General features: G+C 40.9%; 1 protein-coding gene across 3 annotated transcripts; it reads left to right on the top strand.

Annotated features, from left to right (window-relative positions):
- The first annotated feature begins 17224 nt into the window (after window positions 1-17224).
- LOC125450936 (SWI/SNF-related matrix-associated actin-dependent regulator of chromatin subfamily E member 1-related-like) lies at window positions 17225-65490 on the top strand. 3 transcript variants are annotated; one of them, XM_048527409.2, is made up of 10 exons: window positions 17225-17391; window positions 21629-21710; window positions 24003-24126; window positions 29130-29336; window positions 31452-31572; window positions 31813-31850; window positions 42202-42283; window positions 47568-47783; window positions 56352-56487; window positions 59379-65490. In XM_048527409.2, exons 2-10 carry the CDS (start codon window positions 21688-21690, stop codon window positions 59389-59391), a joined length of 960 nt encoding a protein of 319 aa, XP_048383366.1. In that variant the 5' UTR covers window positions 17225-17391; window positions 21629-21687; the 3' UTR covers window positions 59392-65490. The 3 variants fall into 3 exon arrangements, with proteins under 3 accessions (XP_048383366.1, XP_048383367.1, XP_048383365.1); XM_048527410.2 differs by having other exon boundaries at window positions 29127-29336; window positions 42205-42283; XM_048527408.2 differs by having other exon boundaries at window positions 29127-29336.
- Window positions 65491-72089: the final 6599 nt, after the last annotated feature.

Here is a 72089-nt window from a genome sequence, read left to right as displayed (position 1 = left end):
TGGGGTGGGAGGAAGGGATGGGTGAGAGGAAGAACAGGTTAGGGAGGCAGAGACAGGTTGGACTGGTTTTGGGATGCAGTGGGGGAGGGGATGAGCTGGGCTGGTTTTGTGATGCAGTGGGGAGATGGGACGAACTGGGCTGGTTGTGGGACGCGGTGGGGGAAGGGGAGATTTTGAAGCTGGCGAAGTCCACATTGATACCATTTGGCTGCAGGGTTCCCAGGCGGAATATGAGTTGCTGTTCCTGCAACCTTCGGGTGGCATCATTGTGGCACTGCAGGAGGCCCATGATGGACATGTCATTTAAAGAATGGGAGGGGGAGTTAAAATGGTTCGTGACTGGGAGGTGCAGTTGTTTATTGCGAACCGAGCGGAGGTGTTCTGCAAAGCGGTCCCCAAGTCTCCGCTTCGTTTCTCCAATGTAGAGGAAGCCACACCAGGTTCAATGGATACAGCCGAATGGTATCAATGTGGACTTCACCAGCTTCAAAATCTCCCCTTCCCCCACTGCATCCCACAACCAGCCCAGTTCGTCCCCTCCCCCCACTGCATCACACAACCAGCCCAGCTCATCCCCTCCCCCCACTGCATCCCAAAACCAGCCCAGCCTGTTTCTGCCTCCCTAACCTGTTCTTCCTCTCACCCATCCCTTCCTCCCATCTCAAGCCGCATCTCCATTTCCTACCTACTAACCTCATCCCACCTCCTTGACCTGTCCGTCTTCCCTGGACTGACCTATCCCCTCCCTACCTCCCCACCTATACTCTCCTCTCCACCTATCTTCTTTTCTCTCCATCTTCGGTCCGCCTTCCCCTCTCTCCCTATTTATTTCAGAACCCTCTCCCCATCCCCCTCTCTGATGAAGGGTCTAGGCCCGAAATGTCAGCTTTTGTGCTCTTGAGATGCTGCTGGGCCTGCTGTGTTCATCCAGCTCCACACTTTGTTACCTTGGGTATAATTAGATTAGATTTTGATTAGATTTGATTGTCATGTGTACCTGAGTACAGTGAAAAATGTAGAGGCATCGTTCTCCACCACCATCATACAATGCAATAGTTAAGAATTAAAAATCCCACCAGAAACTGCAGAAACAGAATCAAAAGGAAAAGAAAATATTCAAGCCACCCTCATCGCCACCAGCACAATGAGTCTTGAGCTGGACTCATCGATCCTGCTTTGCCGTCACTGATGCCACCATCTCGAGTTCTGGATCTCGTCACTGCCTGCGCTGGAATGACTAATGTCGAAGTCGCCATGCCCTGGCACCATCACTTGTCATTGGCCCCACCTTGCTGATGCTATTGCCATCTTGGAATCTATTGAAGTATCCGAAACCACAACCTTCCTGAACAAATGCGAGAGTGTAACACTTTAAACCAGCACTGACATCATAGCAGATATTGATGCTGGTGCCACCACTGCCGCTTCATGTCCTGTGCTGAGCCCCCCAACGTGGAAATCACGATGCTCCAGCACCATTTCTCGTTGCCGGGCCCATGCTCACTGCCGTAGCCAATATCTGCCACAGCTGAGCTTCCCGATGGTGAAAGGTAGGAGGGAATTGTGTAGAAAAAAGAAAAGTAGAAAGCAAAGAAGAAAGAAAAGGGACAAAAATAAATGAACGGAAGAAAGTAGTGGAAGAGGAGAAGCCTGAACGCTACTACTCTGCTTCCACCATCTTGGAGAAATTCTTGGACTTTGTGGTGGTGATTACTGAGATATGGTTGCAGAGAGACCATGTTAGGGAATTGAAGTTACTCCAGGTTTTGGAAGTATAGGCAGGAAGGAATATGGAGGTATGCAGCGTTGTTCGTAAAGGAAGAAGCCAGCGCTGTGGTGAGAAATAATATCAGCACTGGGGAATAATATGTAGAATCAGTCATCGTAGAAATAAGAAAAGCAAGGGAAAGAAGTCCCTTATGGGAGTAATCTACAGTCTGCAGACAGTAGTCCCACAGCAGAGCACAGAGTAGCCAGGAATTGTGGGAGTCTTGTAGGTAAAGTACAGCAGTAATCATTGGTGATCTGAATATGCAGATAGGCTGGATTAATCAAATTGACAAGGTTGCCTCATCGGAGAGTTCATTTAATATATTAGAGATAATTTCTTGAAACAATATTTTGTGGAACCAACCAGGGAAGAGGCCAGTCTGGGATTGGCATTGATGTTAATCAAGTGGAGATTAATTAAAGATCCCATAGTAAAGGATCCCCTAGAGATGTGTGAAGCTAGCGAGTTTTGTGAAGCTAGTATGTAAGAATTTCAAATTCAGTTGTAGGGTGAGAGGTTGGAGTCCCAAACTAGCATTCCACAGTTAAAAGGTATTCACATAAGCCTGAGGACTGCTTTGTGAGCAGTAAGATTAAAAGAAAGAAAAGTTAATGATTAGTGGCAGATGTTGAAATAATATGAGGCTAAAATATATTCCAAAAGGAAGGAAGATTGTAAGAGGGAGAGAAAACATCCATGATTAAACACATAAGTTAAAGGTAATATAAAAACAAAAAAGTAGGGCATACCATATTGCAAAGGCAGGGTGGAAAATTGGGAAACTTATAAAGATAAATAAAGGTTTCTGAAAAAAGTCATAAAAACAGCAAAAGTAAATGATGAAAGAAAACTAACACAAAATGTAACAATGGACAACAAAAGCTGCAATCCAACAGTATATATAACAGGAAAAGAGTAGATAAAGTGAATGTTGGTCCCCTGCAAGGTGAAACTGGGGATTTAATAGTGGGGAACAGGGAAATGGTGGAATCATTAAATCAATATTTTGCTTTGGTTTTCACAGTGGAGGACATAAGTACTATCTCAATAGTAACAGGTAATTCCCAGTTTATAGAAAGAGAGGAACTTAGAACAATCATCATCATTAGGGAAAATATGTTGAGCAAAGCATTGGGATTGTAGGCAGACAAGTCCCCAGGATCTCATGGTCTACATCCTAGAGTCTTAAATGAAGTGACAGCAGAGATAGTGGATCAATTTGTTGTAATATTCCAAAATTCTCTGAATGTGCGAAAGGTTCCAATGGATTAGAAAAATGCTACGATAAAACATGTGATCAAAATGGGAGGAGGCAGAAAGTAAGAAACTACAAACTAGTTAGTTCAACATTGACCAGAGAAATAGAAAGATGACAGTATCTAAATGGAGAGAAACTTCAAAGTGCTGCAGTGGAGAAAGATTTGGGTGTCCACGTGCATGAATCACAGAAAGTCTTAGAATCCATTATTAAGGAAGTAATAACAGTACATTTGGAAAGGCTAAATATAGTCCATCAGAGTCAGCATTGTTTTATGAAAGGTAAATCATGTTTGATTAATTTCCTAGGATTCTTTGATAAATGGGACACTTTCCGGTTGGCAAGAAGTAACTAGTGGGCCGCCATAAGGCTTGGTCCGTGGGTCCCAATTATTAACAATTGATATTAATGACTTGGATGCGGGATAGAAAGTACTGTGGCAAAATATGCAGATGACACCAGAACAGTTGGGAAAGTACGTTGCAGTGAAGAAATAAGAAACCCACTTAGGTGAACGGGCAAAAATTTGGCAGCTGAAGTTTAATGCAGATAATTGGGAGGTTATCCACTTTGACCAGAGAAATAGAAAGATGACAGTATCTAAATGGAGAGAAACTTCAAAGTGCTGCAGTGGAGAAAGATTTGGGTGTCCACGTGCATGAATCACAGGAAACTAATATGCAGGTGCGGCAAGGGTAATAAGGAAGGCAAACTGAATTTTGACTACTGTTGCTGCAGGAATAGAGTATAAATGTTGGGAAACGTTGCTGCAATTGTACAAGGCATCAATGAGACTGCACCTGGAGTATTGTGAGTCGCTTCAGTCCCCTTACATTAGGAGGGATGTAGTTGTATCAGAGGCAGTTCAAAGGAGGTTCACTAGATTAGTTTCAGAGATGAGGTTTTGTCTTATGAGGAGAGGTTGAGCAGATTAGGCCCATATTTTTTGGAGTTCAGCAGAATGAGAGGAGACCTAATTGAAGTATATTCAACCTTGAAGGGGATTGATAAAGTGGATCTAGAAAAGATGTTTACTCATGTGGAACAATCTAGAATGAGAAGTCATAGTTTTGGATAGAGGGTAGCAGATTTGAAACAGAGGAGAAATTACTTCTCTGATAGGATCATTGCTGAGACATTGTGCAAATTTAAGGAGAAAATGGTCAGACTTTTAATTAGTAATGGGTTGAAGAGTTACAAAGCACAGGTAGGAAAGTGGAGTTGAAGCCAAAATTAGATCAGCCATGATTGTATCAAATGGTGTAGCAGGCTCAAGGGACTGAATTGCCGTCTCCTGCTCCTAATGTTCTAATGTTCTTACATATTTATCATCTCACTATTTGAGGCATGGCAAAACATGCAGATTCAACATAAATAGGTGCTTCTGTCTGTGGATTTATTGGGTCGTACAGTCATGCAGCAAAGGAAACAGACCCTTTGGTTCACTCTGTTCATACTGATCATAATCCCATCTAGTCCCATCTGCCTGCACTTTGCCCTTATCCCTCCAAACATTTCTTAGTCATGTCCATATCTAAATGTCTTTTAAACACTGTAACTACACCCGCATCCATCACTTTCTTTGGAAGTTCAATCCACACACGAACCACTCTCTGTGCAAAAGCAATTGCCCCTCATGACTTTTTTAAATCTCCCTCCTCTCATCTTAAAAATATATCCAGGAGCATTAAAATCCTAAATATTAGGGAAAAGGTATCTGCCACTGACCTTATCTATATCCCTCATGACATTATAACCGTGTAAAAGGTCACCCTTCAACTTCTGGTGAAAGGAATCCCAGCCTATTAAGCCTCTCCTTTGAACTCAAACCCTCCATTCCCAGAAACGTCATGGTAAATCTCTTCTGAATCCTCTAAACCTTAATAATATTTTTTCTGTAACAGGGAGACCAGAACTGGGCCAATACTCCAGAAGAGGCCTCAATTTTCTATACAACCTCAACATAACATCCCAACTCCTATACTCAACGATCTGAGCAATGAAGACACGCATGCTAAATGCCTTCTTAACCACCCTATCTATATGTGATGTAAACTTTAAAAAGTTATGTACCTGAACCCCTAAGCTCTCTGTCCTACATCACTAGCCCAGGCCCTTCTGGAATGTCTTTCTCCTTGTTTGTTCCAGTCTGTTGACTCATCATGTCCTGAGATTTTACCTTTTTCAATTTAATTTCAATGTACACACAAAACTCACTTGCAACTTTAAGTCTTCAATAGACCCCTTTCCAGCCCACAATTTCCTAGTCTACCTTAACTGCTGAAGCTACATGGGTTACAACTCCTTGCTACTTTCCCTCTCTCTCCTTCTCTAGGTTTCATTTCATTCTCTCTTAAGGCAATTAATTTAGCCATCATACTGGATCCCTAAGATTAAACTCCATGTCAGATTCTTACAGCATTCCTCAGTCTGTGGAAATTATTTTAGTTGTTACTTGATTTATGCAGCAGCCTATGACAATAATAGTCAAGGAGGTAATCCATCCATGTTTCTCATCAAATAAAAAATCCCTATTATCCCCAATCTCTCATATCCCAGGGCTTCATGAATACAACATTGTACATTGCACAGTGGCATTTCAAATTCATCCAAGCACAAAACCCATTCACAATTACCACTTACTTCATTATTCTCCTTACAATACCACACCATATCTTTTGTAGAACCATAGAAATGTTACAGCATAGTAAAAGACCATTAAGCCAGTCATGTCTGCGCTTGCTTGCAAATAAGCATTATCACTTTTTATCATTCTCCTGCCTCTTTTCCTATATCTCCGTACAATGTACAAATAGTCATCTCATGACTCCTTGTATGCCTCAATTATCTTGCTCCATCATAAATCATTTCAATTTTTGCTCTCCATTTCTTGATCCTTTTGAAGAATGAGAACCGTTTCTAATATTGCACTTACTCATAGATTTCAGTCGTTTCCCATACTAACCCCAATATGTTTATTCAAACCTGATTCTTCCATTAGATTAGAGATAGTTAGAAATAGTTTGGACTAAATTAAAAAGTATTTTTTCTCTTGGCATCCGGAAGTACATGCTCAGTGAATCAATGCTTGAGCTAAGGCAGGGAATTATTTATAAATTGTCAACATTTGAACAGAAACCATATGTCCAGAGAACGGAAACTGGAAATTTTCATTGAACAGGTCAAGCCTGGAAGTTCTTCTTCAGTGACACGGAGGGAATAGCAATGTGCAAGCCATGTGGATTCCATTACCACTTCCTGTTCCTACTTGTGTCCTTTAAGCAGCCAAAAAAAAATTAAGCAATTGTGGAAGAGATAATGGGAACTGCAGATGCTGGAGATTCCAAGATAATAAAATGTGAGGCTGGATGAACACAGCAGGCCAAGCAGCATCTCCTGAGATGCTGCTTGGCCTGCTGTGTTCATCCAGCCTCACATTTTATTATCTAAGCAATTGTGGAAGCTTGCTTAAAAGAATTAACTACATGTGTCAGTTTAATTCTGGCAGTTGAGCATAAGATACTCCCCTGGTATTGTGCTCAGCAGTTATGCATTTATGATGTTAATGCTTCAGACAGACAACACTGAAGATGGTTGAGCTTACTGTTGCTTAGTTTGAAAACAGTGGCTTTGGCTGTATGTATACTGTACTTTTACACTATTATTTTAAAAGGGTTAATCAAATCATGTAATAACACAATGTTGGTAATTTAATAATTTCATATAAAGGATAGTTTTGAAGGGCACTGGATTTGGCAAATCATTTCCTATACTGAATAACTGTTAAAAGAGTTAATTTTGGCTAAGGACGTTAATTCAACAAAGAATTTATGAACATCAGTTGCTGTGGTAATTGTTTTAAAAGACAGTTGCTACCTTAAGGGGTTAACTAACATCATGAGACAGGGTCCACCCGACATGATATAAAGGACTGCTCCTGGAAGGAGTCAATCAGTTGCAGTACCAGACCTGTACTTCAGTTGTCTCTCAGTTTTGTACGAGAATGTTTACTCTTAAGTTGAACCTCGCAAAAGGCCATCATATGTTGTCGATTTGATGTAACTAGCTACTAAGTATTGTTGGTCCTTGAATTAAGATGTCAACTGATGTGACGGATAAACAGATGCTTAAGCCAGTGTCTAGTACAACTTAATATTTATAGCATTCATCTATCTCATTAATTCTTAACAACTTCATATTCAACTCAATACCCCAAGTTGCTGCCAGCTGGACTGCAAACCTTATGACCTGACCTTTAAATCTATCCATGTGTGATGAAATGGTCAGGTCTACTCCTCTAAGTTGTAGGCTTTTCTGAGTTCTGAACTTAGGGTTTCCTTTCTGTGATAGTGAGATCTTGAGTTGTCACACCTGGTGTCTCCATTGTTCCTTTTGTAAAATGTGTTTTCTTCCAACCTTTCAGAATGTGTGATGACGTATCTCTCAATCAGAACACTCATGACTCTGAAATTCCAAGGTTCGTGTAAACAGGAGACATCTGCTTCCATGGTTCCTCTGATCAGTCTTATTTTATCCCTTTTTGCAACCAGAGGGGTTGAATGATATTTAGCACTATCACTTGCCCGGTCAGCTGTCGAGTCTGACCACTTCCTTTCAGTGCAAGCTGCTCTGATGTTTATGTAAAGTTAGTATCATTTCCCATCATGCCTGCTAGGCTTCATATCTGTAAGCTACAGGGTCACAATTTTATGCAATAAATCTTTTTATTGTTCATCAAGATTGAGCCTGGGTTCTGCCTAAGACTTCACCAGAAAAGCCACGAAGATATTTCCAGATGGTAATAATTTATGAAAGCAGAGAAGTCAAGGAATTTCACTTCCTTCCTTTGGGTAAGCAGCCTGGAAGTAAACTGATCGTGAAATTTTTGATGATTGTAAAATTCAAGTATAACTTCAAGATGACATTGGTGGTAGGATATGAAGTGTTCAGGCTCTGTGCCATGTGCTCCTGCTCCCACTCACTTGGGCAGCCGCATTCTTTGTTTTTGTTTTGTTTGTTTCTTCATTTCTCAATTGTATCAATGTTCACCTTTTCTTTACTGCGGCTGCCGTGGAGGAAAGCTGTTGCGAGAGTCTACTGCAGCAGCGGCAGTATGGTGGATCCAGATGTCCGTTCCTTGTGGCCATAGTGGCCACGGCTTTAGCAAAGGCTTCATTGTCAGTGGGTCTGGTCTATTCCTCCTGGCAGCGGTGCAGCAGTTTTAGCTGTGGCTGTAGGAGTGGCGGCATGGTGGTTCCACTTTGTTACCCATTTCCCCATGGCTATGGCAGCAATGGGGTGGTTTCAGGTGGCGATGCTTGAGCGTTGGCGATTTGGTGGGTCCAGTCTGACCCGCCTCATTATGGTGGTGATGCAGTGGCTTCGGTGCTGGCTTTGGCGGTGGCAGTGTGGTGGATCGGTCCAGTAATACTTGCATTGGCGGCCTCGGGGCGGCTTTGGCAGTAGCGTCCCATAGCCACTCCAGAAACCCAAGTGCCATGGAGGGAGCAAGAGATGTCCTAACTTTGTCTCAATTATTTATTTTCATTTTTTGTGTAATTAAAATAACACGGAACTGTGATGGCTTATACACATCTCAGTGTACTTTCATAAATACAAGTGACAATAAATGCTTATTCATCTGGACATCCTTCAAACATGGCATCAGCATATTAGACTAATACCAGCCGGAATGATTTGTGACAGTTAATTTATCCTAAACACAGATGCAACAATGTAATAGTATTAACTTATTTTGAACTGTAAAATGTCCGACTTTATTTTATTAGCAATTGACAATTCATTAGTCCAATCAGAGACAGTCCACAAGGCCAATGGGGAAAAAAAAATCAGACTTGCTAAAGACTGACTGGGGAGAATATCTGATATTGATCAAATTTAGCTTATGAGACTGACTGAGGAGTTAATGAGATTGACCAGTCAGTCCAGAAGATTACTACACAGGACATTTGTAAAAAGCTAATTCCTTGGCCTCCCAAAGGACAAAAATTGCTACTTTTGAGTTTTAAATTGTATGAATATCTTTCCACAAAGTTTGTTATATTTTTCTATTAATAAGGCCAATTGATCAGAAAAGTTTGTGTCTTGACTGATTTTACCTTTGTTTATCCTAAAGAAAGTTGCAAGAAAAGCCATATAGAAAAAAAATCTGCAGAAGATCAGGATAACACTGTTAAGAGCACAGATACTGTGTAGGCAATAGCTTTATGAAAATTCTGAAAGGTTCTAACCAAATTCTAAAAGAATTTTATTATTTCCATATAATTAATGGTAATTTTGTTCTACTTAATGTTTTCCTTATTGTCATTCAAAACCAGATAAGTATGTATATTAATTTTTTTTTATTCATTCTCCCTTTGAGGTCATTGCTGGCTAGGCCAGCATTTATTGCCTATCCTGGAGGGCAGTTAAGAATCAACGACATTGCTGTGGGTCTGTGGGTCCACAGCAGCTAAACATGGCAGTTTCCTCCGCTAAAAGATATTAGTGAACCAATTCACAAAGGATTCATGGTCATCAGTAGACACTTAATTATAGATTTAAAATAAAATTCCACCCTGGTGGGATTTGAACCCAGATCGCCAAAACATTGCCTGGGTCTCTGGATTAATAGTCCAGCAACTAATAGTCCAGCCACAAGGCCGTCACCTCCCCTACATATATTTAAAACAGTGGGAATATTTGCCTGGATTTTGGGGTCCATCGTGAAGGAATAGCTCTCAACATTCATTGTGTAGTGTTCTCCAAAGATTTAATGTATGGGCTTTTCAGCTACAACCTACAGGAGTTAGATATCTTTCACACCACAGTTCCTTGTCCAGAAGCTGTGCATTGACTGTGAAAGGTCAAGCATCAGTGTATTTCCTGAACTAATCAGATTGAGGAATATTCATTGGGACATACTAGAGTTTAAATCAGGAAAACATTAGATTTAAATGTTTGTAAAATTATGATTGGAAGGTGAACTGAGCGGAGGGAAAAATAGGTTGAACAGAGATAAAACCTGTTACTAATAAGAAAGAGATAACCAGGTGCAGAGCTGGATGAACACAGCAGGCCAAGCAGCATCAGAGGAACAGAAAAGCTAACATTTCACTCTTGACCCTTCTTCAGAAATGAAGAAAGGTGTAGACCCGAAACATCAGCTTTCCTGCTCCCCTGGTGAAGAAGGGTCTATACTCGAAACATCTGCCTTCCTGCTCCTCTGATGCTGCCTGGCCTGCTGTGTTCATCTCAGATTCTCCAGCATTGGCAGTTCCTACTATCTCTTACTAATAAAAAAATTATTTTTAAAACATAGTCTTACAATAACTAATTTCTGAAGGAATGAGGCTCCACTCTTGCAAAATAACTTTTTTTGCTCTATCATAGAAGTTGTTCAGAAATAATCATGTTTTAGCACACCATTGAAAAAAATCACGTGAAATTGAATGGACATATTTTATTTTTTCTGAGGTGTCTTCAGTGGGTAACAGATGGGCAGATACTGAAACTTCACAACTTTGCAACAGTAAATCTGTTAGTGAGACACCAGCGTACTGAAGCTTGTAGAGGAGCAAGATAACTGAGACTGCAATGTCTGAATTTCGACATCTAACTAAATATGTGTGGATTCTGGAAGTTGTTGTCTGTTTTATTCCACAAGGACCATGACCCCAAAAGCCTCAACCTTATTTTTAAAATCTAAGGCATTAACATTACCCTTTAAAAGAATGTGTTTAAAAAAAATCATTGGTTAGAAATGCAAAAAATTTGTTATTGTAGGAAGAATTGTACAGCATTTTCCTAATTTTATTGTATTAAACTTTGACAAGATGTCCCTCTCTGTTCAGAACAGTGCTTCACTAAGTCACTTCAGACCCAGCTCCTCAACAATGTTCCACTTCAAGTTAATGGCATGTACAAAATGGTGATGTCTGCTAATGCGTGAGGTAACTTCTCAGAATACCTCTCTAGAATTTCAACATAAACACAAATTTCAACATAAGCTCTACCAAACCAACATTCAGGCTGTAAGAGATATTGCTTATTTTACACAAAGTGGAAAGTTACACCTCTGACCAAAAAGGCATTGCTGTCATCCTCATTTTCAATCTGGATTAAATACCACAAATGTTTATTTTGAAAAACATTAAATAAACATACTGGGAACATTTCCACTTGAGTAGAGAAGCCTAAGAGGAGAGTTAATAGCAAATTTCTAATTTATCAAAGGCTGTAATTGTGGTGTTTAGGCCTGAGTAACAAGGGGATATTAATTTAAAATGATCACTAAAAAAAATGAGGAGAAATGTTGGGAGAATAGTTCAGAGACAGGTCACTTCATCTTCTAAAGAATGACTAGATAAGCACTTAAAGCTGAGGAACGTAAACGTTTTAGAGGGATAAAAATAAAGCACAAACACAGAAACATTCAGCTGATTTGAGAACATCAGGCTCAGATGTAAATACTTCATCAATAATATAAGGTGAAAACTAGGTGATGGAACAAGCTATGTTCAACTCTCCAGCGGAAAGAAGTACCGACAGAATACATAAACTTGTGACCTGCTGCATTGTAAACCCTAATGGTTGGCTAGTGTTGCTATGACAATATTTGATAAGTCAGATCCCAGTATGAAACTTGATGGATCATATGTTTCACTTTTTTGTTTGGTTGTTATAGTGGTCAGTCACTGAAACATATTCATACAAACCTGCAGATGGTTTTACCACAGAAGATACTCTTCAATAAAAATGAAACAAATAAACAGAGCCTTACATCTCAGATAATTACAAAGATCTTAACATACACAGCGAATAACTATTCAACCATTTATCAAAACTGTCCTTTTACAGATACTCAATTCCAGCGACATTTTGTTTCATTTTATGCTCTTAATGTTTTCACTTAACTGACTCCTCCCAGGTTTGTTCCTTGTCCTGTGGAGACAGTTTTATGATTTCTTTCTGAGTCTGCTGTTGTGAAATATAACTCTTCTACTACAATAAATTGTTCCACCTTCTGATCTGAACTCCTGGTCTTTCTAACTGAACTCAAAGTCAAATGACTTTATGCTCTGTCCTAAACCCAGCAGAATAAATATTTTATCAGTTAATACTCCAGAGATTTTACCAGGCACTTAACTTCAATCACATGCTTTCTTGGATTTGGTGCATTTAAATCACTGATTCAAATTACTTTTTGACCTATTTACAAAAAAAAACTTCTCAAAACAGACCTACATTTTTCTGCCTCTACATTGAAGTCCAAGTCCTAAAATCTAATATACATTATATACCTTACATCACCACGATATTTAGTATTGATAAAATGGTGACAAATAGAGCTGCTGTTAGATTCAGAAATCCAGTTATTCTACATATCTTCTTACATTATTCCGTATTATAGCAGAATTGTGGTTGAAAAGGCAAAACAAATGCAGCTTATCCAATTACTACAAGCCTACATTAATCAAACAAACTGTTAGTACATATGATTATATGTACTATATATTTTCCAAATATTGACTGGGAACACTATAGTTCGAGTACTATAGATGGGTCAGTTTTTGTCCAGTGTGTGCAGGAGGGCTTCATGACACAGTATGTAGATAGGCCAACAAGGGGTGAAGCCACATTAGATTTGGTACTGGGTAATGAGCCCGGCCAGGTGTTAGATTTGGAAGTAGATGAGCACTTTGGTGATAGCGATCACAATTCTGTTATGCTTACTTTTGTGATGGAAAGGGATAGGTGTATACCACTGGGCAAGAGTTATAGCTGGGGGAAAGGCAATTACGATGAGATTAGGCAAGATTTAGGGAGCATAGGATGGGGAAGGAAACTGCAGGAGATGGCACATTAGAAATGTGGAGCCTATTCAAGGAAAAGCTCCTGTGTGTTCTAGATCAGTATGTACCTGTCAGGCAGGGAGGAAGCTGTAGAGCGCGGGAGCCGTGGTTTACGAAGAAGGTGGAATCTCTGGTCAAGAGGAAGAAGAAGGCTTATGTTAGGATGAGGTATGAAGGCTCAGTTAGGGCACTTGAGGGCTACAAGGTAGCCAGGAAAGACCTAAAGAGAAAGCTCAGAAGAGCCAGGAGGAGACATGAGAAGTTGTTGGCAGATAGGATCAGGGTAAACCCTAAGGCTTTCTATAAGTATTTAAGGAATAAAAGAATGACGAAAGTAAGATTAGGGCCAATCAAGGATAGTAGTGGGAAGATGTGTGTGGTATCAGAGGAGGTAGAGGAAGCACTAAATGAATATTTTTCGACAGTATTCACTCTAGAAAACGACAATGTTGTCGAGGAGAATACTGAGATACAGGTTACTAGACTAGCTGGGATTGAGGTTCACAAGGAAGAGGTGTTAGAAACCCTACAGAGTGTGAAGATAGATAAGTCCCCTGGGCCGGATGGGATTTATCCTAGGATCCTCTGGGAAGCCAGGGAGGAGATTGCCGAGCCTTTGGCATTGATCTTTAACTCGTCATTGTCTACAGGAATAGTGCCAGACGACTGGAGGATAGCAAATTTGGTTCCCCTGTTCAAGAAGGGGAGTAGAGACAACCCTGGTAATTATAGACCAGTGAGCATTACCTCAGTTGTTGGTAAAGTGTTGGAAAAGGTTATAAGAGATAGGATTTATAATCATCTAGAAAAGAATAAATTGATTAGGGATAGTCAGCACGGTTTTGTGAAGGGTAGGTCGTACCTCACAAACCTGTTTGTTGAGTTCTTTGAGAAGGTGACCAAACAGGTAGATGAGAGTAAACCAGTTGATGTGGTGTATATGGATTTCAGCAAGGCATTCGATAAGGTTCCCCACAGTAGGCTATTATACAAAATGCGGAGGAATGGGATTTTGGGAGATTTAGCAGTTTGGATCGGAAATTGACTTGCTGAAAGACTTGCTGATAGTTGATGGGAAATGTTCATCCTGTACACCAGTTACTAGTGGTGTGCCGCAAGGGTCGGTGTTGGGTCCACTGCTGTTTGTCATTTTTATAAATAACCTGGATGAGGGCATAGAAGGATGGGTTAGTAAATTTGCAGACAACACTAAGGTCGATGGAGTTGTGGATAGTGACAAAGGATGCTGTAGGTTGCAGGGAGACATAGATAAGCTGCAGAGCTGGGCTGAGAGGTGGAAAATGGAGTTTAATGCAGACAAGTGTGAGGTGATGCACTTTGGTAGGAGTAACCGGAAGGCAAAGTTCTGGGCTAATGGTAAGATTCTTGGTAGTGTAGATGAGCAGAGAGATCTTGGCGTCCCTGTACACAGATCCTTGAAAGTTGCCACCCAGGTTTACAGGGCTGTTAAGAAGGCATACAGTGTTTTAGCTTTTGTTAACAGAGGGATTGAGTTCAGGAACCAAGAGGTTATGCTGCAGCTGTACAAAACCTTGGTGTGGCCGCACTTGGAGTATTGCGTACAGTTCTGGCCACCGCATTATAAGAAGGATGTGGAAGCTTTGGAAAGGGTTCAGAGGAGATTTACTGGGATGTTGCCTGGTATGGAGGGAAGGTCTTACGAGGAAAGTCTGAGGGACTTGAGGCTGTTTTCATTAGAGAGAAGAAGGTTGAGAGGTGACTTAATTGAGACATATAAAATAATCAGAGGGTTAGGTAGGGTGGATAGGGAGAGCCTTTTTCCTGGGATGGTGACGGCGAACACAAGGGGGCATAGCTTTAAATTGAGGGGTGAAAGATATAGGACAGATGTCAGAGGTAGTTCCTTTACTCAGGGAGTAGTAAGGGAATGGAATGCTTTGCCTGCAACGGTAGTAGATTCGCCAACTTTAAGTACATTTAAGTCGTCATTGGGCAAGCATATGGACATTCATGGAATAGTGTAGGTTAGATGGGCTTCAGGTCGGTATGACAGGTCGGCACAACATCGAGGGCCAAAGGGCCTGTACTGTGCTGTAATGTTCTATGTATGTTTCTATGTTTCTATTAGATTAGATTAGATTCCCTACAATGTGGAAACAGGCCCTTCAGCCCAACAAGTCCACACTGCCTGTTGAACCATCCCACCCAGACCCATTCACCTATAATCCACACACCCCTGAACACTACGGGCAATTTAGCATGGCCAATCCACCTAGCCTGCACATCTTTGGACTGTGGGAGGAAACTGAAGCGCCCGGAGGAAACCCACGCAGTTACAGGGAGAATGTGCAAACTCCACACAGACAGTCGCCCGAGGCTGGAATTGAACCCAGGTCCCTGGTGCTGTGAGGCTACAGTGCAAACCACTGAGCCACCGTGCTGCCCACATCTACACCATCTACAGTGCTGGAAAGCTCAATAATATCCTGCTCCCTTTGTATTACACCAGGACCACAAGACCCAATTTCATAATTGATCCAAATGTGGATTCTAAAGCAAATCATGACTAATGCTGAAAAACTGAATTAACAGAACATGCTGTAAATACTCAGCTCTGTATAGTAATAACCATGGAGACAGAAAAAGGAGTTAATGTGACCTGCTATTTCATGGACATGAGAATTGAATTCCAGTGATGAAGTGTGAGTAATTAAACTGCTGAAACTAGAGAATCTGAGATAACAAGGCGTAGAGCTGGATGAACACAACAGGCCAAGCAGCATCAGAAGAGCATGAAGGCTGACATTTTGGGTCTGGACCCTTCTTCAGAAATGGGAGGGGGGAAGGGGATTCTGAAATAAATAAGGAGAGAAGGGGAGGCGGATGGAAGATGGATAAAGGAGCAGATAGGTGGAGAGGAGACAGACAGGTCAAATAGATGGGGATGGAGCCAGTAAAGGTGAGTGTAGGTGGGAAGGTAGGGTGGGAGTTGGTCAGTCCAGGGAAGATGGACAGGTCAAGGGGGCAGGTATGAGGTTAGTAGATAGGAGGTTGGGGTGGGGCTTGAGATGGGAGGAGGGAATAGGTGGGAGAAAGGACCGACAGGTTGCGGGGGCAGGGATGAGCTGGGCTGGTTTTATGATGCGTTGGGGGGAGGGGAGATTTTGAAGCTTGTGAAGTCCACATTGATACCATTATGCTGCAGGGTTCCCAAGTGAAATATGTGGTGCTGTTCCTGCAACCTTCAGGTGGCATCGTTGCGGCACTGCAGGAGGCCCAGGATGGACATCCAAGGAGTGGGAGGGGAAGTTGAAATGGTTCGCGACTGGGAGGTGCAGTTGTTTGTTGTGAACCGAGCATAGGTGTTCAACAAAATGGTCCCCAAGCCTCCGCTTGGTTTCCCCAATGTAGAGGAGGCCACAACGGGAACAGCGGATCCAGTATACCGCATTAGCAGATGTGCAGGTCTGTTTGATGTGCAAGGTCTTCTTGGGGCCTGGGATGGGGGTGAGGGCGGAGGTGTAGGGGAAGGTGTAACACTTCCTGAGTTTGCAGGGCAAAGTGCCAGGCGTGGTGGGGATTGTGGAGCGGACAAGAGGGTCATGGAATGAGTGGTCCCTCCAGAATGCAGATAAGGGTAGGGAAGGAAAAATGTCTTTGGTAGTGGGGTCAGATTGCAGATGGTGGAAGTGCCAGAGGATAATACGTTGGATGTTCTTACTTGTCGTGTCTAGGGGACACAAAAGATCCCATACTACCATTTGAAGAAAACTTAAGGCATTGGTGTTCTGGGCAATATTTACACCTAAATGAACATCACATAATTCTTGAGCATCGAATTTCTGTTGCTTATAGTTTACTGTGTAAAAATTGCCTGCCATGTTTCCTACCACTGTAAAAAAAATTCAATCATGCTTCATTGGGCGTAAAACACTTGGAGACATCTGGTGGTCATGGAAAGCCAACGCGTTTTTCCAATTTGATGTAGAGCTTGAAGGAATTTCTAGTCAGAACACGAATGGTGTTTTATTTAAACACTGGGAAACTGAATATGTTAAAATTGATATGCTCGTTCCATTTTTGTTAATAGGAAGATTTCTACATTTGGGGAAGGTAACTTGCTTATTGCTCTCGTCTTTGTCGAAAATTCAAGGTCAATATAAATGCCTGGTAACTGACTGCAAAATCTGTGCGTGTTTGTGCAATGTGTTGCAAACAATATTGGGAGAGGAGGCCTGACTCAATACTTTCAGACATTGCAGTGCAGCCCCAGAAGCAGAGGGGTGCTGCTACAGTATTGGAGTCCTCCAGCCGCCAGCGGCGTAAATGAGTCGCTCTGCTCCGGCCAGGAGGAACAGCGTGCGTGACCTTGTGGCGCCCGCCTTCCGGTTCGGCGGAAGTAAAACACTCAGCTTGGGCTGCGCCGTCGTTGTGTTGTTTACGGATGGATTTAAACAGAAAAGACCGGTAAAAAAAATAACATCAACAGCGCCGCACAGGCCGGCTTGGGGACTCGGAGAGTCACCGTGAGTAACAGGCACAGAACTGAAGTGTGTGTGTGGCGCAGGGAGGTGCATTATTGTGAATGTAACACAATAACATGTGCACTTACAGAAGCTCTAGTTTAAATATCACAGCAGCACTTAAAACAACTTGTAATGCATGTAACATTGCAACGTATGCAAATACATAAGTTTATTGTGTATATGCATTAAATATGTTGAATACACCTATAGCCTCTGTATCACAGCAACATTTACGGATGCAGATTTCCTGTATAAATCATAGCAATCTATATTAGCACTGTATTAGCGTGAATATAACTAGATGTAAATGTATGATCTGTACAGTAATGTACAGAAGAGCAGCTGCTAAATTGTGGGTTAATCCTGGTGTGTAAATATATATAAAACAGTGTACACATTACAGCATGCAAAATAGTAATATAAGAATTATTTGTGTCTGTTGTATTGTATAACAGTGACTAACAATGAATAGAGTTATGGCAACATTAGTCTTGTGTTAGTGTTTAAAAATTGCTTCAAATGTATAAACTTTGCAACATATAACAATGGTATAACAATATATTACCTTATAATGTATAAGACATGGTGAAATGTATGTAAAGGCAACACTCTTAATGAATATTAGTACAATATTACAACATTCAAAAAACATAAGAGTTATAGTTTGTGCTTCAGCAGTAGAGCCAAATGTATAAGCTATTTTGCATATATCAGGAGATCCTTCCAAAGGAAATACTGCCATCTATGAACAGTTATTAGATATACAGTGATCATGATTTCAAATAGTTTTGCTTGATACCATGCAAGGTTGTTTTACTTTTCAATATATTTAGCAAGAGAATTACTTTAGGTCGTATTGACAAAATGATATATCTGTGGTGTTATCTGTCAAAGCAGTGTGCATTAAAGTATATTCCTGTCGTTTTTTTTTGTGGGTGCTTGCTGTGTACCAATTTGCTGCCATGTTTCCTAAATTGTAACAGTGTCTACACTCAGAACTTATTGTTTGTAAGCTTTTTTGGGATATCCTGGGGTTGTGAAAGGTTTTTTAAAGAAATAAGTTTTAAAGACTTTTCAAAGTTTATCAAAATCTTCTAATGCTTTTATTTGAACAGAAAGGACATTAAAGCCAAATAAAAACTGAAAGAACTGTGGATGCTGTAAATCGGGCAAAATAGAAATTGCTGGAAAAGCTGGGCAGGTCAGGCAGGATCTGTGGAGAGAAAGCAGAGTTAACTTTTCAGGTTGATACATCAAAGCCAATCAATCAGATTGCTTTTGTTTTGACCCATTACATTTGAGTAGTCCTGTTTCTTCACAAATTTCAGCATGTACAGACTCAAAATCCATAAGAATCACAAAATTTATCCCTTAAGTTATCTGTTATATATTAGGAGAATTTCTACTTGCTTTTCTGTTAAACTTTCTGCAGCCTGATGATTAGACAATGCCTTCTTAGTGAAACTTTGACACATTAGCCGATTTTAACCTGAATTACCCATGAGAAGATGGTGGTGGAGGATCATCTTGAACTACTATGGTCTGTGAGATGAAGGTGCACTTACATTACAGTTAGCCAGTAAGTTCCAGGCACTTGACCCAGTGATGATGAAAGAATGGCAATATATTTTCAAAGATGGTGTGGATGTGGAAGGGGATTTGCCATGCTCCAGCAACCCATGTCCGCCTGGGCAGTAGAGTTGAAGATTTGGAAGGTTCTGTTAATTGTACTCGTTTTGAGAGAGATACACATGCACCATTACAGCTTGCTTTACCCTGGAGAGCTATGCAGAAAATAAGAGATAACGAGGTATGGAACTGGGTGAACACAGCAGGCCTGCCAGCATCAGAGGAGCAGGAAAGCTGACGTTTCGGGTTTGGAGAGACAGATAATGGGAACTGCAGATGCTGGAGAATCCAAGATAACAAAGTGTGGGGCTGGCTGAACACAGCAGCATCTTAGGAGCACAAAAGCTGACGTTTCGGGCCTAGACCCTTCATGAGAAAAGGGGGATGGGGAGAGGGTTCTGAAATAAATAGGGAGAGGTGGACTGAAGATGGATAGAGGAGAAGATAGGTGGAGACGAGAGTATGGGTGGGGAGGTAGGGAGGGGATAGGTCAGTACAGGGGGGATGGACAAGTCAAGGGGGCGGGATGAGGTTATTAGGTCGGGAATGGAGGTGTGGCTTGAGGTGGGAGGAAGGGATAGGTGAGAGGAAGAACAGGTTTGGCAGGTGGGGACGAGCTGGTTTTGGGATGCAGTGGGGGGAGGGGAGATTTTGAAGCTGGTGAAATTCATATTGATACCATTTGGCTGCAGGGTTCCGAAGCGGAATACGAGTTGCTGTTCCTGCAACCTACGGGTAGCATCATTATGGCACTGCAGGAGGCCAGGAAGGACATGTCATTTACGGAATGGGAGGGGGAGCCGAAATGGTTCGTGACTGGCAGGTGCAGTTATTTACTGCGAACCGAGCGTAGGTGTTCTGCAAAGTGGTCCCCAAGCCTCCGCTTGGTTTCCCCAATGTAGAGGAAGCGACAACTGGTACAGCGGATGTAGTATACTACATTGGCGGATGTGCAGGTGAACATCTGCTTGATGTGCAAAGTCATCTTGGGGCCTGGGATGGGGGTGAGGGATGTGGTGTGGGGGCAGCTGTAGCACTTCCTGCAGTTGCAGGGGAAAGTGCCGGGTTTGGAGGGGAGTGTGGCGCGGACAGGGGAGTCACTGAGAGCGTGGTCTCTCTGGAAGGTAGACAAGGGTGGGGTGGAAAAAATGCCTATAGTGGTGGGGTTGGATTGTAGATGGCGGAAGTGTCGGAAGATGATGCGTTGTATCCGGAGGTTGGTGGGGTGGTATGTGAGGACTAGGGGGATTTTCTTGGGGTGGTTATTGCGAGGATGGAGTGTGAGGGTTGAGGTGTGGGAAATGCAGGAGACACGGTCGAGGGCGTTCTTGACCACGGTGGGGGGGGGATGTTGTGGCCCTTGAACGAGGACATCTGGGATGTGCGGGAGTGGAATGCCTCATCCTTGGAGCAGATGCGGCGGAGGCAAAGGTATTGGAAATAGGGGATGGAATTTTTGCAGGTGGGTGGGAGGAGGTGTGTTCCAGGTAGCTGTGGGTGTCAGTGGACTTGAAATGGACATCGGTTTGTGGGTGGTTGCACCCTTCTTCAGAAGGGTTTTCTGAAGAAGGGTCCAGATCCGAAATGTCAACTTTCCTACTCCTCCTTTGATGCTGCCTGGCCTGCCTGTTTATCCAGCTCTACACTTTATTATCTCAGATTCTCCAGCATCTGCAGTTCCTACTATCTCTATGCAGAAAATAGTGCTTTTCCTGGCATTGGATGTTCTTTTTTCCACTGACAAATTGCTTATGGATTTGCAGCCACTATGTTGATAACTGTATTGTATAGGAATTTTCTTTCTCTTTTAGTTTTGGATGAATTTCATAAGCCATTTAACATTTTAAAAGACCAATCATAACAAGTTATTGTGAAATTTAATTCGCTCTGTCTTGATGTTAACACTCATTTCCACTTGTTTCAATGAGGCTGAGTGGTTTTAGCAGTTTGACAGAATGGGAAGACCAGAAGGTTTAATTTCGTCTGAATGCAAAATTGTCACAAGGAGGCAACTTTTCCACCCAGCAGCACAGGCATTTGGCTGTATAGTAGCATAAGCAATGAGAGAATAAATTGGCTACAGACAAAGAGTAGAGTCTTTAAGGTGTACAGATCCATACCTAAAGCAAGCCTTGAAAAGAATGAACAGTTCAAGAAACAGCACACTCTGAAGGAAAATTAGAGGGAGCATTGTACACCAAATAGAGTCATACAGCATGGAAATAGACCCTTCAGTACAATCTATCTACACTGACCAAGTTTCCCAAACTAAACTAAACTAAACCATTTGCCTGTGGTTGACCCATATCCTTCTAAACTTCCCTATACATGCATCTGTCCAACTGTTCAGTAAATTTATATATTTTTTTGAGAAGTACTATAGCATATTATTATTCACCAATGGAAGGTTATGGGTCAAAATATTAAGTTGTAAACCTTTATTATTAGTAAGAATCCACTTGTAGGCCTTTTTGACGTACTTGAAAAGAGTGTTCCAAATGTAATTATTTGGACTTGTGTAATGATGTTCTTTATCTTTCCAGGTTAAAGTTCAATAAAATTTAACCAATAAGTAATAATGAAGCTTGTTTTTAAATTCTCCTTCCAGACATTTTATTGTAAATCCAGCTATTCCAGATCCTATTCAATTGAGTGTGTTCACAAGTGATGGACGGTGCACCAGACGTTGGGTAAGTTCAATAGGTAGTGGAAATATCAGGGCAATTGCTAGTCTAATTATGTGTGAAATCTTATTCCATTTGTTTATCACTTCCCTACCACTAAATATTGAGAAGACAGACGTGATTGTTTACATTTAATATCACAAAGCCCATCTCTCTTCCTGGCAATTGTCTGAGGCTGAACAAGACTAATCACAGACTTTATATTTTGTTCACAACTGTGCCATCACTAAGACCATCTCCATAATTCTGCCCTTTCTCAGCTTATCTGTTACTGAAACATAGACTATGCCCTTCTTACCTCCAGACTTAACTATTTTAGTGTGCCTTTGGCAAAAGTTGCACTTTCTACTTTTCACGAGCTTGAGGTTGCTCAAACCATTGTTCTCTGTACCCTAACGTCTTGAGTTCCACTCACCAAACTCCCTGTGCACATTGACCTGCACTGACTACTAGTTAAGTAAAGTCTCAGTTTTGAAGTTCTCATCTTTGTTTTCAGATTCCTTCATGCGTTGCTATCTCTGTAATCTTCAACCCTACTGCATCAATTTCTACCCGTTTCCAGCTGTGGTCCACCATATATATCTCGACATATTTGATTTTTAATTCCTTCACCATCATTAACCGTGGCTACATCATGCCTAAATTCTGGAATTCCTTCTCTGAATTCCAGCACCTTTGTTTCCTCCGCAGAGTTCTTGTTGAAAACATATGTATTTGACCAAACAAACAGTCGATTTCGTCTGACCAAAGCTTTTCTTTAAGTGGCACATTGCCAAATTTTGTTCTGTAATAATGTTTAATCTTGATGTTTTTATTACATTAAACCACTCCAGTTGCAAGTTTCTGTTATTATCTGTGATGGTTATGTATTCTGATATTCTATTTCATGGTTTTTGCTGTATTCCCACAATAACCAAGTTTTAGTGATTCCACATCAGATGTATTTGCTAAACAAAAAACTCTTTCTTTGAAAGATGGCTTGTAAATCTACTTCTTTGCTCAAGATTGTTGTCACTGTCTCCTAAGACCCTTGTTTGTCTGTCAGTTTTATTATCTGATTATATAAATATAAAGTATTGTTGACACATACTGTCTAGTCTGAGTGTTCTAATATTTTCTGATACTTTGTAAAAGGCCTGCTTTGTAAGTTAGTTTCTTTTCAAGTGAACAAGGAAGCTATTTCCTGGGACAGTTACTCCATAAATTTGTTGGTTTGACCTCAAATAAACAAGTCTATACACTTCCTCAAACATAGCAGACTTCTCTTAATTTACTCTCTATGAATTACCGATTTCCCTGTGAAAATGAGTAGCCTGAAAATTGACTTGTTATTCTTTTTAGTCTTACGTTTTATATTACAAGAATGTTTTATTATTGTCTTTGTCAAACTTTTTAAGTGTTTCACAAACATTTGATTTTTGTTTTAATGAGGAATCTGTGAATATGCTAGTGGTGTCTTTGTAATAGTTTACTTTGATCTAATTTAAAAGAAACATTGAATTGATTGCACCGATGTTGGAAGTTTTCATTGACTCCTGAGATCTATATACTTCTAAAAAGTAAATGTGGCAAGTGATGTTAAATTGATTGCATGGTTGAATTAGTGTCTTGATGTTATGTTTACTAAGACAGCAGCCAGATGTTGCTGTTTGGGAGGTGCATGAGCTGAAAAGTGAAACAGTATCGTGATCAGGAAATAAGTCCAATCCGTGTGAACACTTCCTTTATTTGGAGTTCAACTATCTTTTTTTATTTGTGGATATTTTCTAATGACCCTGTTTAGAGACATTAAGACACATCTCTGGAAGAGGATTTCTGGATTTCAGCTATTTTGATTGCACCATAAGTAAGTGGCCACATACCCTCAGCCCAGCAGCACTGCAAATTTTAACTCCAGCATTCAAAGAGTAACTCCCTTGTTCTTTGTGAAAGAAACTTTGGTGTGTTTCTAATAAGATACCAATAGTGAAATGGGAATAAAGCCTACTATCTCTGGGAATAAAACCGTTCGGTTTTATGATATAATCGTTTCCTTATCCGTTTTATACCCTTGATCAGTCATTTCTTGACGTGTGTGGCCACTTAGATTCCAATTTTTATTCCTTTTTCTAAATAATACGTAAAATATGTTTTGTTTTGTGACATAAACAAATAAGTTTAAAAAGGCCGTTTATGCTGTCCATAAAGAGACAGTTAGAAAGTGGAGCTTATTTCAATTTTTGACATTGCAACATTCTTTTAATGTGGCACTATATTTCTTAATCATTCGCTGAATTTGAAAGCGTACTGTATTTTTAGATGCTCTACTACTCCAGGATCACCACAAGGAGTAAAACAGGATGAAGGTGAATCAGCCAAAGGCCACAATACCTACAATGGAGCGCAGAAAAATGAAAAGCAAGGTGAAAAGACAACTGAGGAGGCAAGTAATGCTATTTGATGGAAATCTCAATCTAACTGCTGTTTTGGTATCACCTTGTTTTCTTGTTTTTGGTTCAATTGCAAACCTCAATTTTCTAGCTTTCAACCTCATCCCTGTCCTGTCAGTGGGCTGCTTATACCTTTTCAGCACATTGACCACAAGATGAACACATGATCACTTACTTATACCATCACTAAGGCTGCCTATGTCTACTCTGTAACATTGCCTGACTTCACTCCTTACTCATTGTAGCTGTTGTGGAAATCTTTACTCATATCCTCATTTCCCTGGATTTGACGTGTATTTGGTAAGGCAAGGACATATTAGCAATAGTCAATATGAGTTCCTGTACGGGAAGTCATGTCTCACTAAGTTGATTGAGTTTTTTGAAGAAATAACAAAGGAGATTGTTGAGGACAGAGCAGCGGATGTGCTCTGTATGGACTTTAGTAAGGCCTTCAACAAGGATCCACATGGTAGACCGGTTTTAAGATCCAACCACATGGAATACAGGAAGAACTAGCCATTTGGATACAGAACTGGCTCGGAGGTAGGAGACAGAAGATGGTGGTGGCGGGTTGCTTTTTAGACTGGAGACCTGTGACCAGCAGTGAGCTGCAAGGATCAGTACTGGTTCCACTGCTTTTCATCATCTGTACAAATGATTTGGATGTGAATATAGACATGGGTAGTAAGTTCGCAGATTACACCAAAATTGGAGGTATAGTGGACAGAGAAGAAGGTTACCTCAGAATAGAGCTGGGTCTTGATCAGATGGGCCTATAGGCCAAGGAGTGACAGATGGAATTTAATTTAGATAAATGTGAGGTAATGAATTTTGGAAAAGCAAATCAGGACAGGACTTGTACACTTAATGGTAAGGTCCTGTGGACTGTTACTGAACGAAGAGGCCTTGGAGTGCAGATGCATAGTTCCTTGAAAGTTAAGTTGCAAGGAGACAAGATAATGAAAAAGGCATTTAGTATGCTTGCCTTTGTTAGTCAGTGCTTTGACTATAGGAGCTGGAAGTTCATGTTGCGGATATACAGTATATTGTTTTGGTCACTTTCAGAGTACTGTGTTCAGCTCCGGCCTCTGCCATAGGAAGGGTGTTGTGAAACTTGAAAGGGTTCAGAAATGATTTACGAGGATGTTGCTAGGGTTGAGCTGTAGGGAGAGGCTGAATAGGCTGGGGCTATTTTCCCTAGAGTTTTGGAGGCTGAGGGGTGATCTTAAAGGTTTACAATGAGTGGTATGGATAGGGTGAATAGACTGGGGTGGGGGAGTCCAAAACTAGAAGACATAGGTTTAAGGTGAGAGGGTAAAGATTTAAAAGGAACTTAAGGGGCAACATTTTCATATAGAGGATGGTGCATGTATGTATAGAATGAGCTGCCAGAGGAAGTGTTGGAGACTGATACAACTACAACATTTAAAAGACTTCTAAATGGATATATGAATATGAAGGATTTAGAGGGAAATGGGCCAAATGCTGGCAAATGAGACTAAATTATTTCGGAAATCAGGTCAGCATGGACAATTTAGATTGAAGAGTCTGCTTTCATGCTGTACGGTTCTATGACTATTCCAATGTGCTTCTGGCTGGTTTCCTAAATTCTACCCATCATGAACTTCTTTTGAAGAAGAGTCCCGACCCGAAATGTCAGCTTTCCTGCTGCGTTCCTCCAACTCCACGCTGTGTTATTACAAACTTCTTGCTGTATTGTTCTGTCACTCTGTCTTCAACTACTCCATCCTTGCAATTCTCATGATTTTTGAATTGTACTTGCTCCACCCTTTGGTACATATGCCCCAACTTCTGCAATTCCTTCCTTATACCTCTCCTCCTCGCTACCTTATTTTCCTCATTTAAGACATTCCTTAAAAAATACTTGCTTGATCAAACTTTTCTCAATGTAACCTAATAGCGTCTTATGTGACTTGTTCTTAGACTTTTTTTTAATATTGCTTCTATTGATTTAGATCATAGATCATAGAACATTACAGCACAGTACAGGCCCTTCAGCCCTCGATGTTGTGCCGACCTGCCATACCAATCTCAAGCCCATCTAACCTACGCTATTCCATGTATGTCCATTTGTTTATCCAATGACGACTTAAATGTACCCAAAGTTGGTGAATCTACTACCGTTGCAGGCAAAGCGTTCCATTCCCTTACTACTCTCTGAGTAAAGAAACTACCTCTGACATCTGTCCTATATCTTCCACCCGTCAATTTAAAGCTATGCCCCCTCGTGCTTGCCGTCAGCATCCTAGGAAAAAGGCTCTCCCTATCCACCCTATCTAACCCTCTGATTTTCTTATATGTCTCAATTAAGTCACCTCTCAACCTTCTCTCTAATGAAAACAGCCTCAAGTCCCTCAGCCTTTCCTCGTAAGACCTTCCCTCCATACCAGGCAACATCCTAGTAAATCTCCTCTGCATCCTTTCCAAAGCCTTCACATCCTTCTTATAATGCGGTGACCAGAACTGTACGCAATACTCCAAGTGCGGCCACACCAAGGTTTTGTACTGCTGCAGCATAACCTCTTGGTTCCTGAACTCAATCCCTCTGTTAATAAAAGCTAAAACACTGTATGCCTTCTTAACAGCCCTGTCAACCTGGGTGGCAACTTTCAAGGATCTGTGTACAGGGACACCGAGATCTCTCTGCTCATCTACACTACCAAGAATCTTACCATTAGCCCAGTACTTTGCATTCTGGTTAATCCTACTAAAGTGCATCACCTCACACTTGTCCGCATTAAACTCCATTTGCCACCTCTCAGCCCAGCTCTGCAGCTTATCTATGTCTCTCTGTAACCTACAACATCCTTCATCACTATCCACAACTCCACCGACCTTAGTGTCGTCTGCTAATTTACTAACCCATCCTTCTGTGCCCTCATCCAGGTCAGTTATAATAAAAATGACAAACAGCAGTGGACCCAACACCGACCCTTGCGATACACCACTAGTAACTGGACTCCAGGATGAACGTTTCCCATCAACCACCACCCTCTGTCTTCTTTCAGCAAGCCAGTTTCTGACCCAAATGGCTATATCTCTCATAATCCCATTCCATACATTTTGTACAATAGCCTACTGTGGGGAACCTTATTGAAAGCCTTGCTGAAATCCATGTACACCACATCAACCGGTTTACTCTCATATACCTGTTTGGTCACCTTCTCAGTAAGGTTTGTGAAGCATGACCTACCCTTCACGATTTGCCTTGGAATTTTTCATCAAGTTAAGAGTGTTCTGTGAATATAAGGTGTTTTTGTTTTCTTTGTTCTGTTTTTGCACACATGCTTTTCCAGCTCTGTTCATAGAGTACAGAGTCACACACAGATCGGATCACAGTGATGATAGTTTCACTTTCAACCAAACGGGTTAACCTGTCTGATGGATTCAGCCTCAACAGGCAACATCACAGCCTATCAGGCCAGCGTTGCATGATTTTTTTTTTAGCAAAGGTTCACTTGCTCCCAACGTAAGATAAAACAGTGGGCGTTTTCCACAGTTGGTGTTGTCTTGATCTGAAACTAAATGCAGACTGTTGCGTTTTCTCTAATAATCATTTTCTGGTTTCATTTAGCTCAGGAAAGGTTTTACTGTTTTAATGCCAGTACGTAAATTAGAGTTAGGTCACTGTTTTCATTATGTAGATACTTTAATTACCTCTAGTTGCTATGTTCCCTGTTCAAACCAGCGAGCTGTTCTCAACCATTCTTATGGTGAGTGGCTTTCGAGTAAACTGGTTGCTAAGCATTAAAGAGACGAATGAACAGTTCTTGCTGCCATCTCACAGAGAAGATGTCACATGGGTGGACTTGGAAACAATTCCTTTTTCTACAGCTGCTTTTTTTAATATCTATTAATTAAAAGTATTCTTGATTTTGTAAGCAATAATGCAGCTTGGAAAAATCCTCACACTAAACGTAGCTGTCTAGATTTAAAAGTAGTAAATAATTAATGGGTTTTGGTAGATGAGTCTTATGGTTGATGAATAGGTTCTGTCGCTTCCTGAATATGCAATTTTTCTATTCTTCTGAGAGGATGCCAAACTAATTGGAAAAGCATACGTCACCCATCGAGGTTTGCACCGTGTTTGACCCCCATGTGTTCCAGCTTGATATTGAAAAACAATCATGCTGCTCTGCTGTTTTCTGCCTGTTTTCCTGTGTCTGCTTCAAATGTTGAAAAAACTTGCCCTTTAAAAGAAGCATCAACCTGCCCCTCAACCGTTCTGAATGATGAATCATGTCTTGAGACTCCGCAGAGCACTGAATTGGTACGCAAACCTGTCAGTTTAATTTAACTCTGAAGGATTGATGCAGTGACCAGCTCATTGCTTTGACTGTTTCAGGGGCCAAAGTACAAGCTTAGATAGTCATAACATTATGGATGCACAACAGAAATCATCTGTTCAAAGTTCAGCCTAAGGTTACCAGATTCTCTTCAAAGGACCATCAGCAAAGGAAATGTAGTTTTTGTTCCTTGAGGGCTTAGAGATTGGAGTTAAAAGCAATTAGTGAGAGTGTATAAAAATGTCTGGCTCTGATGGCGTACAGCCATTTTTAACAGGATGTTTTGAAGGCTTGATCCCAACACGGAATGGAAAAAATGGATAATAGATATTTGCTGCTTTTTGAAGAAGTTCTATGATTTTTATGCTTCTTTGGAAAATTTATCTGTGGGAACCTGAAATGTGCACTCATTCCTTTGGCATGGCTATGAACAGAAATACTTAACCTAGTGAGTTGACAATATATTTGTAGTGAATTCAGTTAATTCAGGTACTATACTTTTTTGTCAAAAATCAACTTGAAGATGAACGATTGACAGCTTGATTAATGTTTCCCTTAGGCAACTTCAGTTGAAAATTCATACTGTTATTTGTAGAATTCCATTCTAAGCATAAAATACCAAAGAAGCAAATACTTAAATCATATTTTAAGCTAACAATTCAAACATGTTTTTCCATCCTTGGCAGCAGCGTGTGACTAAGAAGAGAGGCTGGCCAAAGGGCAAAAAACGTAAAAAAAACATACCCAATGGTCCCAAAGCTCCACTGACAGGCTATATGCGGTTTTTGAATGAACGGCGTGAACAATTGCGGGCGCAGCAACCAGATTTACCTTTTCCAGAAATCACCAAAACTTTGGGCAGTGAATGGAGCAAACTTCCACCTGAAGATAAACAGGTTTGTGGCATTTAGTGCATCATCTGACTCTAGCACCATTAAAAGGGGACAGCTGGCTTGGAAGTGTTAAAGGCAAGCCATGGTTGACGAAATTTGAGTAAATTCTTTGAACAAGTATTAGAGAGGGTTGATGAAGGCAGTGTAGTAGGTGTGGACTTTCAAGAAGCTTTTGATAAAATACTTCATAATAGGTTTGGAAAATAGATGAACAATCTATTGAATAGACAGTGGTTACTTGGGTGTGTATTGGCTAAGGAATAGGAGGTTTGAGAGTAGTGTTGACTGATGAATGGCGAGTTGAAAAGCATCCAATCTATTACTTTTGTTATGGTTGTGGGTTCTGAATGAAGTTACAACATTTGTTTTTTTTTTAAAATCCCGTTGTCTTAACATCAGAGTGGTTTCCTAATTATTTAATGGATCATACCGCAAATGAACCAAGACTTGGCAATGACAGCATTTATTACAGATCCTTACTTATTCTTGAGAAACTGCTGTAGAAATCCACACCTTCAAACAGTTTGGATCTGTTATTTCAGAGAGACAGACAAGATAGCATATTTATTTTTCTAGTAAGTGAATATTTCAGAGGCATAGGCTTATGCTTCAGAGATGTGTGTTTAAATCTTATCGTGACAGTTGGGTAATTCTAAATTAACTTTACGAAATTGATGTTGAATAAGAGAGTAATGTAAGTGGTGTATTAGCCCAAGCATCATGAGTGATAGAGGTACATACAACCCATTCGAACCCGGCAGTTCTCCTTGCTGCCATAAATGGTCATATTGTTCCACAGATTATTTGAAAAACAGCTGACATAATCGTAAGCTTCAGCCAGTATTCAGACTTCTGTAACTTCATACCTGGGAATTCATGGGCAGACCTAGCCTACCAGATACGGCATCATAATGGGATATATTTTGGAGTAAGTGGTGTTTAAAAGTCTTGCATTGTCTGTAGACTCCATAAGACAAAGTGGCTACCAGCCAAACTGGCCAAAGAAACATCCTGCCTGATGAAATAGAACTTCTCCATGTTGAATACCACTTGAAATTAGGGTTGAGCATGGTTGGATCTATATTGCTGTTTATTTATCGACACTGGGTCAAAAATCTGGATCCCTTTCCAAAAATGGTGTGGGATGAACTTAGATCACTGGTTCAGAACATGACCTACCACCTTTGCAAGGCCAGTTAAGAATGGGCAATAAATTCTCACGTAGCCAGCAATGGACAAGCTCTGAATTCAACAGAAATATCATCTGAAAGCATGACGTCTTGATCCTTCTTTGTGGAGTTTACTGCTGGCTCTACCACATATCCATAGCCCCTGTGTTGTCACATTGCTTGATTGCTGCATACACAGGGCTGGATGCCAATTTCCTTCAGTTGAAATCACCAATTCCATTCTGGCCATCCACTTGGACATTGAAAGACTGTTAGCAAGTTTGGCATAAGATTTGAGCGGAGTTTCGAACCCTTGAAAACCTTCCATCAAAAAAAAACCACTTTCACATCTACCTCATTGTTTGTTTTTCTCCACCCTACCTTTGCTTGCTGCTAGAAACTTCATTGCTTTAATTGCCCTTACATTTAAACACCACAGTGCTCTTCAGGTTAACCTGTAATTTTCCACTGTCCATGAACTTGAGCACATCCAAAAATCTACTGCTACTATCCTAACTTGCACCAAGCCCCATTCATTCAACCGTTGTATAGGTTGACCTACGTTGCTTATTGTCCATCATGAATTAATTACAAAAATTCTTGTGTTTAATTATTTTCTACCTTTGCTCTTCCTTGTTTTTCATGATCTACACCAGTCCTGCTCTCCTTCAATTCTTGCTTTTTGTAACGTGTCTGTTTTCTAGTCTCTCGTTCCTCCTCTCCCTCCCTCTCTCTTTATGGTAGTTTGCATTCAGCTTGGTTGAACAACAAATAATTTATGGCAGATGTATTTTTTCTGCACTTATTGCTCAACCTGTGCATTCAACAGTGTTTCAAATTGCTTTGATGTTTTCCAATTACTTATGGGTTAAAAGCAACAATTCCCAGATATGAGATCACAGGAACTCTTGAATGTATGTTTGAAAATTTTTTAATTTTTGTTTTTAAGTGCTACCTTGATGAAGCTGAGCGGGCAAAACAGCAATACATAAAAGAACTGCAGGAGTATCAGAAAACTGAAGCTTATAAAATGAGCAGAATTGCTGTCCAAGAAAAGAAATTGAGGAAAGGTACCCTGCCTTTTCATATATCATCAATATAATATACAACTGCAAAATATTTATTTGTTTAAGAACTAGATTGTGAGTAGTATACTAAAAATAGCTGTTTACTGACGTGAATCTTTTCATTGTATGTCAGATGGCAAAGAAAAAAACCCTAAGGTACAGTAAGAACACTGGTGGAAAATTTTCACTGTTCCTTCATCGTTGTGTGTTTCTCACTTAGCTTGTATTCTGTTTGTTTCCCAGATTCCACTCATTCATTGTCAAATGGCATGCATGCTGAGGTAAGAGCTTTTAAAATTTCTTTCTTTCTTATGACATGGCTCATTTGGATTACTAAAAAAAATGTTAACTCTATTTCAAAGTGTTTTAGTCAACAGAGGGTTCTTTTTCTGCTTATGGTATTTACACATTTTCAAAAAATAAAAATCCTCGAATGAACTTGGGGAAATTATCACTGCCTGCCAATCTAGTGGGGTACACACCAAAAGCTGCACTTAGTATGGACAACTGTCACCAGATTACAATGGGGATAGGCAGCTGCTTTGTCACATGTGCTGTTCTTGACTCCTGTACTACGGAAACCTGACTCCAGATGGCTCTGTAACACACGTTAATTTTACCCAAAAACAAAGTGCCCAAACTTGAATTTTTTTAAGCATTTTCATGAATTTGAATAAATGTAACCTTTCTTTAGCCTGACCACACAGAATGGTGTCTATGAATTAAACTGTCCGAATTTTCATAAAAGTTGAGGGGATTTCCAGCCAAGCCAAAGTAGTATCGGGGTCCCAATTCCAGAGGCTCTGTTCCTGCCAAACTTTGAAGCCACCATTTTTGCTGGAGGGACTCTACATATGCAAAATTATAACTGCTTTAATTCAGACCTAGTTTTTATTAGTGAGGTAACTAAAAGCACAGCTTGTGTGCACTACACTCCTTGAGGAATAAAATCAAACCTTAATGGAGATATTTGAAGAGAAAGGTTACCCTTTTGGAGAAGTCCAGGAATACCTGAAAGAGCCTCCTGGAGTATTAGGTATGAAGGTGGGTAAAATGTGGTTAACCTACTGGAGCTGTCAAGCAAAGAGATTTGAATATTATATTTTTTCTGATAAGTAAAATGGTAGATAAATCCATGGACCTGATAAGGTGTTTCCAAGAATTTTGTGGGAAGCAAGGGAAGAGATTGCTGGGCCTCTTGCTGAGATGTTAGCATCATCGATAGCCATGGGTCAGGTGCCGGAAGACTGGAGGTTGGCTAATGTGATGGTTATTATTTAAGATAGATTGTAAGCAAAAGCCAGGGAATTACAATAGAATGATGAGCCTTATGTCATTAGTGGGTAGGTTGTTGGAAGGGATTCTGAAGAACAAGATTTATGGGCACTTGGACAGGCATAGACTGATTACGGATAGCCAGCATGGCTTTGTGTTTGGAAGATCATGTCTTACTAATATGATTGAATAGTTTTTGAAAAGGTACCAAAGAAGATTGATGAAGGCAGAGCACTAAATGTATTCTATATAGACTTCAGCAAAGTGACAAGCTTCTGTATGGTAAACTGGTTAGATCACATGAGATCCAGGGAGAGCGAGCCATTTGAATACCAAATTGGCTTGAAGGTAGGAGACAGAGGGTGGTGGTAGAGAGTTGTTTTTCAGACTGGAGCCCTGTGACTAGTGGTATGCCACAAGGATCAGTGCTGGGTTCACCGCTTTTTATCGTTTATATAAATATTATGGATATGAATAAAGGAGTTACTGTTAGTAAATTTGCAGATGACACCAAAATTGGTGGTGTAGTGGATAGTGAAGAAGGTTACCTCAGTACAACAGGAGCTTGACCAGATGGACCATTGGGCCAAGGCACGTCAGGTGGAGTTTAATTTGGATAAATGTGACGTGTTGCATTTTACTAAGGCAAATCAGGGTAGGACTTGTACAATTAATGTTAGGGAGTTTTGAGAAGATTTGTAACTCAGGTTGAGTTTCTGGATGTGAGTTTGCTCGGTGAGTTGGAAGGTTAGTTTTCAGACGTTTCATCACTTTTTTATTTGAAAAAATATAATTTATTCATAAGATGTACAAAAAAATAAAACATTTACACACCTACCCAGTAATGCAGATAGCTCTGGGTTACCCAGGGGGTACATACACCAACTAAAGGAAAAAAACAAACAAAGAAGGAAAAAAAACAAAGCAAAGAAAACACCCCGGCAGTCGTCCACCCGCACAGTCCCCGTTGGCCCCCTGACCAGTTGGGGAAGGCGCCAGCTGGGCCCAGTTACCAGATAGGGCCCTTTTTTACCATTCTAGATGAGGGGTTTCATACTGTGGTCTTTCCCCACCGCGCCTTGGCGGCAGTTGCCCCAAGCTTTAGCGCGTCCCGCAGCACGTAGTCCTGGACCTTGGAGTGCGCCAGTCTGCAACACTCGGTCGGGGTCAGTTCTTTCAGCTGGCAGACCAGCAAGTTGCGGGCAGACCAAAGAGCGTCTTTCACCGCATTGATGGTCCTCCAAGCGCAGTTGATGTTGGTCTCGGTGTGCGTCCCAGGAAACAGCCCGTAGAGCACGGAGTCCCGCGTCACAGAGCTGCTCGGGACGAGCCTCGACAAATACCACTGCATCCCCCTCCAGACCTCCTGCGCATAGGCACACTCCAGAAGGAGGTGATCAACAGTCTCGTCCCCCCCGCAGCCACCTCGAGGGCAGCGTGCGGTGGCGCAGAGATTTCGGGCATGCACAAAGGATCTCACTGGCAGAGCCCCTCTCACTGCCAGCCAAGCAATGTCCTTGTGCTTGTTTGAAAACTCTGGCGATGAGGCATTCTGCCAAACGACTTTGGCAGTCTGCGTGGGGAACCACACGACGGGATTCATCCTCTCCTTTTCCCGAAGAGTCCCGAGGATACTACGTGCTGACCATTGCCTGACGGCCTTGTGGTCAAAGGTGTTTCCTTTCAAAAGTTTCTCCACGAAGGACAGGTGGTACTGAATGGCCCAACTACTCGGAGCGTTCCGCGGCAACGAGGCCTGGCCCATCCTTCGCAACACCGGGGACAGGTAGAACCTCAGTAAGTAGTGACACTTGGTGTTTGCTTACTGAGGATCTACGCACCGCTTGATGCAGCCGCACACAAAGGTAGCCGTCAGGGCGAGGGTGGCGTTCAGTACGCCCTTTCCCCCATTTCCCAGGTCTTTGTACATGGTGACCCTGCGGACCCGGTCCATCCTTGACCCCCAAATGAAGTGGAAGATGGCCCGGGTGACCGTAGCGGCGCAGGTCCAGGTAATAGGCTAGGCCTGCGCCACATACAACAGTACCGAAAGCCCCTCGCACCTGACAACCAGGTTCTTACACGCGCTGGAGAGGGACCGGAAGTGTCCACCTGCCCAGCTTCTGCTTCAATTTGGTGATACGCTCCTCCCAAGTCTTAGTGCACACCCCAGCTCCACCAAACCAAACACCCAGCACCTTCAGGTAGTCTGTCCTGACGGTGAAGGAGCAGTCGTCCCAGTTCCCGAAGAACATGACCTCGCTCTTACCCCTATTGACTTTGGCCGCAGATGTCCAATAGTCTACCCACCGACTGACGATCGGTGCAGAAGACGGCGACATCGTCCATGTACAGGGAGGTCTTGACCTGAAGGCCTCCGCTGCCTGGGATAGTCACGCCCTTCAGTCTCACGTCCTTGCTGATGGATGCGGCGAAGGGCTCCACACAGCACACGAACAAGGCAGGAGAGCGCGGGCAGCCCTGCCTGACTCCAGATCTGACAGGAAAACTGATCGATTCCCACCCGTCGATCGAGACTGCGCTAATGATGTTGGTGTAGAGCAGCCGGATCCAATTGCGGATGCCCTCCCCGAACCCCAATTTGGAGAGGACGTCCCTCATGTAAGCATGAGAGACCCTGTCGAAGGCCTTCTCCTGGCCCAGGCTGACGAGGCAGGTGTCCACCCGCCTGTCCTGTACGTAGGCGATCGTATCCCTGATGAGCGTGAGGCTCTCAGCGATCTTCCTGCCCGGCACAGCACAGGTTTGGTCAGGGTGAGTCACCGACCCCAGGACAGACCTGACCCGGTTGACTATGACCTTGGCCAGGATTTTGTAGACCACGTTCAACGGTGAAATGGGATGCCAATTCTTAATTTCTTCCCTCTCCCCCTTCCTCTTGTAAATGAGGGTGATGATGCCCTTCCTCATGGACTTGCACATTTCCCCTGCCCGAAGCGCACTATCGTACACCTCCAGCAGGTCCTGGCTGACCAGGTCCCACAGAGCGGAATACAGCTCGACCGGTAAGCTGTCGCTCCCGGGCGTCCTATTCCTCTCCAAGGACTTAAGGGCTCTGGTCAGCTCGTCCAGGGATGTCAGCCAGTCCAGCCACTCCCTCGTGCCGTCGTCTAAGACCTCCGTGATAGACGACAGGAACGACACGGAGGCCGTGCTGTCCGTGGGCTTCGTGTCGTACAGTCCGGCACAGAAGGATCTGCTGATCCTCAAAATGTCGGGCCGAGACGACGTCACCGAGCCGTCGTCCTCCTTCAGCCGGCTAAGCACAGAGCTCTCTTTGTGCACCTTCTGAAAGAAGAAACGCGAGCATGTCTCGTCCTGCTCCACGGAGCAGACCCTGGACCGGAAGATTATCCTGGAGGCCTCCATGGCGAAGAGCGAGGCTTGCTGGCCCCTCACCTCGCGGAGGTCCTCCGTGACATCGACCCCCCCATCAACTGCAGAAGGAGCAGGTTCTGCACCCTTTTCTGGAGTCACGACAGCTTTCCCCGCCCCTCTCTCGCCTTCCGAACACCCTTGAGGACAAAGAACCTCTTGATGTTCTCCTTCACCGTCTCCCACCAGTCGCCCGGTGACTCAAAGAGGGGTTTCATGGTTCTCCAACCGGCGTACTCCCTCTTAAGCTCCTCGAAGTTCTCTGGGGTCAACAGAGTCATGTTGAGCTTCCACGTCCCCTTGCCGGCTGGCTGGTCGTCCTGTAAGTGACAGTCGGCCAGCAGGAGGCAGTGGTCAGAGAAGAACACCGGCTCGACGCCGGTGGACCTGACCGCGAACGTCCGTGACACAAACAGGAAGTCTATTCTTGAGCGAATAGACCCGTCTGGCCGCGACCAGGTGTACCTCCGCTGCACTCCGCCTGCAGGGGCTCTGAAGACGTCGAGCAGCTTGGCGTCCTTCACCGTGTCCATCAGGAATCTGGACGTGACGTCCAGTTGACTCCCCCCACCCGCTGTCCCCACGCTGGATCTTCCATCTGCATCGATGATGCAGTTGAAGTCTGCCCAGGATGACCGGCCTGGACGTAGCCAGCAGGGGTGGAAGCCGCTGCAGGACGGCCAACCGCTCACTCCATACCGCTGGGGCATACACGTTGATCAGCCTCGAGGGAGCGTTCCTGTAGGTGACGTCAGCCACTAGGAGGCCCCCCCCCCACCAGCTCCTGAACTTGAGAGATGGTGAAGTCGCGCCCCCGCAGCAGAATATCCAGGTCCGAAGGAGCGACAGTCGCTCCCCCCCCCCCCCACCGATCAGATCGAAGGCCCACAGGTCCAGGCGCCGGACCATTTCCCGTACCTGCTGAGGTGCGGTATCCTGCACTCCTGCAGAAACAGGAGGTCCGCCTTGATGGTGGTCAGGTAGGCCAACGTGGATACACATCTTGCGGTGGACTTGACACTGCGCACATTAATGCTCGCAACTCGTACCCCCATTGTGGGCAGTGACCGCAGTACCCTCCCCAAGTCCAAGGTCCAGCCCCTCCATCTGTCCCTTCATGCCCATTGCTCGGGCTAACTGCTGGACGCTCTCCGGGCTGAGGAAACCGTCCGTGTTGCCTTCCGGGTGGCATCCCCCTGTTTGGGGTACGGAGGCAGGAGGGTCCGGCTCTGGGTCAGGCTGGGGACGCGCTGTTTACTCCTTCTGGCCTGGAAGTTCCGGGGGCCCTCCAGTGCCCCAGCGGCACGTGACTGGGTGTCGGAGGGAGCCTCAGGACGCCTCCCGTCACCTGGAAGTGTGGTGCTGCTTTCCTTCTCCCTGGAGATCTTTAGCTTCTGCTTCGGGTGGGCCCCCTCTGAATCCCCCTCGTCAGAGGAGCTCTTATAGCTCCCCTGTAGCTGCCTCTTCCCGCCTGATGGTTGTGGTTCCTGGGCCCGCCGACGCACCTTCCTCCTCGCTTTCCGGACCGTCGTCCACTCCCCTGGGTCACCTGTCGCCACCTCCATCGACTCCGGGTTGTCGGGGGGAGCGGAGCCTGCAGGGGCGCTGTGCTGGCCTCGGGCCCTCCTGCACGACCTGGCCCTCCTGCACATTAGTGGGGTCCTTGCAGGGCCCTGATGCCTTCCTCTCCTCCAGGGGGGCTGGCCCCACATTGCCCCTGGCGGCGACCTGGGCGTAGATGGTGGCCCGGTTCCCTGCAAAGGTTGCAGCTTTTCTCTTGTGAGCAATCCTTTGCAAGGTGTCCCTCCTCCCTGCAGTTCCTGCAGATGGTGGCTTTGCAGTCGGCCGCCACGTGACCTGACCTACCACAGGCATGGCAGACTTTAGGTTGCCCTGCGTAGGTCAGGTAGCCCTTGCTCCCGCCGATCGCGAAGCTGGACGATGGGTGTACGATGTTCCCGTCCGCGCCCATCCTCGGCGTCACCTTGACCTGCCTCTTACTGGTCCAGATGCCAAAGGGGTCCATGATGTCAGTTAGGTCCCCTTCCACCTTCACGTACCTTCCAAGGAAGGTCAGGACATCAACTGCTGGCACATGTGGGTTGTACATGTGTACAGTCACCATACGGCTCCTCTGCGCCGGCATCACAAACAGCGGGACAGCGGTCAATACAGAGAGGGGACCCTCACCTCCTTTCTCCTTGAAAACCTCCAGGAAGCGCTCGCAAAGCTTGGCACTCCTGAAGGTCACATCGTAGAAACCTCCTCCGGGGAAGTCCTGCAGACAGTAAATGTCTGCAGCAGCGAACCCACAACAGTCCAAAAGGACCCTCTTCACGAAGAAAGTGCGGTCCACAGGTGCACCTTCATCCACCTTCTTTACGGAAACGCGGATGGTGTTCCGGACCCCCTGACCTGGGGCACGAGCACTTGCCGCAGCCATCGTTGCAGGTTGGCTGTTCCCCTGAACCAGCGTTAGGCCGAAGCCAGCATTAAGATCCACTGGTTGCAAGGGTGCACAGCCAACCCGACGTCTTCCTTTCACCTCCAACACAGCACTCTCCTCCTCTCGGTCCACAAGAGAGTGGGTCTTTATTTTGTTCCAGATGTAAGCTGGTTCACTGAGCTTGAAGGTTTGTTCCCAGATGTTTCGTCACCATTCTAGGTAACATCAACAGTGTGCCTCCAGTGAAGCGCTGGTGTTATGTCCCGCTTTCTATTTATGTGTTTAGGTTTTCTTGGGTTGGTGATGTCATTTCCTGCGTTGGTGATGTCATTTCCAGTTCTTTTTCTCAGGGGATGGTAGATTGGCTCCAAATCAATGTGTTTGTTGATGGAGTTCCGGTTGGAATGCCATGCTTCTAGGAATTCTCGTGCATGTCTCTGTTTGGCTTGTCCTAGGATGGATGTGTTGTCCCAATCAAAGTGGTGTCCTTCCTTATCTGTATGTAAGGATACGAGTGATAGTGGGTCATGTTGTTTTGAGGCTAGTTGATGTTCATGTATTCTGGTGGCTAGCTTTCTGCCAGTTTGTCCAATGTAGTTTGTGTCACAGTTCTTGCAAGGTATTTTGTAGATGACGTTCGTTTTGCTTGTTGTCTGTAAAGGGTCTTTTAAGTTCATTTTCAGTATTTGGTCCGTATTTGTTGTTTTCCTGTAGACGCTGGTTTGAAGTTCCCCATTGGCTGTTTGCTCTACTGTGACATCTAGGAATGGCAGTTTGTTGTTGTTTTCCTCCTCTTTTGTGAATGTTATGCCAGTAAAGGGTATTATTGATGGTCTTGAAGGTTTCCTCTAATTTGTTTTGTTTAGTGATGACAAAGGTGTCATCCACGTAGCGGACCCAAAGTATGGGTTGGATGCTTGGCAGAGCTGTTTGTTCGAGTCTCTGCATTACTTGCATTATTGAACTTAAAAGACCCTATACAGACAACAAGCAAAACGAACGTCATCTACAAAATACCTTGCAAGAACTGTGACAAACACTACATTGGACGAACAGGCAGAAAGCTAGCCACCAGGATACATGAACATCAACTAGCCACAAAACGAGATGACCCACTATCACTAGTATCCTGTTGCAATAAATGGCAAATTTCCATTTGCCGCCTTAATCATTTGTTGTACCTGCATACTAACCTTTTGAGATTTGTACATCACGTCACCCAGATCATTCTACCCTTCAGTGTTTTGCATTCTCTTTTCATTTTAAAATTATGCCTCTTTCTCCTCCTCTTCAACGAGAACAAATACACATTTTCCCACTTTATACTCAATGTGCCAATTTTTTTGTCTATTTAACTTATTTCTGTCTCTGCGTAGACTACTTGACAAATTGCTTTCCTGGTTATCTTTGTGGCACCAGCAAGTTTAGCAACCACACATTTGATCCCTTTATCTAAGTCATTGAGATGGGCTATACATAGTTGAAGGTCCAGCATTGATCCATGTAGCATTCCATTAGATATATTTTGCCAGCCTGAGAATGACCCATTCATGCCATCTCTCTTGTTTGCTCACCAATCTTCTCCTAATATGTTGCATGCTGCACCATGTATTTTGTGTAGTAACTTTTTATGTAGCGTCTTGTTAGATTAATTCTGAAAGCCCACGTACACCAAATCACAAGTTCCTGTTAATCTATATTGCTTGCATAATGTGAGATTTGAACATTGAAGGCCAAAAATTATGAAGCAGGTATCATTTTTCCCACTGGTATCTGGTCATCACAAAAACTAGGGGAAATCTAAGTTCAACAAGGAAGGATTTACCTGGAATGCAGCCTGTGCATTTGCTTCTCTTCCCCTCAGGGCCACACACACACACACACACCACCAATCAAGACACACTTTTTTGTCCAGAGATGATCCATTCAACTGCTGCAGTAACCATCAGCACCTGAAGCTATAGTTCTCCTGCTCAGTGCCCTCACTCACGATGTCAACTGCTGCTGGAGGATCCATTGCATTTGTGGCTTCCTCAAATAGTTTAGTAAATTATTTACAAATTAGTCAAACGGTAATTTCTTGCAATGAACAAGTTGACTCGCCCTGATTGCTTTGAGATTTTGAAGGTGCTCTATTATACCTACCTTAATAATAAAATCAAGTTATTTCCCACTGACCTTAAGCTAAGATGTTAAATATGCCAATAGTTTTCTGCTTTGTTTCTTCCCTTTTCTTGAGTAGAATAATTGCATTGGTATTTTCAAATCTGATGAGCCCTTTTGGAATATTGAACTTGACATAGTATCTCATCAGCCAGTTATTTTAAAAACCTGGGACAAAGTACAAAGGACACAGGAATTTCAAAGTTTTTTTTAATAATAATTTTATTTTTCCAGTTCCCTTTTCCAGGAATTGTTTTAAGTTTTTCCTTCCAGCACAATTCTTGTGAAGTGGTTTGTATTATGTGTCATGAGGACATGCAAGATATTTATTCAGTTTGTTCTCGCTTTTGTTACTTTCTATTTTAATTTCCCTGACATAATTTAGAAGATCATCGTTCACATTAGTGACTAATTTCCTTTATAACAACCTGTAGAAATTCATACCATCTATTCTTATAATTCTACTTGTTTTGTCAGTCTTTGCTATTTTTTATATTCTGTATAAACTTTTAGCCAGCTGCTAATCTTTAAACTTTCATATCTTTAAGTTTAGCCAGGGGTAGTGCATCCTTCCCCTTTTCTCACAATTTTTATGAAATATATCCTTAAATGTTTGCCACTTTGTCCAAACTGACCTATCCCTGAGCCTAGTTTTCCAGTTCACTTTAGTCAGCTCTGTTTTGATGCCTTCATACATGCCCATATTTAAGTTTGTAGCACTAATCTTTGATACTTCGTTCTCTATCAAACTGACTATGAAATTCACCTGCATTACTGCTTATTCACCTGGGAGTACTTTCATTATAAGGCCATTGTTTAAGCTTGTCCCGTTGAATACAGCCAGGTATGATTAATCTGTTCTCTAGTTGGCTCTTGCTGTTTGCAGCAACTGTTGTAAAAGCACTCTGAACTCAACTTGCAAGCTACCTTTGCCAATCTGATTCCTTCAATCTACGTAAAATCTATATATAGATCAGTTATCGCTGTACTGTGTGTTCCTTACAAATCCTGATTTATTTCTTCCTGTTTACCACGTTTTGCTGGGTGGGTACTGTTACTGGTTACTGCCAATAAGTTCTCTCACAAGTGACATCTTACCATTTTAAAAATATTTCTTATTTTCAATGAAGCTGATTTTACATCTTGATCTTTGGAATAAAGGTAATCTTTCTCTATTGTACTAATGCTATTCTTAATTAATATAGCTACTGCATCCTTTCCTTGTTTCATATCCATCTGAAATTTCCAACTGAGCTAGCTTTCAGATTGAAAAGCAGGTGGAGATGTAAAAATTGTAAATGTGTTCAATATAATAAGCTCTTCAAGTTAATTTGCCTGTTCTTTCCCTTCAGAAGAACGACAATGATCAGCAAGGAAGAATGTCCATGTTTAATATTCCAATATTTACAGAAGAGTTTCTTGATCATAACAAAGGTAGGGAGAATTGACTGACTTAAAATTATTCTTGGGTTATGGTCATATGTTCAGGTACTTGAAGTGAAAAACAATTTTGCATTTCGATGGTACCATGGATGTCAAAAATTGCCATGATGTCATAAGACCATAAGATATAAGAGCAGCATTAGGCTATTTGGCCTATTGAGTCTGCTCCGTCATTCGATTGAGGTTGAGAAACATATCAGCCCATTCTTCTACCTTCTCCCCATAACCTTTGATTCTCTTATTAATCAAGAACCTGTCTATCTTTTGTTTTAAATACACCTCGTGACGCCATACACCACCCCACCCGTCTCCCCAAGCATTTGTGGCAGTGAATTCCTAACACTATTGCACCATCCCCTGGCTGAAGAAATTCTCCCTCATTTCAGTTCTAAAGTATCATTCCTTCGCTCTGAGGCTGTGCCCTTGGGTCTTAGTCTCTCATGAGTTTAAACATCTTCTCCATGTTCACTAGACCTGGGCCCTTCAGTCCTCCCTCCTATTATATATTAGCCCTCTCAATCGGATCTCAATGATTGAATGCACCACAGCAAATAATGAGTGTAAAAGGGACTGAAATATGAGACTGAAAACAGAGGATATGGGGAGGGACAGTTGTAAAGCTAGAGGAGTTAGCACACTGGAGACCATTGAAGCATTGAAAGGATTTATACATAAGAGAGAGAGAGATTGTAGCCAGGGGCTTGTAGAGGGATCCTTGCTTTTCCTCTTTTGAATATTCTCATAAACCACTTTGAATATTCCACTTTGAATTACCCCTGCCAAACCTTTGCAGTTGGAACTGCTGAAAAGAATTTCTGCTAAATGGAATTATCAGCATGAGCTGCTGTCTTGCTGTCATATCACTTAATGCTTCTCAGTGTTTAAATTTGTAGCTGCTTCAGTTCTGAAAAGTAATGAAATAACAAAAGTTATTTCTTTAAGGGGGGAATTAAAATCTAAATCTGGGTCTGCAGGAGACAATTTCAAAATTTTCATGTGAGAATAAACTTGTATGAATTGTACAATGAGAGGAGGACTGTAGAAATTCAGAAGCACATAGAAAAGTTGGTGGAGCGAGCAGGTAGGTAGCAAATGAGTATCATTGCAGAGGAGTTTGCGCCAATGCATTTTGGAAGGAAGAACATTGATTGGCAATATAAAATAGGGGGTATAATTCTAAGAGGGGCACAGCATCAGAGGAATCTTGGTGTGTATGTGCTCATGTCATTGAATGTGGCAGGGCAGGTAGCAGTATGTAAAGCATACAGTATTCTCTGCTTTAATAGGAGCATAGAGTACAAGAGCAAGGAGATGATGGTAAACCTTTACAGGACACTTGTTAGACCTCACCTGGAGTATTGTCTACGGTTAAGGGTAATGCATTATAGGAAGGATGTGAATACAGTGCAGAAGTGGTTTACAAGAATAGTTTCAGAGATGAGAACCTTCAGTCATGAGGAGAGGTTGCAAATGTTAAGACTGTTATTGGAGAGAAATAGGCTAAAAGGAGAACTAATAGAGGTTTTCAAAATCATGAGTGGATTGTAGGTAGTTGATAAGGAGGTACTATTCCCAATCATTAAGAAACAAGAGGGCATAGATTTAAAGTGATCTGCAAAAGAAGCAGGGGCAGAGTCAGTAAAAAAATGCTCAGTCAGTGACTAGTTAGGCTTTGGAATGCCCTGCATGGAACTGTGGTGGAAGCAGGTTCAATTGAGACATTTAAGAAGGCATTGAAGATTATTTGGATTAAAGTAGTGTGTGGGTATCTTTGGGATAGTAGGAAATTTGCATGTGGTAATGATGCCTCACTTAATCATAGAATCCAATCCCTACAGTGTGAAAAACAGGCCCTTTGGCCCAACGAGTCCACACTGACCCTCAGAGCATCCCACCCAGACCCATCACCTTATCATTCACCTAATCTACACATCCCTGAACACAATGGGCAATTTAGTCCGGCTAATCCACCTAACCTGTACATCTTTGGACTGTGGGAGGAAGCCAGAGAACCCAGAGGAAATGCACACAGACAGTGGAAGAATGTGCAAAGTCCACACAGACAGTTGCCCGAGGGTGGAATCGAACCCTGGTGCTGTGAGGCTGCAGTGCTAACCACTGAGGCATCGTGCTGCCCCATGAATCAGTGGGTGTGAATTGTCGAATGGCCTCTGTCTGTGTTGTAATACTTGTTGATTCTGTGAAATGTCAAATCAAATATTACGCCTTTAAATTAAATTTTTTTTTCAACTGCTTTAGATAGTAGAAAACTGACAGTGTTGGGTGTTCAATTTTTGCCAATTTTTGTTGGGTTGCTATGCCCTCTAGATTTGGACCACGCTGCCCTGCGGAAAAGACCTTGTCTGTTCATGCTAATGTTCTTAATAGCTTCAACATGACTTCCCAACTCCTAAATTCAATGCTCTGACCAATAAAGGCTAGCATAATAAATGCCTTTTTCACTACCTTGTCTACCTACAACTCCACTTTCAAGGAACTATGAATCTGGACTCGAAGGTCTCTTTGTTCAGCAACACTCCCCAGGACCTTACCATTAAATGTATAAGTCCAATTCTGATTTGCCTTTCCAAAATGCAACACCTCACACTTAAGTAAATCAAACTCCATCTGCCACTAGCAAGCCCATCTGTCCATCTAATCAAGATCCCGTTGTACCCTGACGGAACCTTCTTTGCTGTCCACTACACATCCAATTTTGGTGTCATCTGCAAACTTACTGAATGTACCTCCAGTGTTCACATCCAAATCATATGTGTAAATGACAAAAAGATCCAGCACAGATTGTTGCAGTGCACTGCTGGTCACAGGTCTCCAGTCTGAAAAGTAATCCTCCACCTTCACCCTCTGTATGCTACCTTCGAGTCAGTTCTGTATCCAAATGGCAGCGTCTTCCTGTATTCCATGTGACCTAACCATGCTGACCAGTCTACCATGTGAAACCTTGTTGAGCGCCTTACTAAAGTCCAATTGCGTCCACTGCTCTGCCTTCATCCATCCTTCATCAATTATAGCTTATTTTTGAAGAAATAATGATGTAGTACCATTAAAGTACTGTGAAGATACTATAAAATGGCAGGTTATTTTTTATTGAGAATTGGGAATTGCATAAAATTGTATGATAAATGGTACATTAATTAGATAACCTTAATGGTGAAGAAATCCTTAAAGTATAAGGAGTCTTGACACCTTAATTTGTTAGAAGTTCTTGTTTCATAGCACGTTAAAGTGGGTCTGTTATAAATTAAAGTTTGACAGGGACATTGTTGACCAAAGTGCAGATTGTTCTAGTAGTGTATTTACAAGTCATTTTAGATCACTTTAAGTATGTCTTCAGCTGTTGATGGTACGTCTGTGTAAAACAGATTTATGATTACGATAGTTTGAATATTTTAAAGAAACTGTGACTAATAGTGTGCTCCATGCAATTTAATTCAAAGATATTGATATTCAAAGACAGATAGGACAAACGATTTTGGAAAATTAATGTAACTGAACACTACCATTGTGCTCAGACTTGTCATTTACAAAAGGAGCCATTGTCAGTAAGAAGAAAGATGCAAAACAAAGAAGCAGTTGATGCACATTTGCAAGACTCAGGCGCAGAAGTAGGCCATTCAATTCTGAGTCCACTCTGTCATTCCGTAAGATAGTGGCGAATCTGATAATCCTCAACCCTGCTTTCCTGGCTTATCTGCATAACCTTTGACCCCTGTTTGGATTAAAAATCTGTCTCCAACCTTGAATGTATCTAATGATTCGGCCTGAAAAGCTGTCTTCCATAAAGATTTCCACAGATTCACCACCTGCTGAGAGAAAATATCTTCCTCATCTTTGTCTTGTATAGCTGATTCCTTTCTTTGACATAATGCCCTCTGGCTGTCCCACAAGGAGAAGCAAACACTCTGCATCTACCTTGTCATGTTCCTAAGGATATTTCAATAAGACCTCCTGTCCATCTTAAATAATGTCAAATGTTTTATATTAAAGTGGGGAACAGAACCTTTTTTTGAAGAAAACAAAGAACTGGGGATGCTGGAGATCTGAAACAAAGCAAAGCATCTGAGGGGAGAAAGCAGAGATAACATTTCGTGTCTGGTGACTCTTCATCAGAACTGAATGCAGCTAGGAAAATATGCTGTTTATACAGAAGATGAAGTAGAGGAGAATGGAATGAGAGGTGAGTGGATAGGTGAAGACGGAGCCCAGAGAGACTGAGATATGAAAGTGGTAGGCAGATGAGGGGATTGTTGATTGGCTATGACAGAAGAGAAACTGAATAAGTGAAACTGGGACTAGGAGAGACTGGGTACTTTTTACTTCAAGCAATCCATGTAGTGTGATAATAGCCTCAGAGTGGGTGGGAAGGATGTCGCCAGGGTTGGTTGTGCTGGAAGCAACTCATGTCATACTGTCCTTCCAAGTGCTTTTACCCACCCCCACCTATTCCAGTATCAGGCTATAAAGTTGTTGAACTCAGTTTTGAGTCCAAAAGGCTGTAAGGTCCTCAAGCAGAAAAGAGGAGAAAGTTCTTTGAGCTTACCGTGAGGCTAACTGGAACACTGCAGCAGGCAGTCTCCCCTTGTTCATCCCTCCCCACTTATGTCCATGATTCTTCTGATGCTTTCCGTTGGTTTCAGATTTTCCAGTTTGCCAGCAGTAACTGTCTCCTCTGTACACTTGTTTAAATCTGTTTACATATCCATCCCCCAACAGGATGGTCTTGAGGCGCTCCACTTATTTTTGGGAAGAAGACCCGAACCATTCCCATCCACCACCACCACCGTTCTCTGCCTGACTGAACTTGTCCTCCAATTTGAACAATTTCTCCTTTTCTCTCCTCTCACTTTGTTTGCGACTGTGGGTACCCGATGTCATTGATGTATCAGAAAAAGAAAGAGTTGGGGGAGAGGCCTGAGTAGGACTGGAGCAAAGACTGTTCCATGAACCCCACAAAGAGACCGGTTTAACTGGGGCTCATGCAGGATTAATCATTACAAAATTCGGCAAGCTTGCGTTGTAACAAATGAGGTAATTTGGGAAGCCAAAGACTGGGAGGTCAGGTTGAGATTGCGAGGGCTGGTTAAGGAGAATAATGTAATGAACCACAAAGAATCAGGGTTTATATGTGGGATGAATAGATGTTTTTGTGCAAGTGTTTGTTGTATCATTTTACATTTGGCCGCCTTGAAGGAAATCGCGCTATGAAGATTGTATGAAATACACTGGGAATTTGCGGAATTATTTTGTTTTGCAGCTCGAGAAGCAGAGTTGAGAAAATTACGCAAAACTAATATTGAATATGAGGAGCAGAATGCAGTCTTGCAGAAACACATTGACAACATGAGAAGTGCTAAAGAGAAACTGGAAGAGGAGCTGGCTGAAGAACAGAACCAGAATGTAACTCTACACAAACATCTCGAGAATTTGCGACAAATGTTAACCACTAGCTTCAGTAATGTCTCTTTACCAGGTTAGAAAGTCAAATATACTGATACAGTCAATTAATCCATCCAAACCATCACACTTTTGCAACATGTTTCAAAAAGAGATATCATACAACTAGAGGTTTGGGGACCTCATTAGCTACAAAGGCTTTTTTTGTGCCACCAGACAAATGGATGCTTGATTCAAGGACACTGTCATCAAGTTTTTTTTAAATTATCAAGGGTCAAAGTTGTTGCTGACAACTTCAAAGTGGCTAAAAGAGGGTAAAGTCAATACGTTTATCTGAGAGAGTCTTTTTTAAAGTACACACAAATTTAAATCTTAATTTATGTATGATAGATGGGTAGTTTGACATTTTAAGAGAGTAGAATACAAGTACGATGCTGAAATATTAAATCTTTGCTGTAAATACGCCATTATAAGCAGTATTCAGTTTGTGATGCTGGATGAAAGTGTTCTACAAGTTACCTCGCCTCTTTCCTGCTCGTCTCAGCTTTTGATGTAAATTTTCCTATACCAAGGTTTTAATTTCAGTCAATCAAATATCAGAGGGATTGGAAATTAATTGGCCATGATGAACTTTGAAAGGACAAGCTTATGGAATAATGGTAGCAAATATTTATGAGTGTATTTGGAGCTATGTAAACTTAAGTCATAATTGCACTTGTATAGTTAAGCAACCTTTGTCAATAGACCAGATAAGAGCATGTCCTAAATTTTCGTGGGCCCTTGAGTTTATCAGACATAAAGACAATTATGAAATAAGTTACTTGCTCTGGTCCACGTTCAGCTGGTATTAACAATTGCCCAAATCAGATGATAAAAGACTATCTTGCAATGCAATAAAAATTTGCATTTATCGAGCACGTCTAATAATCACATCAAAAAGCCTTCCTAAGTGCTTCAAAGAGCCCGAACGAGACAAAAACTCACCTGAGGCCAAGGAGGGGGACAGTTTGATGAAAAGTTATACTTTTTTTCAACTTAGGTTCTTAAAGGAGCAGAGTTTGAAGTTTTTAGGAAGGAAAACATTTTAGGGAGAGATTTCCAGGCTATCAGACCAAGATGTCTGAAGGTGCAACTGAAGAGCTTAGTTTTTGGAAGGGTGTTCGGTTTACTAGAGGTTTGCAGAGATAGGGAGAGGTAAGGCCAAGAAAGGATTTGACTGGGAATGAATATTTTTAAAATAGATGATCATGCTGGACATGGAATTAGTGTATGTTAGTGAGTATAAGGATGATTGATGATCAGGGGCTTGTGTGAATTAAAATATGGACAGCAGATTGTTGGATGAGCTAAAATTTAGAAAATGAAAGAGTTCAGGCTTTCCAGGAGAGCATTTGAATATTGGAATACAGGCAACTTTGTTTTAACCGAAACCTTATGAACTGACATTTTCAATGAACTGACGAAACTTTTTGACCTCAAATACCTGAAGTTTACTGTATTATCACAATCCCAGCAATCTCTCAGGCAGTCAGTTCACAGTGCGAGTGAAAGGCTCTCTGCTGGTAAGTTTTATTCAAGGCAGAGTTGCATTATACTATAGCGGAGATATTTATACCCCTGCATTATGTTTCTATAACTTAATGTGTGTTTTTACATTATGTAGACCTCTTGATCAATCAGGATCTTTGCTCAACTGGTACACTCCTAGTCCTATTCTATAGAAACCAAAGCACAAATAAGCTGAAGGTTAAAGAAGAGACATGCGCCATTACAGAGGCATGATTAGGTGGTCTCTGTGAGAGAATGTGAGGTTCTGTTCTAGACATAATATTGGTCTGATTTACATGTCAAATAGCTTGCAACAATATGATTGCACCTTAGATAGTAACCAGGGAAATACATGGAGTTATGGCTATGATGTGGAGTTGGCAGTTTGGGCCTGAAGACAATGGCTGTAATCTTCCCAAACTTTAATTGGACAAACTTTTGCTTCAACTGAGACTGGACATCAGGAAAGGAATCTAACACGACATAGTCAGGGATGAAATGGTAAAGTAGAGCCAGGCATCATCACCATACATGAAAATCGCTGTTAGCACTTACAGTAGCAGCCATGAAATCAATGCAATTAAATATTTTCCGGCATTTGTTAGTTTTTGTGCCACTCGTGCTTGAATTTAAAAGCCATGACACTACAAACTCAGCAGTGACTTGGTTTATTGAGCTGTACTTGAAGAAATGTGAAGTTTTATTCTCTAGACATCGAGAGTCTTTGCCGACCACAGTACAAGCCAGTTGCACATTAATGCCAATTTGACAGATTAGCGTACAACAACAAATTTTTTTCTAATCAGGACAGAGGTGTGACGTTGGAAATCAGCTTATCATTTTTGCAATCCAGGTTTTCCAAACCGAAGAAAAATTCCCATCGCAGTCCCATCATTTTTATGCAGTCAGTTAGGTGAAATTCTGCCCTTTAGTCATTCATAGACAATTTATGATATGATACCATATACTGATGGGACAACCAGACATTAAAATTCTGCACAAGAAAATAATTATTTTAAGTATTTATCAAAGTGGAAAGCTTTTTTATCATGAAGAGTGAACCATATATTTAATTTCTAAATGAAGACAAAAAATTAATTTGGTAATAGAATGTAATTGTTATATTTTCAAATATTGTTAATAGAACTAAACAAGTGTTTCTTTTCTAATTATTGCAGCTGAAGGAATGAAATTAGCAGCAATTACTTGCCTTTTGATCAGGGTAAATGAGCTTTTGTGAAAAATGCTTGTTCAGCAAGTAACAGTCAAAAGACTGTTTGCTGTTCCTTTTTAATATTTTTCTGATGTTTGTCAAAACCCTGAAATTTGGCTCTTAATTAACCTTCTACTTGCAGAGTTCCCTAGAGGTAATCTTTTCCTCCAGTGGCTGTTCGTTTGCCATGAATTTAGATTCAGTTTTGGATGTAAATAACATGACCAGTTTGTCAGTGTTAATGGGAACTGCAGATGCTGGAGAATCCAAGATAATAAAGTATGAAGCTGGATGAACGCAGCAGGCCAAGCAGCATCTCAGGAGCACAAAAGCTGACGTTTCGGGCCTAGACCCTTCATCAGAATTTGTCAGTCCATTTCAGATAAGCTTGTAACCTGGTGGTAGTAGTACAAGTAATAATGATGACAGTGTTTTTGATTTCTTTGTTCTTTTTGTCAGCTGTCTGGTTTGCTCATAATCTTTCTTTAAAAAGCACACCTTAATAAACAAGTTGTCTTACTTTATTCACGTTAGTCGTGCTTTGTATTGTAGTTTGTCCAGAAGACCACTTTTGTAGTAGTCCTGTTAGATTAGACCAAAAGACAATAAGAAATATGGACAGAAGTAGGGTGCTTGGCCCTGTCAGCCTGCTCTGCCATTCAGTATGATCATGGCTGATCCAAAACACCTCGTATCCACTTTCCTGCCGTTTCCTCATAATCCATGGTTCCCTGACTAATCAAGAATCTGTGTATCTCAGCATTAAATGTTCATGAAAACTCACCCAACGCTGTTCTGTGACATGGTGTTCCAGTGGATTTCAATCCTGTGAGAGAAGAAATAACTCCTCATCTCGGTCTTGTACTGCTGCAGTAAGATTTCCCTACCTTTTATACTTCAACTTGCATGAACTAAGGACCAACTTCTTATTAGCTATATTTATTACCTATGTGCTAGAATTCAAAGATAAGATATCACATTAAATGTGGAATTAGCACGTTGCAGCAAATATAGCAACAATCTTTCAGCAAGCAATGTATTCCAACCAGAGAAGTAACAAACTTCTGCGGTACATGATTGATGGTGTCATAGATACAGCCAGTAGAAAAGGTTTGATGTCTCCTTTGTAAGGAAACCGAGGCTACAGTATGAGCCTAAAAGAGAAGCCTTGCATAAAGACAGGATGGAACTCCAGTAAATTGGGAGGCTATTAAAACCAACAGTAGATTACAAAGTAAGTAGCATGAAGTGCTAAAATGGATTATCAAAAGAACTTCCAAGGTTATCAAATGTTACCGCAAAAGTTTATGAAACAAAATTTAGAGACTAGTAAATTGGCATATGCTCTAATACAGTAAAAAAATGCAGTATTTGTGCAACTCATTATAGGATTTTAGTGAAGTATTTTAAAGCATTGTCTCATGGCCACCAGTTTGTTCACAGCAATATGATAAAAGACCAGACAGTCTGCATTTGTGATTTTGACTGAGGGATGACAGCTATTGGCTGGAATGTCAGGGATAACTCCTCCTCTTCAAAAGCTTTGGAAACGTTTGCATTCCTGAGAACGCATCTTATCTGAAAGACAAAAATTATTCTTCGGTGCTCTCCTTCGGTACTGCGTAGGGTTGTTAGAATTTTTTTTTTCTTATGTCCTGGAGTGGAATTTGAATTTACAGCCTTCTGTGTCATAACTGTTCCTTTTTGTAACAGTCGATGAAGGGCTTAAAGTTCATTTTACGTTGGTTCCACACAATCTACTGATGCTACCTAAGAGTGGAGATGAGGAATTCTACTCTAGCTTCCTAAGGGAGTAGACATATCTGTTCTAGCTCCCTAAGGTCCTGATAATTATGCTTGACCAAATGTTTTACTTGTTGCTAGTATGCAACAAACTTGTTATCTAAAAACAGAGCCTTTCCTGTGGATAATATACAATATTCCTCTACCTTTTAATTACTGTGCAGACCTAAGACAAGGCAAAGACAAAGGAAGTTTGGGGCAATGAACAGCCTCAAACAAACCTTGCCCAGTACTGCAAACTGGTAGAGATGGCAAATGCGACAAGGTATTAGAGTTGGCACCTCAGCAAAGAAGACAAGGTTGTAGTGGTATGGATCTGACCCTTGCCATGAGAAGAAACTCAGAAGACCAAGAAAAAAAAAAAAAAATCAAGCGAGTGAACTTACCATGTTAAGAGCATTATGCATGATGAAGACACAGAATATCAATCTGCAGCTGAAATATGAACACTAATGGAGAGTGACAGCAGCCATGCAAGCAGCAAAAAGACAAGTTCAGCAGTCAACATCTAACTTATTTCAGTAGCTGACAGTGCTAAGGCAAGAGTGTGGTCAAGGAAAGAGAAAATTACCAGCGACAGAAAATACAGAAAACTGAGACAAGGAGGCTGTCAGCCTTAAAGATTGAGGAAAGTTACAGATTATGGTATAAATGATACAGTAATAATGTGGATGCACAATTGGCTGTGCTAGGAACAGTAATAATTAACGGAAATTTTTCACAGTTGAGGATGGTTTGTTGTGGAGTTCTCTAGTGGCTTGTGCTCAGACTTTTGCTTTCGCTGATATATTTTAGTGATTTGGATCTGGACGTATAGGGATAATTTCAAACTAGGCAGAATACGTGGAACAGAAAAGAATCGTAAACTGTTGAGTGTGGAATTCCAAATGGATTTTGACGTGGCGATGGAGAGGGGCTATAGGTGGCAGATGCCTTCAATGCAGAGAGAAATAAGGTAGGTAGAACATTGAAAGATAATATAAAATAAGGGTACAGTTTTAAAAAGGTGCAGCAACAGAGGGACTTGGATGTACGTGTACACAGATCATTGAAAGTGACAGGTCAGTGAAGGCAGTTAATAAAGCACATGGTGTTGTTGGCATTCTTAGTAGGGGCATTAAATACAAAAGCAAAGAGGTGATGTTGAACTTGTGCAAGACACTTGCTAGGTTTCAATTAGAGTATTGTTTACAGTTGTGGAAGCCACATTATAGCTTGGATGTGAATGCATTGGTGAGATTGCAGAATGTACAAGAGTGGCTCCAGAAATGAGAAACTTCACTTATGAGGATAGATTTAAGAAGTTGAGTCTGTTCTCCTTAGAGAAAAGAAGGCTGAGAAGAAATTTGGAGACATTTTCAAAAATCATGAGCAGGCTAGATAGAGTAAATAGGGATTTTTTAAAAAAAATGAGAAGGCATTTAAATTGTGTGCAAACAAAGAAAGGGTAATAAGAGAAAAAGATATCTTTTCAGAGAGCAGGTAGTTAAAAGTATGGAATACCCTGCCTCAGAATATGGTGAAAATAAGTTCACTTGAGGCATTTAAGAGTGATTATTTGGATAGAAATGGTTTGCAGGGATATGGGGAAAACGCAGGAGATTGGCACCAGGTAATACAACTTAAGCAGGCATGATGAGCCAAATGGCCTCCTTATGAAATGTAACGCTTCTGTGATACTGTGATGAGGACAACTGAAGACTGTAGGAGATGACATTAGAAATCCCAAAGGAAAAGGGAATAGCTTCATGAAAAAGATGCAAAGGTAAGGGAGTGCAGCAGTAACTTGCTCACTAATTTTTAGTGTGAGTTCTGTAGACTCACTCAGTTTCTGCCTTCGTTACAGTCTTGATCCAAACATGGATAAGGTAACCAGAATAGCATGTGACCAAGTGTGATTTCAAAGAGCCCTGGCAAAATCCAAGGGAATTGGAGCAACTTACCATAGGTCAGAGTCAAGCCTAGCAATCATCTCAGTTCCAGGACATCAAAGTTTCTTAGGGTATTATCCGAGGCCCACAAATCTTCAGGCTGACTATTCTCAGTGAATTTCATTACCATTACCATATATGCATGTAACAGGACCTGCCAAAGTAGGGGTTTCGGCTGATGAGTGACAAGCAATATTGACCCCAGATAATGTCAGCAGTGTTCTGAATAAGAGGATGTGTCAGATTGTATTCCCCAGTGACCTGCTGTTGGAACTATATTTCATCATATACATTGCTGTTTTGGATAATGCACTGGGAAGTTAGATCCAATTTTACAGTTGACACCATGAAACGACACAAGTCTCATAGGTGGAAGTGCGGAATTGCAGCAGATTATAGATTGACTAAGATTAATTTGTTACATCTTTTGATCAATATGTGAAAATGAGGTCGTCCTCTCTGGATGCGAGAGAGATAAAATGAATTTGTATCTTAATGGCAAACAAATGAGGGCAAAGCAATTGGATATCCATGCACACAAATCACACACTGACAGCGGAACTGTAAAAAGGAATAGAAAAGATCTTGATTGTAAAGGATTTAGAATACAGAGATGAGGAATTGAGGCCTTAGTGTTTTAGAGCATTGTTCAGGGGTCAGAACAATGTTTAATTTTGGGCTGTGAACATCAGGAAAGCAATTGTCTCTGAAGACAGTAGAGTGCAGAGTCACCACAAAGACACCAGGACATAACAAGAGGACATTCTTTATAAACCTTTTGCCTACTGTGTTCTCTTATGATTAGAAGAATGATGTGTAATATGGACCTTTCAAATTATTTGATCGAGTGGATGCAATGAACCTATTTCTTTTGGTAGCTGAATCTAGTCTAAGGGTGATTTAACTGTAAGTAGGACCAGAAATGTGTGTCCATAAGTAATGTTCTGTGATGATCCTGCTTTATCTGGGAATACTGTGGAATGATGCCGGAGATAGTCAAAGACTGGCAGATGTACATCTGCATAAGGCAGCTGTCAAATTGTCCATCTTTGCTTGCCTTGCAAGCCTTGACTCAGCACAAAAGAGAATTTAAAACTATTTTTGGTAAATGAACGTATGTTCTCATTGTAATAGGTTGAAAGATATCTCTTGATATGTCTGGCTAAAGGCTTTAAAAAATCTTTTTGGAAAATAAGTTAATCTATGTGCAAACACTTTTGAATGACCTGTGAGATGGGTTCCCATTTGAAAATTTTAAAACTACTAAACATCAGGATAAAAAGGCAATCATGATCAATGCTACTTCTCTACCTCAGCTTGATTAATGTATTAGCCAGATTTGGCAATTTTCTACAACAAAACTTTATTTTTACTGTATATGCCTTGATCAGCAGTTAGCAACCAATACATAAAATTAATCAAAAATAAATGTTCAGTTTTCATTGCAAAATATTTTTTTTTAACGGACTGTTATCTGTCAACCAGTTACCAGATGCTGCTATCCTAACCCTGAAGATTTGCAATATCCTACTGAATGTGATTAAAATCCTTAGTTTTTAACCTGACTGAAATTTCTTCCTTATTAAGGGATACTAAATTAATTAACACAAGAATGTTAATAATAAGAATTATTTAAACACTAGACATGCCACAAGAAGAGCCTGTGAAATAACAAAAGCAAAATGCAGTGTTTGTTTATCGCAGCTTTAAACAAGACATGCACGGTAGATTCATTCGGTAGTAGCATATGTGGGGAGAGAAACAGTGATTGTTTTGGATTAAAGATCTTACATCAGAGCTGGGAAGAATAGTGCTAAAACAGATTTTAAGCAAGTTGAGAGGGTGCAGGAAAGAACAATAAGAAATATCTTTGACAGGGTGGGATGCAGGAGAGATTAAATCATGAAATTGATGGTACAAGCCCAAAGAGATGCTACCAGATTACTGAATATTTCCAGTATCTGAGTTTTTACATTTGAGAAATACTTAGACTGTTCAAGGGAAATATCCTTCTCATCGTTCTTGACGTAAGTATAATAGATAAACACCTATGTGCCTTTCTTCAAGAGTCATTATTGGCATTTATTTATTGTTTGTCAGCTTCAGCAGTCCAACATGACTTGTTTTCATGTCTTTCCTCAATCCTTAGGAAGTGGAGAAAGCGTGACATTAGAGACAGTTGATTCCTTTATGACTAAACTTCACAGTATAATAGATGAAGACCCTCAAGAGAATGAGAAACTTGTGAGAAAGGTGCAGGAGATCGTAAGCAATCTAGGCAACAGGTAAACATATCCAATTAATTAAGGTAGTTGCTGTCCAAGTTTGTTTCATTTTCCACAGGATTGTCAACTGTGTTGGAGCTGTTAATTTATCTATTTTTCTTTGTATAGAGCTTCTGTTAGGGATGGTTGAAAAGCAGGTTGTTCATGCTCTTATGTAATGTTGATATGATTCCATACCTTTCTGTGAAATGATTCAGTAACAAAAAGTTAGAAATTTACAAAGTTCTAAGCCATGTTTTGTTTTCATCAGAAGCAATTTAGTATATTGCAAAAGGTGCAAATTGCAGTCCTTAAGCAGAGAGTTCATAACTGTATCACTACAACAGTGTGGCCTGAGGGAAAAATCAATTCTCATAATTTGGTTGTGGAACTATTTTACAAGTCACTCACTGCAAGCTTGATATTATTGTATATGAGCATCAATCTGCAAACTGTGAATTTTGAAATGAATAAGCATTACATCCTTACAGGAAACTCAGTGAAGTGTGTCTAAAACAGCGTCAGTGTTAGAAATAAGTTGCTGCATTTATGTTAATTACTGTTTATGGCACCCTCAGATTTCTATTACTGGAGTGAAATATTTTCTCAAAGACTGAAGTCATTGAAAGAATTATAACCATTGGTACATAATGAGGAAACATATATGCCTGATATAATAATTTAATGGATAAAATTATGTTAGATTATAGGATTTGATAAGTCCTTTGTAGAAAATTGTAGCAACATGAAGTTATTTAACTTGCGTATATACGAAGTGCATATTAGGACCTCATGACAGTTCTGATGCATTGACATTGTGAGAATTGTCCAAGATTTTTGCACCTCCATTAGCAATTCCCCTGTCCCCTGGAACATCCACAGAAGTCTCTAGCTCTGAATTAGAATCAGGCAGTGAGACAATCCTGACGTACTTCAGTACTTATATAGGTAGACAGACAAATTGTGGTCTAATTACCCTATGGCTATACGAATACCACCATTTGTTCCCAATTATGACGTGCTTAGTTGAAGTTGAATGTTCTTTGCACAATCCCTCAATATTAAGTATCTCTAACTTGAAACATGATTAGCTGTTTAATCAGGGCTCTTGAAGACCTTGGGGGGGGACAAAAGAATCTACTAAATTCTACTGTTCTAGACAGCTTATGGGGGATGGGGTAGGGAATTAAAAAAAGAGAAGTCTTGTACTATAGAAATTCTTTCTTCCACCAGTAGTGATTGTAATCTGGTCAGCCGGGTGGACGGAATAGAATGAGTTCTCTGATTGGGGCTGTTAATCTGGTCCAATCAGGGAGTCCTGGCTTACAGATAGAAACAGGAATATCAGAGGTTCTGTTCACTCTGGGAGTGACAAGTGTAAATAAGGGGTGACTTGGTGATGGGAGACTGGTCTCTGTGAATTTATTTCAATGCCACCCTTCTCATTTCTTTCTTTCCGTCACCACCTACAGGCACCATTAAATGTGGTTTATGAGGAATTAACGAAAGTGACCTTAAGCATTCCAGCTCATGAGCAATTTTAAATGAGCTCTGGTGCTGGTAAAATGTGACAGTTGCCTATTGTGATATGCAGTGATGGTTAAAATGACTAGGAATGCATATGCTCACCGGGTGGCCAAGTCTGATAAGACCAGTTGACTATTAAAGCTGACAGCTTTATATGTTGCACTATTAATTGTGCTATTTAATTTTCATATTTTAGTTTTAATTACTCAAGTGTACAGGTCAGATAATATAGATATAGAATAGGTTCTGCAAGGTCTATTAAAGCTGGTATCGAGAAAGGAGAAATCTGTTTTAAGGACGAATAGCCAAGAAGGGGCAAATACATAACAGACTTTATAGTGAAACAGCTTGAACCGGGATTCTTGCAGTGAATTGTTCATAGATCATTTCCATTTTCTTTTAGACTGCCTGCTAAATGTTTATCCTGATGCTATTTTGTGGATGGGTGCCCCATTGTAGAAGTTGTTTTGACTAATAATTTACATTATGTCTGTTTCTCACTTCCTTAGGTTATATTTAACCATTTGCAATCGTCCATTGGACAGTATTTTACAGCCTGGAACATTTTAATTGCTTATTTCATGCAGTAAAGTAAAAATCCAATCAGACCATGTAATATTTCAATACAGTATGTTTAATGTGCTGGTTTTGTCTCTTTCCCTGATTATTTCATGTTCAAACTGTTTTGGTACCTTTCTTCTCTTCCCCCCCCCCCCCCCCCCAAAAAAAAAAACTTCACCTGACATACTTGGAACATATAAAACCTTTCTTGCCAGATTTTGACACCTCCTGCCTTTAAAATTTGGACATGGCTTCTGCATGGATTGTCTCAATTGATATTTCTCAGATCCCTGCACTGATTTCAGCAGATTGGAAGTCTGAAATTCTGGAAGGCTGAGCGGAATAATCAGATGAAGCTAAATGGGTAGTTTGTTGTCTAATCACCTTCAGATGATTTAAGCCAATAAAGCTTGAGGGAGGTGATTTGGTTCATGTGAGTCATTCTAGATCTGAAAATTCTCCGATTACCTTCTAACTTCGAAACGTGCTTGTTGAATAGCTTCACTTTCGATACAGAAAACTTTGCAAGTATTAATCTTTACTTGTGCATCAAAGTACTAAACTTATTGCTTTTTCTCCTGGTGTTCAATTTGAAATATTGTACTAGATGAATCCTTTTTATGCCACTTTGTGTCATACATTAGAGTTCCATGAGGATAATGCCAAGTTTGGTAGAATAACTGTGGTTATTCAGTGATATCTCTGTTTCTGTGCCCTTGCCATGTCTAGGAATTAAGAATACCTTGGTCTAACTTAGGTTAAGTTTTAATTAATTCCTAGGCATATGTTAACAAAATGCCTAATGTTTATTTTCTTCTTTTTAGCGATGGGCCTTAAAACAACATGATTTTAATCAGAGAAGATGGCTCTCAGATGTCCATGTTGGCTGCAGTCCCAGCTTCCTTTTTCTACTTAGAACCTAATGAAGAGATTGCTGCAGCCCTATGAAGAAGGTGCAGCCATTCTTTTGTATTAGGGACTAATTATACAGATCTACAAGCCTACACATGCTTCAAGATCAAAGCAAGGGGGTTTGAATGGAGTAATCAACTTTACACTAAATGTTTTTAAGAAGAAAGCTAACATTGTATTAAAAGGAACAAGTAGGATTATTTGTTAATGATTTAGTGACTAGGCTACTGAAAGCAATTTATTGCTACATTTACAACTTTTTTGTCAACTGTGGCATCATGCAGGTTGTGACCTCCAAGTTGATTTTGTAGTTTTTACTAACTTTTTTATAATTAATATACATTGTTCTTGCACATTCTATAGGTTTAGAAACTGCATTATAAAATTACCTGTTACCATATGTTGAGTTACATTTGTATTAACATTTTGGAGCTAAACCTGAAACTTTTATTGGGGAAAGAAAAGAGAGTACTAGATTTGCAAACAGCCATTAGTTGTTTGAAAGGAGGAATGTAGATGATGCCATCTCCAGATTAATATCGTCATGTTTCTAACTAATAACTATAAGCTAATGATCTTGTAGACCACATTAGGAGAAAATTCTGGTGAAGCAAAATCAATGATAAATTCACTTCTTTTTAAATATAGAATTTATACCTGTTCGTTTTCTTTCAAGTTACAACTCTAAACAGATTAAATTATTGTTGAGAATAAATTTTTCTTTAGTAAAATAGAGTTAATTGTTTTATAAACTTTCTGGATGTACAGTAATAATCATTTGCATGCATGGGGTCTATATAGGAAGATATATACTTTGGATTATTTTGCAAAGCGACGTCCATAACACCACAAGGAATGACAGTGAACCTAGAATTGTCTTCCAACTTCACCAAATTATGATGTGTTGCTGTCTTGAGAGCAATTCTTTCAAATATTCTATTAAAGTTAACTATCTGTTTTCTAAAGCCAGCAGCACAATTCACTGATAAGTCCTAGACAGTAAGGCCCTTCAAATAACACTGTTTTACCATCTACTATATGTAGCACTAGTTAGATATTCTTCGAATGAATGACAGTGACAGGGTAGGTAATGTTGCTTAAAATGTATTGAATTCAAGTAAAGGGAGACCAAAACGCAAATCAGCTCATTGAGACAATCTCATAGTTGCATCTGGCAGTTGCTTGTCTTCTCTGGTCGAAGAAGCTGAATTTTCTGTAAAATTGTACATTGGCTTTGTCCCTCTCCCCAGTCTCTCTCCTCTCTACCTTCATGTCCTTTTGGACCACCTCCTGTTTATAAACTCTACCGCTGTGTTTGAATCCCTCCCATCGAGTTTCCACTGCTATCATAGTATCAAAATAGTTCTTATGGAAGTGACACATAACCTCTGAGTGACTGAGAAAAGCAAACTATTTCTTTTTGACCATCTGTGACGTTTCTCAAGGAGCTCTTAATTGTTATTGAGCTGAGTGGGATTAGACTCCCAGGTTTCCGACTTGGTTAATAAGTAGGAGACTGAGAATCGCCTGTAATATCATTGTTATTCCTCACATTCAGATCATTGTCTGAAAATACAAGATTGTGTTTCCCATGGTAATACTCACCTCTACTGCTGTTGACCTCCCCTTCCACCATGTGTTAATTGAACTACTTGTCAGACACCCAGTGCCCAATGGGCAGAAATTTCATCTAGCTAGTTATTGCAAAGCATAAGCCATTGTTTTCACTGCCTTTCACAAACTCCCATTTCCTCGACACTGATTCCAGCTGGCAGCTGTCTAAGGCTGAACCAGCTGTCATAAACTGATCCGGGGTTGACCTTCCAACTATACATTCATGCCATCACATAGCCTATCTTTTCCATCTCTGTAACATTGCATGACTGCAGGCACCCAGTTCAGCTGTTGCAGAAACCCTGTTCCTTGCCTTTATTACTTCTAGCTAAGATTGACTATTTTAATATACTGCTGGCAGGCTACCTATGTGCGACCATTAGTAAACTTGAGGTCATCCAAAAGTCACTTGACCTTGTCCTTGTGCAAGGTTCTTTTCTACACTGGGTTTCATTTAAGCAATGCTTCAATTTTTAAAATTTTCATTTATGTGTCTGAACCTGTCTGATTTTGCCTCTCCTTTATCACTGTAGCCTTCTTCAGAGGTATGTGTATTCCTCAATTGCAATCTGTTAATTACTGCACCACTGGCAACTGTGCCTTCAGCTGCCTGGGCTCCAGGCTTTGGAATTCCCTCTGCAAACATCACTTGTTTTAAATACACTCCTTAAAACTACCTCTTTGACAGGATTTCGATCATCTTCCCTAATGTCTCCATGTGTGGATTGATGTCAAAATATACTGTTAAAATATAATGTTCCTGTGAAGTGCCTTGAGATAGTTTATTAAGTACCTTTTGTTAATTACTGTTAGGTAGCTGAAATTAGCATTACATATACAACTGGGTTCAGGAATGGTAGCTAAAGATGCACATGAGCAATTTTCTGAGCCCAGCAGGGACATCTCTAGGATGGTTACTTTATGAATTATGTTTTTGATAACTGTGCAATTAACCAGTACCGTTGTGAATGTCTCACAGAATCACGATAGGGAGTCTGTAGCTGCTTGTTCAGATATGCTGAAGTACAATTCCTTGGTGAACAACTGTCCGAATTTTGACTAAGTGCATGTCCTCTGTTATTCAAATGTGGGACTCCTATCCAAGCTTAATTCTGTTATATTTCTTCCTGACGTATGTGCATGTATGCATTGTAGCAAAACTCACTGAATAGGTTCTGAAAACAGAACTCTGTATTAGTTATTGGCTATCCACTTCCAGCTCAAATAGTCATGCCAGTTTTAATTATCCTGCTTTCTCAATGAAAATAAGCAAAGGCAAGCTATCAGCTGTATCAACTTGCTACTGCAGTGGTGGATAAAAGTAGGAGTAGGAAGAAAGAATGGGGAGGTAAACAGAAGTGCCTGCTGACTATATCATTCTGTGAAGCTTTTCCTAATTGTCCACAGAGCAAAGATCTGGGGGCAAGCAACCCACCTTCAGCACCTCACTCCAGGGATGGCCTTTGGATATTGTGAATTACAGTTTTCATTTTAGAGTTGAAGAATCGTCTCATTAAGGGATGTTCTTAAATGATGTATTAATATTTTAATGAGAATTACTATTCTTTATAAAATAAAATCCAGCACTGTAGTCAGACATTTGTGAAGTTGTATCACAAATCCTCTATTATTAGTCTTTTTCCAATCAACAAGTGACAGTAGGGTGAGCAGTTCATTCGACAAATGATTCAGATTTTTAAAAAATTCTCAAACCAGGGTAACGTTTACTGTTGGAGGTGGACCCTTGGATGTCCAATGGCTTTTATTAATTTGTTTTAAAATGCCACATGAAGAGGAACAAGAGACATCACTCTTGTATTAATGGGGAGGATTAAAACTTTAGTGAATTTCATCAAGACTTCTTACATGATAAAGTATACAGGAAAATCTAAAGTATCCTTCTATTTTTCATCCTGTGTTCTGGTGCAATGTATGAATGAGGGTGCTGATATTTAATTTGTGTTGAGCAGTATGTTGTTTTATGTATTAAGATTGTAGAGAATATTTGCGGTTTGGATTCATATGTTTTGCCTGTTGCACGGTTTTGCCACTTCAATTATCTTTGGTGATATAAGATGTTTAAAACAAAGTCAGATCAATTACAGCAGTGTGTCAGCCCATTGCGTCTCTTGCTGCTTGCTTTGTCATTTTCCTTTTCCTGTCCCTTTTTTTTAATTTGCTTCGGTTTTAAATTACAATCCAAATCTGCTATGAGTGCTGAAGACTGCCTCAGCAGTCTCATTTTCTAAAACATTCATGACTTATATTAATGATTCTACATGTGGCACAAGTTATATTTTACTATTAATTGTCTCAAAATTTTAATTTTAAAAACCTGTAATGGATCCCTCCAGTTGTGTTTGTAGGAAGGGAATGAGTGAAGATGTCACAGTTTTCAGTCGTAACTAACATCATTCCCTACCCTTTGTATCATGTTCTTCTATCAATGAGATGCATATAGCTCTGTGCCAGGTAATCTAATTGATGCTTCATCATTTGCAAGCTTTTACATTAAATACCCCGTGACTTGCTTCAAACTGGCAATCTCATTATTCTGTTCAACATTTTTCATTTCTACTAACAATCTATGTATTGCTACTTTTGAATCATTCTGTGAGGTGTCATGTGATAACTTTTCCTCTTTACCTCTTGGATGTAAAGCGGTTTAATTGAACTGTTTGGCATTTGGACCACATTTCAATTTTGATCACAGTAGGACTAGTGAGCATATTTCAGTAAGATGAGGCTTATCTTAATTGTAACGGTCAATTTCAGGAAAAAAAATTCAAAGCAATAAAGTGCCAAACTGCAGAGCTAACTCAATTTTTTTTTGCCTTTTTGGCTAAAAAGCAGACGAAAGGGTGAAAAAGCCTAGACTTCAATTCCTGATCACCCCCAGGAAGGGGATTGGGAAGCAAGACTGAGTGTAACTAGCACTGACCTTGGTTTGTGTTTGGCATGGCACATTCTGTGTCAGCCACTGCAGAATTCACGTCAAAGTGGAGATCAGAAGTGGGTTGCTTTTCTGCCTCAGGTTTTCTTCCTGTCACTGAGCCATCCATTCACACTTGCTCATTCACTCACATTCATCACCTTGGATAATGGTTCTAGTAATTGTAACTGGTAATCCAAATCCAAGGCTAATGTTATGGAAACATGGATTCAAATACTCCCACAGCAGATGGCAAAGGTAAATCTAAGACTAAAGCTGGCCAAATGATATTTGTGTAACCATTGTGGTAAAAACCCATCAAGTTCACTGATGTCCTTTGATAATGTCAGCCTTTGTTCCTACCTGGTCTGACCTCAATGCGAGTCCAAACCCAATTAAATATAGTTAATTCTTAATTTTCCTCTGAATTGGTCTAGAGAGTCATTCATTTTAAGGGTAACTAGAAATATGCAACAAACTCCACTCTTATCAATGATGCCCATTTCCCACACAAGAATAAAGAACCCACCCGTTCTCAACTCCCCCAAAGCCATTGATCCATCCTGTCATCACCATTCACTCAGTCACCCTGCTGCACCCACTCACCAGTGGTGTCACAATGTTGCCTGTATGACATTTTTGTCCATTGTAAATGAAACATCAGATGTATCCTTCTGCAGGTTTTTGATCCATCCCACATTATTTTTCACTCTGTTTTGCCCATCTAAACATTCCTGTTGATTTGCTGGAAAGGAACACACTTCCTGTTAGAGTAGACACTTTTTCTTGATGCTATATCCCAAAACGTATGACTTCACGTTTTTTTTCCATATTAAACTGCAGCTGCTATCTGTCTGCCCAATTTGCTATCACTCTCTTTCTGCGGTGTCTTGGCGCTGTAGTGACAGTTTATCTTGTCCCTAATTTGGCATGTTGACAGACCTCTCATTCTTGTGCCTATTTCTGGATCCTTTAGATGCATGCAGCTTCAGTTCTTAGGTGAAAAGAGGGATAGTTTGAACATATTGGTGAAATCCTTTAGATGTACCTAGATGACATAATGGAAACAGAATGCAAAGAGACTGATTTTATTATGTTACTTTTCACCATATATAAACACTGCGGTAAATGCTGTAGTGCATACATGATCAGTAAAAGATGTGGCTACATAGCAAGTAACGTTTAATTGTGACAGCAGTGTAATCTTTGGGATCAGTTGTATGATTACAAAGATTCTTTTTGTTTTTTTGGTTAAGTAAGAACACCATTCAGCCTTGTGATTGATGTACTGTTCAAGGAATGTAGTGTGTTTGATTAATTCCAGTTAAGTGAATCTTTTACTTCATTAAGTTTACTGGTGTTTATATTAACAAGCTGTTTTATCAGCTATATTTGTTGAATAATTTTCTAATGTAGTTCAGTATGTTGGTAAAATGTAGCAGTTGGTTGTACAACATGCAATAAACATCTGATACAGAGCTGTTTGTCTCATTATGTCAGGATTGACGATTGGAATGAACTTCACTCCAGTCCAATTATGCATTTTAAAAAATATACACCTGGGGCTATAGCTGTTATTATTTCTGACTTTTAGAAGTTGGTGGTGGGAGAATTTAGGCAACATTTTGAATAACAACTAACAATGTATGTTCCTGAACTTGGCATTGCAACAGATTCACCAGAAAAAGTAAATTACGTTTTCTTTAAATTTTGATGTATCTAATCTTCTGGCCAAAAGAGGCATTCCAGGTGTGGGGGTAAAGTTGAGTTGAGGGAGAAGTTCATCTCTCTTATTGACAGCACAGCAGACTTTAGAGGCTGAATGACCATTGCTTACTCTCTTTTTTTTTTATTTTCTTATGCAAAATTGAATTAGTAGCTGATTCATCATGAGTTCAGGTTCCACTGCAGACCCTTAAGCATGCAATCCAGGTTAAAATTTCAGCACACCATTGAACAAAAGTGGACTTCTAGACAATTGTAATAAGAAAATTTGACAAGGAGCAGTGTGTGAAGATACCCGAGTACGAAGGTATCTTATTGTGTAAACAAAGCCCCAAATCATTCATTTGCCCCATAATTCAAGCCTGCAATCATCAGAGTTGAATTATTACTCCTGAAGTGACTGACTCAGTAGGATTGTGGCAGAGAGTTTGTCATGTATTTAAGTAGTCGCTACAGAGCAATATGAAAACATCTGGTGACGGCCTTCATGCAAGAGTCTGTTCTGAAGACATCAAATTCAAATGATGAAGTGGGTGACAGGGTTCCTTTAGTAGCGCCATTTATATTTAAGAGAGTCATTAGCAAAATGAAGAAAGTAACTAGTGTATGCCTGACTGGATGTTTTTCCATCCTTGCTATAAAACATCATCTAGGAAACATTTATAATTTTGGTGAAATTGGATTTTAATTTTTCATCACAATAAACTCTGGCCACTGCTGATAGTGACTGTAGAGATACTTGAACTGAATAGAGCAGATGAATAGAAAAATGCTGTCTGTACACAGTAATGTCTAGCTATTTTATTAAGTGTCCTTGCATATTTGGAAGTTAATGACTTGAAAGTAATCATCATGCACTTTCTACCTCAAATTCAACCATTGGCCTATTGCCCATGGAACAGGGTTTTATTCAGGTTTTTGTTTTTTTTGTTTGAAAATCCTGACATTGGAAGCTTTAGAAAAAGTCCTGTGTTTATATAGCATCTTTCACAACCTTGATCCAAAAGCATTTTAAAGCCATTGAGGTACATTTGATACATTTCCTACTTTACAATAGTGATCATATAATAGTCAATTTGTACATGGGAAAGTTCCAAAGCAACGAAGAGGTAATTCCCGGGTAATCCATTTTATGGCGTAGAGTGAGGGAAATTTATTGGCCAGGACACACGAGATAACTCACTTCCTGTCTCAAAATCATACAAAGAATCTTTTAGGGAACACTATAAAGCATATGGCGGGGAGTGGGGGGGGGGTTGGTGGGGAATGATTTAATTTCTGATTAGAAAGACTGTACCTTTGGCAGGGCTACAGTGGAGTGGCTAAGTTATTACTGAGGTAAATAACTGAGTGCATAACGTAAAAACAAGAATAATTTCTACACACAGTGTGGGAACAAATATCAACAACCTGCTTAGCGAAATGCCGAGAGTTTCAGGAAACAGTATGACAGGAAATTGTATGACATGAAATTTAGGTTTGGGTAACTGATTATTACGGAAATAATTTTTAAAAGTTGAATTATTTTCAGAGGGTTGAGGAATGTTCTGATAATGAGATCGACCAAGGCACAAAAATAGTTATTTGCTCAATGGATAAGTTCAGGCAGGCAACCACAACTGTGCAAAGCTTCAACCATCACCTGGAATTGTGGATCTTTTTGGTGGTTAACAAAATCAAAACTTTACACATTATGCTTACCAGAAGTACCATGAAGCAATTCTGTATTGTCTGTGATCCAAATACTAACGTGTAATTCTTGGCTGGATATGCCTTCCAAAACATTGGGCACTGACCAACACAGCAACAATGTTACGTTTGCAAGGAGAAGGATATATCAGTCTAGGAACTTTCATAGATGCCCCATAACCAGTTTTGTGAGTAGAATAAAAATGTTAATGGATGAAGTGAATGGGGGGGGGGGGGGCGGGGTTGTAGAAACTGTGGCAGATGAATTCATTGTAAGAAATTGTGAGGTTATCCATTTTTGACTGAAAAAGATTATTGTCAGTGTATAAAAGGATATAAAAAGGAAAAGTGATTTCCAGAGAGTTTGAAGTTATATAGTGGATGTCCAAAGAGACTTGAAGGTTCAGGTGCATAGATCTTTTAAAATGTCATGAACAAGTGCAGAAAATAAAAAAAAAGTAATGGAATGCTAGCCTTTATTTCCAGAGGACTACAGTATAAGGATGCTGCAGTTATACAAAACCCTGGTTAGACTCTGTTTGGAACACTGAGTATATCTGAGCACAACACCGTAAGAAAGATATGTTGACCTTGCAGGGAATAAAACCTGAATGGTACCTGGACTTAAGGAGTTAAGTTATGAGGAGTGATTATACAAATTAGGCTTGTTTTCTCAAAAAATTATAAGATTAAAGATGATTTGATCGAAGTCCTCAAGCTATTAATAGGAAAAGAACAGGTGAACTGTTTCCACTGGTTGGGAATTCTACAACTAGGGTGCATAGACTGAGAATTAGGTCCAGACTGTTCAGGAGAGATGTAAGGAAGCTGTTCTACACACTAGGAGTAGGAGAGGTTTGATACTTCCTTCCACAAAAAGCAGTCGATGTAGGATTAGTTATTCATTTTAAATCTGAGATAGATGGGTTTTTGTTAAGCAAAGGTATTATGTGATATGGGCCAAAGACAGAACACAGGAGTTAGACCACATATCAGTCATAATTTCATTGAATGGTTGAACAGGCTCAAGGCCCTGAGTGGCCTACTCCTGTTCCTATGTACTGAATTTTGAACAGTGACTGGGGGATCTTGCCTGAGGAGCAACAGCCTTTGCTCTGTCTCATGCTCTCCCTGTAATGAAAGAAGTTTGAGACAGAATGTGGGATGAAAATGACCACTATTTGATTTTAGTAGGATAATAGGTCAGCACAACATCGTGGACCAAAGGGCCTGTACTGTTTTATGTTCAATGTCCTTAGAAGGCTGCTTCACACCCGTGGAGGATTACTGAAGAAGGTTTCATATCTTCTGTCTGTAGAAAAGAAAATTCAGCTAACCTGGTTTGAGAAGATACCTCAATGGTGACAGCTTGTGTGTGCAAAGTGAGTTAAGTTACAGATTGACTGACATTTTGGGAACAATTCATGAATAATACTATTTTTCCTGAGCTTAGCTATCACTTGACCAATGTATTTTGCAGGTAGTATTGCAGAGCGTTTTTTTTCTCAGACATTGGGAACATACACTTGGAAGGAGGAGAGGGGTACTAGTGTTAGTTATCAAGAAGTGTGATTGCCTGTGTAAATATTTGCACAGTTTGTACCTTCTGTTAATAATATTTGCATCTTTATCAGATTTCTTTTTGTTTATGATGAGCTAGCTTTTTTGATTATAACAAGCCTGGTTATCTTGTTTTTAATATTTAATTAAATTTAGTTTAATTGATACCTAAAGACTTGGCAACACAGTCCTTAACATTTAAACTTTGTTATGACAAATGGAGGAGTGATCTAGGAAAGGAATCAGTCCTTCCCGCCAACCTTGGCCATAATGCAGACTATGCTGTAATTTATTTTTGAAGGCAATCAAGATTTCATTGCAAATTGATTACTTCACCATTTAAATTGACAAACTATATTGTGGCACCAAATGTTTACAATGAGCTGGAATTTCCAAGGAGTGGCAAATTCTTGTAAGTTGCTGCTCTGGCCCTTTCGTTAACAAAAGCAGGGAGCCTTGTATTTCTGAGAGGAAATTCTGGTTAGGGTCATTTCAGAAATGCAGCACTTTACTTCCATTCTGACAGGTTTTTTTGTTTGTGTAGTGCTGAATTATCAGAAGAAAGCAAACCAAGCCTCCTCTTCACAGCAGTCAGCGACCATATTCTATCAAACAGTAAGTATGAGGTATGTGTGATGTTAGGGTGCTGGGAGGATAGGGTGCCAGATGGATAGCATGCCAGTTGTGTAAGGTTGCCAGGTAAGTGATGCAGTGTTTTCAGCTGGATCAGGTTGGCTGCGAGCTATCATCTGGGTGATTGGCGCTTTCTGTTTTAACAGCAAAAGATGTTGCCTCAGGTCTGGCATCAGTGACAGGGTTGCTCAATTGGGTGAGTTCCAACAATAATGAGGGATTGGATCCAGCCTGGTGGAGGATGAAGCGGGATCTATATGATGTTGGGTCCAGCTATTTTTGGTGGGGTGTTCAGCAAGGTCCAGCAGTAGGCAGGTGGGTCAGATTGGGAATGGGTTGATTCCATGGTGAGTCTAGCCCAAAGGGAATAGGCTGAGCTCAACAGAAATTTCTGGGATGCTTTGGCAGCGGTCACTGTGCATGTGGAGAGCTGGTTGTCAGACTTTTGGAGGGCATAAGCACTCAGGGAGGGTGTGTGTGTGGCAAGGTGGTGGTGTTGGTGGTGAGTGAAGTACAGGTCTTTTGAATAGTTACTCAGAAGTTGCACCATGTGTTTAATAGTCTTAACTTTTCCTGAATAATTATTTCAGTTGATTTTATCAGAAAACACTGCCTTCTGAGTTAAATGGAGAATTTCTGACCAATTCCAGGCCTTGGGAAATTGTCCAGCAGAGTCTTCAATTTCCCAGACAATTCCTTTTGGGCTTCTGCAGGGTCGCTGTGTGCAACATCCATCTTCATTGGACTAGCAGCTGTCTTCCCAGTGGAAAATCTGGGCCAATATTCTTTGTTAGTCCTGACTGTATTTGTTACAGTGAGGTTCAACTGCGTGTAGGCATTACATATTCTATTCAGTGGAGCATGTGGCTATGTAAAAAACAGGGGAAATAATAGGACATTTTGATAAATGTCTTCCTTGTATTACAGGAATAAATTGATACATGGGGAAATAGCTCTTACAGCAGCACAGTTGTGCCATTTCACTTGCTTGCACATTGTCATGGTAGGGCAGTTAGGAGTTCTTAAGTTTATTCGCATGAAAATAAAATTGATACCATATTTGATTTTCTCTACTTGAAACAGCTTCTGTAAAAGGTACTGCAAATGTCAATTTTAAGCCACCTACTCCAAAGCATTTATAGTTAGAAATAGTCTTTTGCTTCCCTGATAGAGCAAACTATATTCACATTGAAGAAATGCAAGTACATGAAGCCTCTATATTTTCTGGTGCAGACTAACTGCAGATTTGTCTGATAGGAGCACAGTGGAGAATCTGCCATCTTCCTGTCTCTACACAATTTAATGCTGTGTTGGAAACACTTCTGGATGTCCTTGCAATTCCACCATCAGTTGAGGTCCACTTTTGGCTGTCAGCCCATCACTGCTGCTTGAATACCAGCAGCAGGCAGATGAGGTGAGTGGGAGTTTTTCTTTGCAGGAGGGCCAGAAAGCTCAAGGAGATTGTTTAAAGACACTTTCTGCCTGATCAAGAATCCTGTCAGAAGGGATGGCCTACAGAGAGCATTTCCTCTCCTCCTGCACTTTCTTCCAAACTGCACCTCCCCGCCTCTGAAATCCACTTTGAACCCACCATACCACCCTCACTCACCTGTGGCTGGGGTTGCTTGGCACTTCTTGGCTGTGGCAGAGGGATTGGCAGCAGCCATTGCCCCTGTCTCCCCTACACCTGACTGGCGCTGCTTTTGTTTGATCAGCTGGAAACATCACATGAGCAATCAGCTCATCGTGAGTTTATGGGAGTCTGATCGCTGTTCCACCCTAACAGTAAAAAATATCTAATTATCTCACAGCATGGTTTTAAATCTGCTGATACTAAATTGCATTGATTTTTGTCATTAAAGCTTTGGAGCAAAAGAATTGCTAAGTAAGCATGTAAACAAAACAATATACTGCTCAGAAGCAGATATTCAGCTGTAATTTATTATCATCAAGAATGCAAAGCAAAAATATAGCAAAAGAAATGTTTTCCAATTTTTAAAAAAATCATGCCTATTTTCTATCAGTGAGTACCAAGTCCATGACGGGTGTACTGGGTAAATTCATTCTTCATTGTAGTAATTTGAGTCATGTGGGTAAACTTAAATACTGGAGACAAATATTCCTGTTAATCCCATTCTGAGAAATGGAAATTATAGGGACAAAATTGAAACAGCAAACTTGCATGGCTTAATTAATGCTCTGACCAAGACTTGTTTTGAAGAATGAATTTTCAGATCTTAGTTGTTTGAAGGAAAATATTGATTTCTTTAATGTGTATCCACCCTCCTCTTTAGAAACCAGAACTGAAAATTGAGCCACAGATTTCGTAATGATGTCGTTCCCAATAGGGCTGCATACTGAAGAGTCTGCCTAAAAACTGGGCAAGCCGTCCACTACCTGCAGTTGTACCTAGGACAGAAACCCAGAATTTGTTACAGTGCATGAGGCCATTTGATCCTTTGTGCCTACC

This window comes from Stegostoma tigrinum, chromosome 3 (genome assembly GCF_030684315.1).
Source record: "Stegostoma tigrinum isolate sSteTig4 chromosome 3, sSteTig4.hap1, whole genome shotgun sequence".
NCBI classification, from domain to species: Eukaryota; Metazoa; Chordata; class Chondrichthyes; order Orectolobiformes; family Stegostomatidae; genus Stegostoma; species Stegostoma tigrinum.
This window is presented reverse-complemented; position numbering and strand designations above follow the sequence as displayed.

What these genes read in the sequence shown, in the direction of transcription:
- LOC125450936 (XM_048527408.2), top strand. Translation starts at nt 21,688, where the DNA reads ATGGACGGTGCACCAGACGTTGG. An exon ending in CAAATGGCATGCATGCTGAG is followed by an intron (nt 31,851 to 42,201) that starts GTAAGAGCTTTT and finishes CTTTCCCTTCAG; the next exon opens with AAGAACGACAATGATCAGCA. An exon ending in GTTTCTTGATCATAACAAAG is followed by an intron (nt 42,284 to 47,567) that starts GTAGGGAGAATT and finishes TTTGTTTTGCAG; the next exon opens with CTCGAGAAGCAGAGTTGAGA.